The sequence below is a fragment of the Nyctereutes procyonoides genome, unplaced genomic scaffold (genome assembly GCF_905146905.1).
Source record: "Nyctereutes procyonoides isolate TBG_1078 unplaced genomic scaffold, NYPRO_anot_genome, whole genome shotgun sequence".
NCBI lineage: Eukaryota > Metazoa > Chordata > Mammalia > Carnivora > Canidae > Nyctereutes > Nyctereutes procyonoides.
The window spans coordinates 8,907,689-8,960,499 of NW_026575052.1; the positions used below are offsets into that span (position 1 = coordinate 8,907,689).

At 54.2% G+C, this 52,811-nt stretch overlaps 3 protein-coding genes across 3 annotated transcripts; all 3 read left to right on the forward strand.

The window, feature by feature from the left end:
* The first annotated feature begins 209 nt into the window (after positions 1–209).
* C1QA (complement C1q A chain) lies at positions 210–3,166 on the forward strand. Its single transcript, XM_055332081.1, has 3 exons — positions 210–320; positions 1,153–1,322; positions 2,376–3,166. The coding sequence occupies exons 2-3, from the start codon at positions 1,160–1,162 to the stop codon at positions 2,948–2,950; spliced, it is 738 nt and encodes a 245-aa protein (XP_055188056.1). The 5' UTR covers positions 210–320; positions 1,153–1,159; the 3' UTR covers positions 2,951–3,166.
* A 3,491-nt stretch (positions 3,167–6,657) lies between these two features.
* On the forward strand, positions 6,658–11,218 carry C1QC (complement C1q C chain). The gene is made up of 3 exons (XM_055332060.1): positions 6,658–6,781; positions 7,058–7,251; positions 10,371–11,218. Exons 2-3 carry the CDS (start codon positions 7,071–7,073, stop codon positions 10,925–10,927), a joined length of 738 nt encoding a protein of 245 aa, XP_055188035.1. The 5' UTR covers positions 6,658–6,781; positions 7,058–7,070; the 3' UTR covers positions 10,928–11,218.
* A 4,541-nt stretch (positions 11,219–15,759) lies between these two features.
* C1QB (complement C1q B chain) lies at positions 15,760–20,885 on the forward strand. The gene is made up of 3 exons (XM_055332177.1): positions 15,760–15,916; positions 18,796–18,996; positions 20,160–20,885. The coding sequence occupies exons 2-3, from the start codon at positions 18,819–18,821 to the stop codon at positions 20,732–20,734; spliced, it is 753 nt and encodes a 250-aa protein (XP_055188152.1). The 5' UTR covers positions 15,760–15,916; positions 18,796–18,818; the 3' UTR covers positions 20,735–20,885.
* Positions 20,886–52,811: the final 31,926 nt, after the last annotated feature.

The window sequence follows — 52,811 nt, forward strand, 5'->3', positions numbered from 1 at the left end:
CTGTCCCCGCAGCTCCTGCCTCGCTGTCCTTGCCCCCACACCAGCTGCATGCGAGCTGCGTGCTGCTGGCCTGGCCGGCTGACCGGTGACCGGTAGGACTCCGGTGTCCCAGTCTTGCTGATGTCTGCTCAAAATGTCCCCGGTTGCCTCTGGCCCCTGGGGCAATGCCGGGGGCAGGCCCAGGGAAGGAGAAGAGGAAGTAGGAAGGGATGTGAAACTTGGCCGTGGCCAGGCAGGCACCACCCCTGCTGGGGTGTCCCACAGGGGTCCCTGGGTGGAGGACAGAAGCGGTCCATTGAATTGACGGCCAGCTGAGGCAGGTGAGGCCCGCGCCTGACGGGGAGGGGGCCAGGGGAGCTGGCCTGGGGGGCTGGACAAGGAAGGTAGGGGAGAGAGACCACCACCAGCTGGTCCTGGGCCAAGGCGGGGGGGGGGGTCGCGGGGAGGTGGTGGGGGGCGCTGATCCAGGACTCCGGATAAGTGAATGGGGACACCTTCTTCACTCCTCGGGTTTGGGAGATGGTGGGAGGTGGTGACATAGAGCCATCAGCTCTAACCAGAGCTCCTGGGCTTCGTGCCCGCCCCCCAAACCGAGAAGCTGGGGAGAGGCTGGGAGTGTCAGAACCAGCAGAGGGGTCCCATAGCAGGTCCAGTGGGAGCTGAAAGGGGCCGTGTGTGTAGGGGAGTGAGCACGTGTGTTGTGTCAGGGGGCCGTGAATTCCTCCGTGTACGCACAGCTCTGCCATCTGGGCGAGGGAGTGTTAATTAAATAAGGAGTAGGCGCTCAATAAATATTTGTTCAATGGAATTGATCATCTGTAGGAGTCTATGAATGTGTGTCTGGGTGAGTGAGAGAGGGAGTCTATTTGGGTGTCAGTTTGTGCATCGGGGAGTGCCTAGTGGATTTTGAGTTTGCTCATTGTGTAGCGTAGGTGTGGGATCAGAGGCTAAGTTTGTGTGTGTCTAAGTGTGTAGCTACACGGGTGTGCTCAGTGGGGTGTGGGTATCTATGCGGGCAAATTCCCCGTTCTTCATCTATGTGTGGGGTCGCTGGAGCTGGGTCCGAGGCCCTCGAGGGTGTGTATGTGCATCGTCGTCCGAGATGGGCGTGTGTGCGTGTGTGAGGTCTGGCCCTGACCCGTGTCTCCGCAGTGGCATCATGGAGGCCCCCTGGGGCTGGCTGGCGCTCTGCGTGCTGGCCACCTCCCTCCAATCTGCTGTGACCCAGGACGTGTGCCGAGCCCCAGACGGGAGGGATGGGGCTGCAGGGACACCCGGCCGACCCGGACGGCCAGGCCTCAAGGGGGAGCAAGGGGAGCCAGGTAAGCACCTCCCTCCGGACCCCAGCCCCTCATCCCCTGGCAGGGCCTGGGCTCAGGGTGGAGGCTTGGGGCGGCTGGTGCCAAGGAGCAAGAATCCACCTGGGCCCCCGAGGGAAGCCCCTACGCTCCGCACTCCATCCCAGGGGCTGAGGGGAACCCAGGCTCCTGGCTGGGCACCTCCCTGGACTGCCAGGCCTCTCCGTCTCCTCCTTCCTGCCTGAGTCCTCTTTCTTTGGCCTCGCCTTCCTGCTCTGGAGCACCGGCCACTGAAAGCGACCAAGGTGAAAGGTCTTGGAGTAGCGCACAGTCCTGGGCTGTTGTTCAGTCACCAGAATGAATACGGGTCCTAGCCCCTAGACCCAGGCACCTTACCTTGCTGCGTGACCTCGAGCAAATTAGCGGCCCTCTCTGAGCCTCGGTTTCATCATCCGTAAAATAAAAAAAAATATCCCACCTGGCACATAGAAAGGATCAATTCATGGCAACCGTCCTCTTTGCTTCCCTCCAGCTCCCCCACCCGCCTCTGTCCCTGCTTCCCCATTCCCAACCCCTTCCAGCTTCAGAAAGTCACATTCTAGAAAAAAAAAAGTTGGGGGTGAAAGAAGAGGAAGGAGGACGTGCTCAGAGTGGAAAAGGAAAGTGTCAGTCCCCGTGGGCCCCCTAGCCCGTGGCAGACCAGAAAGATCCACATGGATGTTTGCCATAGTTGGCATCCAGACACCTGCCATGGAGTCCTGAGCCTGAGGAAGTCAAGGGCAGTGGCCTGGCGGGGCGTGGAGTGCACGGCTATGGGCAGGGACACAACGGAGGAGCCAGCGTCCTGCTTTTGCCAGAACCTGGCAGCTCCCCAAGTACCTCTTCCCACCTGGCTCCACTTTGGAGATAAGGAAGCTGAGGCTCAGAGGTTGAAGCACTTGCCCGAGGTCCCACCGTCAACCTCGAAGGGCCAGACACCCCCCCATCCCCTCGCCCACAGCAGCCGAGGGTCCCACCATCTCCCTGGGACTGGTGGACGCTGGACTCCCCCTCCAGATCTGACCTCTCTCCCCACAGGGGCTCCTGGCATGCGGACGGGCATCCGGGGCCTTAAAGGGGACCAGGGGGATCCTGGGCCCCCTGGAAACCCTGGCAACATGGGCTTCCCTGGGCCCAGCGGCCTCATGGGGCTCCCTGGCATGCCAGGACGGAGAGGCCCCAAGGGCAACCCCGGAAACATCAAGGACCAGCCGCGACCGGCCTTCTCAGCCATAAGGCGCAACCCACCCATGGGTGGCAACGTGGTCATCTTCGACACGGTCATCACCAACCAGGAGGGCCCGTACCAGAACCACTCGGGCCGGTTCATCTGCGCCGTGCCCGGCTACTACTACTTCACTTTCCAGGTGGTGTCCAAGTGGGACATCTGCCTGTCCATCGTGTCCTCCGGGAGGGGCCAGATCCGGCGCTCCCTGGGCTTCTGCGACACCAACAGCAAGGGGATCTTCCAGGTGGTGTCCGGGGGCGTGGCTCTCCAGCTACAGCAGGGAGACCAGGTCTGGATTGAGAAAGACCCCATCAAGGGCCGCATTTACCAGGGTCCTGAGGCCGATAGCATCTTCAGTGGCTTCCTCATCTTCCCATCCCTCTGAGCCAGCGACGGACCCCGCCCGGCCTGGCCTCTCGTGCTTCCTGCTGTGTGACTCTGGCCCACTCACTCCACCTCTCTGGTTTCTATGGTCCGCTCTGGGGGTGCTGTCGCTTTAGCTGCCTGAAGGGAGGGGGCTGGCTACCGGAGCCCTAGAGCCTGCTGCCCACCGCACATGTAAGAAGATGGATTTCTTAGAATAAATACCCGAATCCACGTCTGCCGAGCCTGAGGTTCTGTGGCTACGCTGGGCACTGGGAGGGAGCTTAAGAATGACAGTTACTGAGTGCTTACGGGGCAGGCCTGTATTTTGTGTTTTGCCACATGTACTTGGCAGGTCCTGGGAACCTCATCGGCCTGGGTTCAAGCCCTAGGACCAGCACTTACCAGTTGTCCAACCGTGTGTGTATCCTGTAACTTCAGTGAACTCAGTTTCCTCTTCTGTAAAGTGGGAATAACAACAGCACTTACTTCAGAGGGTTGTGGGGAGGATCGAGTGACTTAATACATGGAAACTCAGAGCAGTGCCTGATTCGTGGTAAGGGCTGTGTAAGTTTGAGCTATTATTGTATTTCGTGTAAGCAGCACAGCTGGGGGGTGAGGTGGGTAGCGTGACCCTGCTTTACGGACAACGAAGCAGGCTGGAGCATGGGGGTGGACATAAGGAGCCCAAGGTCAGCGTTTTAGAGGAGGAGCTGGGATTCGAATCCAGATCTTACTGGTACCCGAGCCTGTGTGTTTAACTGCGACCCTCGCCAGCCTCCGCAGCCACGTGCCTGACACCTGACACCTGCTTTCCCACCCTGAACCAGAAAGACATGGGCAAGACTCAGAGAGGGGGAGCAGTTGGCCCAAGGGCAGCCAGCAGACCTCCACAAAGCTAGGTTTCCCAAGTCCAGCCCTGCGCTTCCCCCCGGGCAGGCGTGGAGGCTGGGGCCGCATCCCTCCTGGGCTGGGCATCCCTCCCCAGCTGGGACTCAGGTCTGGGGTGCTCATGGTGCATCCCCGGGGTCCCACTGAGCCTGTGCAGAGCTGCTCAGAAGCAAGAAGCCCTGCCACGCCCTCCGAATATGATGACGATAAGGAGGCCGGGAGTTCAGTCCTGAGGACGTCTAACGCCCGTGCCTTTTCCCAAAGGAAGTCATATGTGCTCTGTGCCATGCACACCCACACCTGCACACCACACCGCACACCCGTCTCCCTCGAGATGCACGTGGACCCACAGTCCCAGACTCAGACCTGCCCGCTCCCCACTGAAACACGGGCACAGTGATGCCCTCCCTGAGCACACACCCAACCCACTCCCTTAGACACACTGTGCACACCCCCGGACACGCACACTGGTTACACCTCCAAACCCACAGACGTTCTTGGGTTATACATGCAGTCATACCCATGCACGCCCTGCCTCAGATACCCAAGTGCCCCTCATAAACAGGCAGAAGCACATTCACAGACACCCACCTTGAGACATGTGTCCCACCCCTGACACGCAGGTGTACGTCTTCCTCACCCTCCAACCTGCGTGTGCCTTAGATGTGCCCCGGTTCTCTCACATGAGGACGCTCCCACGCTCCTGCTCCCACTGGGCCATCCTCCGAGCCACAGGCACTGTCTCTCTCACCCACAAACTGACATGCGAGCAGCCTGGGAGTCCTCACAAGCCCATACCTCCCCACCCAGGCCTCGCACATACACCCAAGCCCCTCTCCTGGGGCTGCCCTGCCCTGCCCCACCAACAGCCTCTGGGGGTGGGAAGAAGAGAGTGACCTCTCCTCGGACCCCTCGGCCTCCTTTGGCCTCCCCTCTGCCCCAGCTCTCTGCCTCCCCACCCAGAACACACACTCCCGTGGACCAGGAAGAGAAACAGATCTTTGAGCACACACGACGTGCTGGACATTTCCTGGCCATTGATGCATGAATCGCAGCAATCCCTCGGAGCTGAGGCCCAGAGAAAGGAGCTCCCTACCCAAAGTCACATGGTCAGAAAGTGGCAGGACCTAGATTTGAACCAGCTCTGGCTGAACCCAAAGTGGAGAAGAGCTCCTTTCATTGCAATGGGACTCAGAGGTGTCAGGAGCGCAGGTCCCATAAGTGGTGGGAGAGACCAGGCTGGAGAAACGTGAGTGCAGGGCTGTTCCTTATCCTAAATTCCACCCATGGGCACCCACAGCACCCCCCTCCCTGTGGCAAGTCACTGGCCGGGCTCAGAGGAGAAGGGGACTGGGCAGGCCGGCCGCCTGGGCCTGGCTGCTGGGGCAGGGTGGGCTGAGCATGGGCCGAGGCTGCCACCTGCTGGACAAGACAGACCCAGGCGCAAAGAAGGGGAGAACGGAAGATGGGGACCCCAGGTGCCACCTCGCTGGGGCCCCCCACCGATGCTGTGCCTACTGGTTCTGCTTCTCCCAGCCCTCCACTTGTTGGGGACTCCCCTGGCCAAGTACATTCACGTCCTTGCTCTCATCCCACATTCTACAGCTCTGAGCTGTGGGGTGGAGGGACAGATGGGGAAATTGAGGTCCCAAGAGTCACTTCCTGGGGCAAGAACAGAGCTGTGAACTCCTGCTCGTGCCTGGCACCCAGCCAAGCACTGAGCCTGCACCACACACTGGGTCCTTGCCACTGCCCTGCATGGGAGCTCTTAGAATCCCACACTTACAGAGGAGGAACTGATGCTCAGAAAGGTCGGAGGCCTCTCCCTGAGTGACACAGGTGGCAGGTGTGGGGTCAGGGCTGGAACCCTCAATATCAGAGGAGAGGAAGAGAGGAGAGCTGTCTCTCTCAGCTCTGCCAGCCTGGTCCCAACCGGCAACCCGGCACCAGCCGCCACAGGCTCCAAGGCCAGATGCAGGGGCGCCGGAGATGGGGGCGAGGGAGGCAGTGCCGGCAGGGAGGCTGGGATCATCCAGCAAAGGAAGAGGCACCGGCATGCAACCCCTGGGCCTCCCTCACCGCCCAGTATGCAGATGGGAAGATTGAGGCCCAGAGGAGCCACGGGTTTGCTAAGGGCCTCTGAGCAAGCAAGAGCCAGGGCTGGAAGGAGATCCGAGACCACTGACTCCATGGCCAGAGTCTGTCCACCACAGCAGGCTGCCTGCCGTCCAGGCTTGCCCATCCTGGGTGTCCACCCCCAAGTGTAACAAATGGGAGACGCAAATGGAAGATTCTAGAATAAGGCCTGCCACTTGACATGTGCACGTGGGGCTTGTTTCTGGGGACTACTAAACAAGGGAGGTCAGATCTACATGTTGGCAAGTTGAACACCAATAAAAAATAAATAAATATAATAAAAAATAAACATCAGTTCTCTGAGGAAAAAAAAACAAAAACAAGGGAGGTCAGAGCAAGGCTTTGGACCCCAAGAAACCATTTTCTATGTGACTTTTGGTAAGGACTTTCCCTTCCTGAGCTTGTTTCCTCATCTGTAAAGGGGGGCTTGTAACTTCCTCCTGGGGACATTGTAAAACAGCTGAGTCTCAGGCATAGTAAAGGCCAGCGATGAGGACGGGCTGACCTGGACACACACGCTCCCTTCAGCGGATCCGGGGCAGTGGACATTTCCTCATTTCAGACACTCATGACGCCGGGCTGGGGAACACAGGGGCATCGCTGCGGTCAGCCTGGCTCAGTACCCAAAAAGAAAGTATTGAGTCAGGAAAAATTATGGGAAAGGGGATGTGGGATTGGGGGCAGGGGGAGCCGAGGGGAGGAGGCCGCCCAGCCTGCTCCGGGCCCTCCTTGCTGGGTCTACTCTGACACGGTGTCCTCCTGCCCGAGAGAGGGGAAGCAGATTCCAGGACACCTCTGTGACCAGACCAGAATCCTGCCACCCCAGGTGAGGCCAGCCCCCCCCCCCCGGTGAGGGCAAATGGCACTGCCCCCAAGTACGCCCATGGGGGTGAGTTGGTTTGCAAGAGGAAGCGGGGTCTGCATCGCTGCTGAGCTGAGGGAGGGCCTGGGCTCAAGAGGCCCCATCCTCCATCCGTCCTGCTAGCAGGCCCCAAGGGCCAAGGTGCCCAGGGAGGGGAGGTGGGCTCCTGAGGGCTGGGAGCAAGGATGGGGAGGGTGGGTGAGCGGCTGGGTGGGCCAAATCAGCTCTCTCCCTGCCCAGATCCTTCCCCAGGATGGACACGGGGCCCAGCTCCTGGCCCCACCTTGGCCTGAACCTGCTGCTGCTCCTGCTGGCGCTGCCACTGGGGGGCCAGGCCAGCACAGGCTGCTACGGGATCCCCGGGATGCCGGGCCTGCCAGGGGCCCCGGGGAAGGATGGGCACGATGGGCTGCCGGGGCCCAAGGGTGAGCCAGGTGAGTCTGCCGGCCTGCTGGGGGTGGGGGTCACCGAAGGCCTGCCTGGGGGCAGCGGGCAAAGGGTCTGTCTACCCGGGGCTAACCTGCGGGGAGGGGGACAGTTACTTGTGGCCAAGACACACTCCCTCATGTCGCACCTGCTCCCAGAGCAGAGTCCAGCTTTCCTGGCAGGTAGAGCCCATCTCTGCTCCGAGCCCAGGACTCGGTCCTCCCTGTTCCCCAATTTTGTGCCTCAGTTTCTCATCTGACCAAAGGGAGAAAACAAGAACGCCTGTCCCAGGAGGTGGCAGGGAGGATCGCAGGAGATGACCCTGCAGACCTTTGACAAACTCTAAAGCGCTGTGCTCTCCTGTTACAGCCCCTGCACCACTCGCTGTGCAACATGGACCCCTGGGGGGGGAGGGGCCCCCCGCAGTGAATGTCCACATTGCACAGATGGCCGGGGTTCGAATCCCAGCCCTACCACTTCCCTGTGTGGAGCGCCTCAGTCTCCTCATCTGTAGAATGGGAGATGGTACTCCCTGCCGCCCAGGGGTGCGGGGATGGCTAACCAAGCTGAAATGTAAGACAGCACCAGGCGCGTGGTAGGTCTCGGGTGGGTGGGGCTATGCGTATATTATAGTTGTTATCATCATTTTTTAAAAAATCCGATCTGTGCCCACCTCCCTCCCTAGGATCCTGGGTAGCTGGGGGCATGGGGCGTGAGGAGTCAGGATTGTAGATTGATAGGCAAGCCCTAGCATGAGCAAAGGGGGCCGAGGACATGAGGGGGCACGGGAGCTGGGCAAGCGCTGGAGTCTGGGGCGCCTTTTCCATCAGAAGGTGCATATCTGGGATGCAGGTGCATGTCTGGAGCCAGCGGGGGTGGGGGGGTGAGACGGGTGAGGCTGGGCAGAGGTGACGGGGGGGGGGGCGACAGGGGCGGGGGTGGGGTGCAGGGGGGGCAGGCCAGTGGCGAGGAATGTCCTTAGGAATTTCCCCACTGTCCTCTTCCCTCCTGGCAGTAAAATGGAATGTTGTCAACATTCCAGAAGGAATTCTCTAATTCAGAGCGAGCCAAATGAGGCCCCTTCAAGAATTCAGACTACAAAGCTGCCTCTGGCCATCTCCCGGCCCAGGGTGGCTGATGGCTCCTACTATATGCCAGGCATGGTTCCAAACGCTCAGCATGTGTTTACCTTATGGAGTAGATAAAATTGTTAACTCTGTTTTACAAGTGAGAAAACTGAGGCCAAAATCCTCTCAAAAAATGCTTTACTGCCATTTTATAAATGTCACGGCGGAGGTTAAGAGAGATTGAGCAACTTGCCCAAAGTCCAGTGGGCTCCTGTCCATCTCCAAAGGCCATGCCTTTGGCCACTACCTTCCAATGCCTCTGAGGCCCCTCCCCATGGCAGGTCCTCCCCGTCCCAGTAGTTGCTGGAAGATGACCCAAAGGATGAGACATGACCCTGCACCACTGACAGCATCACCAGGAGCTGACCGTACGGAGCACTTCCTGCGAGGTGCTCCGCACATGCACTCCCCACTCCAAGCTCCCAGGAACTCTCTGGGATCTGTTCTATTACATCCTTTCCTCAATCAGGCAAGCAGAGGTTCAGAGAGGGGAGGGGAGGTCACCTGCCCGGAGTCACAAAGCTCTGGCCTAGGTCTGTTGGATCCTGATCCTCTGTCCTAACTCCAGGACTTAAAAGGGCTCACAAAGCCAGAGAGGATCTGTCACAAAGAGGTCTGCACAGACACCCAGCCCTAAGGAAGTCAGAGGAGGAAGGGGCCCTGGGGGCTCGCAGAGTCACCCAGAGAGGACCTCCGGGAAGAGGAGACTAGAGCCAGGCCCTAAAAGATGAGTACAGTTTGGATGAGGGGAGGAAAACCTCACAGAGTCTCACATAATCGGGGCTGTCACAAGAATCCCACGCTCTGACTGGGACTCAGCCAGACTTGACTTTCAATCCTGACTCCATTTCCTACTGGCTGCTTGGCCTTGAGTGAGTCTCTGGCCTCAGTTTCCTCATCTGTACCATGAGAGAAGTTGAACCAGCCCAGATGTCATAAGGGGCTCCAGTGGGCTGAATGGGGCCAGGGGCGCTGGAGAGAGCAACCCCCTTACTGGGGCATTTCTGTTTGGCTCCATCCAGTGGCTCCCGTGGCTAAGCTGGTCTGGGCTGGTTCCATCTCAGGGACAGACACGAGTTTTGTGGGGCTCTGAAGCTCATGAAGTGTTGAGGGCCCTCTTTAAAAACATAATACAAAATTATAGGTACATATGTGATTGCAGGGAAGAGGGTAAGCGCTGGAGTCCAGGGCGCCTTTGTGGTTACACAAATCCACACGTGCTACGGAATTGTGTTTGAACGATACGCATCCACAAATGGGTGGCGCGTAAGAGAGGAGTTCTGTGGATTATCCAAAGGTCAATTTTCCAGTTTGGATATCGCACTGTAGTTATGTGAGATGCACCACCCGGGGAGACTAGGTAAAGGGTCCATGGGGTCTTCTTGTCCCCCCCCCTTTTTTTTTGCAACTTCCTGTGAATCTATAATTATTTCAGCATAAGAAGTTGAAAAAATTATAAGTATAAAATTAGGCAAAGGTTCTTGAAGGGGCCAATGCAAGTTAATGGGGCCTAAGGTAAAAGTTTCGGCAGCTCTCCTGGAAACGGGCCTCTGACAGTCTTCTGATTCTTGTCGACAAGCACTAAAGAAGCAGACCTTTCAGGTGAGGTTTGAATTGGTTAATGTTGGGCTCGACATAAAAGTTTGAAACCTGCTGTGCAGACCAAATGGAAGCTCTCTGAGGCCATGTGCTGTCCATGGGCTGATAGTCTTGGCCTCTGACAAGCCCTCTGAGACACCTCCTGATGCTGGCTAGGCCTCCCCTCTCCATCATAAATGTGAGACTGAGGCCAACAGACCTCAGTCACGGTCAGAGGGCAAGTCCACGGGGTTGGCAGGACTCCAACCCCTCTAACTCCCTGCACACTGCCCCTGGGGGTGTTGGTCCATCTGGGGAAGGAAGTTCCAGAGGCTAAACTCTGTTGTGATGTCCCCTGGAGGACACCCCCAGGGTCCCTGTCCCCTGCCCCATCATTTCCTTCCCACCTGCTCTCTCCCCAGGAATCCCAGCTATCCCTGGAACACGAGGACCCAAGGGTCAGAAGGGAGAACCCGGCACACCTGGCTATCCTGGGAAAAACGGCCCCATGGGAACCCCTGGGATCCCAGGGGTTCCCGGCCCTGTGGGACCCCCTGGGGAGCCGGGCGAGGAGGGCAGATACAAGCAGAAGCACCAGTCTGTGTTCACCGTCACACGGCAGACAGCCGAGTACCCCCTGGCCAACAACCTGGTCAAGTTCAACACAGTCATCACCAACCCGCAGGGGGATTATGACACCAGCACTGGCAAGTTCACCTGCAAAGTCCCGGGTCTCTACTACTTTGTGTACCACACGTCGCTGACATCCAACCTGTGCGTGCATCTGTACCGAAGTGGTACCAGGGTGACCACCTTCTGTGACCACCTGTCCAACAGCAAGCAGGTCAGCTCGGGCGGTGTGCTGCTGCGGCTGCAGATGGGTGAACAGGTGTGGCTGGCGGTCAATGACTACAACGGCATGGTGGGCACCGAAGGCTCCGACAGCGTCTTCTCTGGCTTCCTGCTCTTTCCTGACTAGGGCAGTCAGGCCCACTCTCCGGCCCCGGGGCCGCCCTGCCCCTCCTCAGCTTCCCTGCAAGACCCGCTGTGCTCAGGCCGTTCTCTCCACCTGATCCACTCTCCTCCAGGGAGCCCGCCCTGACACCCTGCACCAAGTTCTCTCCCTCCTCTGAGCTCCTTCAGGAGTCACTGCTTTGAGACCTTCACCAACACCAATACTGTCAATGGTTTGGTTTTTTTTTTCCCCCCAAGTCTTGGGAAAGGCAAGGAGATATAGAAATAAATAAATAAATAAATAAACTGATAAATATGCAAGGCTCAGGCTTCTCATTGCCAAGTTCTCAAAAAAACGGGCCCCTTCATCCTCAGTTGTGCACCTGCCACAGCCATCTGCAGGCTCTAGATTTAGACAGAGCATCTAGGTGGTGCTCAGTAAAGTCTGGTGCCAATGGTGAGATGCTCGGTGTCCTGTGGCCACTTGGGAGAGTATGATTAAAAGCTGCAACGGGTCCCCATTAGGCCACCCGCTGTCATTTGTTTGGGTGAGAGGTGCTGCCATCATTAAAGTCATCCAGGCTCACGGGTAAACGGGAGTGTTTGAATTCCCAGATCCATGTTGACCTATGTTGAATTTTGGAAGCACCTGTCACAGGAGGGGTTTGGGCTCAGGTAAGCACCATGAAGACCAAGAACAGACGTGCAATGAATTTGTGCCGAATATTAATGAGTTAGTTTAGGTGAACGAATGAATAAACGGGTAGTGGGTCAATGAGTGATGAAGAGCAGAGTAAGCCAATGAATGAGATGGGCATGAGCCAGTGAGAGAGTAAGAATCTGTCCCCCAGGTGCCTGATGCCCCCCAAATAACTGACAAACTCTGGGAGCCCCCAGGAGCTCAACGAAAACCACTGCTGCCCACAAACCATCAGGCTTCCACTGCCAGGTTCCTGACTCGTGGGCCCAGCTGCTACGATCCTTGTGGGAGCACCGGGAGGCCCGACACTGGCCACAGCACTTTCACGGGGGTGACCACGAGAAGGGTTGACAGTTCAAGTTCAAAAAGGATAAAAAAGTATAACTTCCCTGTGCAGACCACCAGCCTGGCCTCGGAGCCCACTGACACCCAAGGAGAACCTGCCCCGGCCTGGCTGGGATCTCAGGTTGCTTCCACAAGCCTCCCAGAGCTCACAGAGGCACCGACCCACTGAGGCGGGCTGCCAGAGCAGAGGCCGCAGCCCAATTCCACGACCACCTCCACCTTGGCTCCTTTGTTCGTGAAAGGGGCCATTCCACACCCTCCTGCCTTTGCCATGTGGTTTCTTCGTCCTGCAGAGCGCCCCCCCCTCCACACACACACACACACACACACACACACTAATCCTCCCTCCACCTGGATAGCACACACTCATCTATCAGGGTTCAACACAAAGATCACCTCCCCCATGAAGCCTTCCTCGATTTTCCCATTTGTGTTTCCATGTTTCCACAGCGCCCTCCAGAGCCTTGGATCACAAACCAGTGTCTCTTGAGAGCCTAGGTTGCCAAATCTGGCCGTAAAACAAAATCATCTGCAGATTTATGTACAAAGCAAGCAAACAAAAAACAGCTTTCTGGAACCAAAGTTGTTTTCACAGAAGTTTGGGGAGGACAGGGCTGTGGGTGGGCGGGCGGTTTGCCTGGTGAAGTCAAAGTACGTGGTCCTCCAGTTGTCCTGCCCTAACTGGCTGACACGTCTGCCCCACTGGGTGAGCATCCCTGAGGCCGGGGCCACTTTGATACATACCTGGCACATAGTAGGGATGTGGGAGGTGGGCCGGGGAGGGAGGAAGGAGGGCTAGACACACACACACACACACACACACACACACACACACACAGTGGGAGCAGAGGCAAGGGCCTGGGAACCCAGCCTGGTGCCCGGGGCGCCTCTGGCAGGGCCAGGGCCAGGTCACGGGGCCACTCCCTTCACGGCTGTCCCCCACCAGCCACTTAGCAGTCCGCCCAGCAGTGCCTCAAGTGATACATCTTTCTTCTCATTTCTCTTTTGTTTAAAAAATCAATACACCGTTTATGTAGGCCACAGTGTCAGATCAGAAACCTATACTTTGGAAACGACAATTTTTGTGCCATTTTTATTTTCCATAATTGTTTCCTTGTTGTCCTCTCTTTGTCGGGAGAGACGGGCCTTTGAAAATGCCAGCTTGTCTGCTGGGCTGAGGGGATCCCGGTGAGGGCTTCTAAGGGGGGGGCGGACAGGTGAGGAGGAGTGGGGGTGGGACAGGAACAAGAATAAGACACCTCAAGGGGTGGTTTGAGTCTGCCTGAGATTCTCCCTCCCTCTGCCACTCCCCACCTCGAATAAAATAAGTGAATAAAATCTTAAAAAAAAAAAAAAAAGAAGAAGAAGAATAAGGCATCCCAAGCCTCAAGGAGCCCCTTTTGGACCACAAAATCTTTGTGTTCTTTCTCCTTCTCTTGGTAGGGATCATCCCCTCTGTATCAGGGAGGCAAGGCATGGAGACCAGCTGGCTCCTATTCAGGGGCCAAGGCCCAGAGACTCCCTCTGCTCCTGGTCCCTGATCCAGGCATGGCTCCCGTGCATCCGGGCTCCAAGAACTCAGTCTTCACCTCGTTTATGTAACACTGTCCCCAGGTTTGCATGGGAGTCTGCAGAGTCTGGGCCCTGGACGTACCAGGTTACCACCTCGCTGGCTCCCCTCCCAACCCATGACCTCCATTCATATATGGGGAAACAGGCCAGTAAATGTGCCCAAGGCCACATAGCCAGACAAAGGCAAGGCTGGGGTTCAAACTTGGGAGAGGCTGATTCCCAAGCCCATGTCCATCCTCCCCTCCCGGCTGCTTCCTGCTCTTGGTCTCAAGCTGTCTCCTTGAACCTCAAATTCAAGCTCACCTTTTCTCATTGCCATCAGCCACCAAAGAATTAGACGGCCAGGCCCAGGTGGCCTCTGGGAACCCTCAGAAGAACACTGGACCTGCAACATATGAATTTACAATTTTTAAAAACATTTTATTTATGTATTTATTTATGTATTTATTTATTCATGTATTTATGAGAGACACAGGGAGAAAGTCAGAGATGTAGGCAGAGGGAGAAGCAGGCTCCATGTAGGGAGCCCGATGCAGGACTCGATCCCTGGACCCCGGGATCACGACCTGAGCCGAAGGCAGACGCTCAACCACTGAGCCACCGAGGTGCTCCCAAATTTACAATTTTATAGGTACAGAGACTAAGTGGCACAGAGCTCCATCCTTCTCCTGGCTCAGAATCCATTGCCTTCCCCTCTACATCCAGGCTGAGGGACTGTAAAATTGACAGAGCCCAGAGACCCTTGGGTTTTACCAAACTGGTCTCTTCTTTCCCTAATACCTGCTGCAGGTAACCCTTTTTTCCATCAATCAGCATCCACAAGCCCAAAGATTTTCTATCTCCAAGCACAGATGTCAAGCAGGGCCCTCCTGGCAGCTCCTGGCACTGGCTGGGCCGGCATCCCTGCGAGGGCCATCACATCACCTTGGATGCAGCCTCAGCAGGTAGCCTGATAGCCTGGTGCCAGGGACGCCTGGCCCTCAGTCCCGCAGTGCCACTTGTATGAGGTGTGGGCTCCCGCAGTCCCCTCTTTTTTCTTCTTTTTTAAGATTTATTTATTCATTTTAGAGAGAGAGAACATGGAGGGGCAGAGGGAGAGAGAGGAGGGGAGAAGCAGACTCCCCGCTGAGCACGGAGCCCGAGGTGGGGCTCGACTCCACTCTCTGTGAGATCACAACCTGAGCCGAAACCAAGAGTCTGATGCTCAACTGACTGAGCCACCCGGGGGTCCCTAATCCCCTCTCTTTTCTGACATTTATCATAGAAGCCATGAAACCAGTATATCATTCAGTGTTTAACACCAGTCTCCCCCAGTAGAAGGAGCTCTCCATGGGGACAGGAGCCGTGATTTGCTTGTGGCTCTGTCTCCAGCACCTAGCATAGCGAGGAGCATGATAAATATTTGCTCAGTGATGACTTTCTCCCTCTGTGCCTCAGTTTCCCATATGTAAGGTGAGGGGAATAAGCAGGGTGACCTCCAAGGCCCTCTCCAGCCCTGACTTGGTGTGATTCCAGGATCAACAAGCAATAAGCCCCTGCCTATGCCCATTATTGTCATCGGCTTTGAGCCCTGCTGCAAGCAGAGGAAGGGCTATAAATAAATAATGACCACATTTAAAATTCATTATTAGATAATTTTTTGAGAACAAGGCCAGAGCAGAAGTATAGAATGGGAAGAAGGCAGAAAAGATGAGCCCAGAAAAGGGAAGCCTTGGACATGGCGTGATAGTAACGAGTAACGTGTGCAGTATACTTTATGGTTTACCTTCCACTTTCTCCTCCACGATCCCAAATGAGCCCCCCAGTGCTCTGTGCCATCTATAGAGCAAGGGTGATTACAGTCCCATCATCTAGCAGAGGAAATTGGGGCTCCCTTGGGCCCTCTTGGCTGAGAAAATTTAGATCCCCCTTCGAGACCTCAGGAATCAACCTCTGACGAGCGGCAGGGCCAGAACATGAATCACAATTTCTGACTCCAAATCCAGTGCTCAGGCAACAGGCCAGCCATGTTCTCATCTCAGTGAGGAACACCCATGTCTGCTGTAAGGGGGTCACAGGGCCAGGGGCCTTGGCATGCAAGCCACCAGCTGTGGGCAGGCTCCCAGGACAGCCTGTTCCCCCAGCGGCTGCTGAGCTGGCGAAACCAAACTGGCCACCTACCCTCCTCACTTACAGTAAACCCCTCCAGATTGCAAAAATGGGACCTGAAACTGCCTGGATGGGCTAAGAGCGGAGGGGGTGGCCATCCCGCTGGGCCCAGGGGAGGGGGCCGTCAGAGGAAGGCCCTTCCTGTCTCTGGGGAATGGAACTTCCGCTTTGAGCTGAGAGCAGCAGGCTCCTGGCTCCTGGTCCCACTGCTGCCCAGCCCAGCGGCATCACCGGACGCCAGGTTCCCAGGTGAGGATGGGGCTCGGCCCCCGGGGGGACGGGCCTGCAGGACCAATATGGCCAAGGGTGATGATTTCCGAAGGGTAGCCCTTGTGTCCCCTGCCTCAGAGCCAGCTGGGGCAATTCACAGTGCGGATCCCCAGGGCCCACTCCTAGACCTGGGGAACCAAACCCCCTGGGGGTATGCTTGGGGAGTCCACTGCTCTCCAGGACCCCAGGTGATGGGAGGCAGCCTAAGATGGGAGCCACCAACATAAGGGCTTTGGAGTCACCAAGACTCAAGCTGAGTGCTGCCTGAGTCTCTTAGATGCTGGTGACCTGGGGCAAGTCACATAACCTCTCTCCACCTACACCCTCTCTGGAGATAACAGAAGCTCTTAGGGTCACTAGGGAGCCCTGAAGGGGATCAGGCTCTCCGGGTGCCTAGCAAACCACCTAGTTCAAGATTTGGCAGAGGCAGAGGTGAAACTAGAACCCAGGTCCCCCTCCACCCAGCCCAGCATTTCTCCAACACCTGCCTTCTCTCATTTCCTCTCGGGCTGCTGAGAAAGCCCAGCCTGGCTCTTTCAAGCAACGAATTTGACTTGTAGGTGGAGTTGTGATCGGTCATGAGTTAGCCCTGAGTGAACCCGATCATGTTCGTACCGGAGGGGGTGAGATCAGAGACACCACACGAGAAACCTCATTCCTCTGAGACTCCGTCTCCTCTAATTCTCTGGCAGCCCCGACAGGTGGAAGTGACTTTTTGCTGAAGAGGCTCAGAGAGGTTAAGGCACTTGCCTGAGGTCATGCAGCGAGGTGGTGGCCGAGGGGATGTTGGAAGTCCGGTTGGCCTGACTCCAAGTTGGGGGGTGGGGGTGGGAAGGGACTGTCAGGGCTGGAAGGAGATGGGACGGCTGGTCACCCGGGAGAGATGTGAGGAGCGAGGCCAGCAGTGGTGGCGGGTGGTGAGGGCAGGGGTCAGACCAGATGAGTCCTAGGTCCTTGCCCAAATCTGAGACTCAGTGACCCCTGAGATGGGCCAGAACCTGGACCTTCCCACTCCCCCCACCCCACTTCCTGCTTCCCTAGGAAGCCCGAATCTCGTTGTGGGTCTGGACCCTCTGCTCCCACCCACCCCCACCCCCTGGTTACAGCTCTCCCACCGCCCGGCTGCACCCGCCTGAGACCTCTCTCTTGAGCCCCGTCTCCCAAAGAGGTTCGATCCTGCTCTACTTTTCCGACCATCCTCTGTCATATCCCAAAGCTTGGGGATTCTTGGATGATGGGGACAATACAAAAATAGCTAATATTCATTTAGCACTTCCAACACTCCAGGCCCTCACTCCTCTGTCCTCCCACTGAGCCTACGTGGCAGAGATGAGTATGATCCCCATTTCCTGGAAGGGGAAACGCGCCAGACAGGAGTGACTTGCCTGAGGCCCTCACCGGGAAGGGGCAGAGGCCTGATCTGGGCCTTGGCTGTGTTGCCATCCTTCTGACACCGGGGCAGGGGAGGGGGTCCTCTCACCACTGCCTCTGACACACCGTCTGCTAGGCAGCGACAGCAGCAGGAGCAGTTCAGATGGCAGCCCCCTCGCCTGAGCACTGGCCCGCACCAGCGCTACCTTAGCCCCTGTCAGGCTGTCTGGCCCCAAAGCCCACGTTTGAACCATCAGGCTCAGCAGCCTCTTAACAGAAATCCTGAGAGTTACAAGATCCAGTGGATGTGGGTTGGCATCCCAGCCACAAGGCAGCCATGTGACCTTGATGGGAGCCCCGCCCTCTCGAATACCCCGCTTCCCCACCTGTAGAAGGAGAGAGCAGGGTGCTTGACTGGGGGGCTATGGTAAGGACCACATTAAATGAGATAGTGGCACATGTATGTGTGTCCCAGAGCCGGGCTGAGTGCCCAACGCATATGGATTATTGAAGTTGTCCAATCCACCAACCTGTAAAACCTCCAGGAAGAGGGGAAACTGAGACTCATGCAAAGATAAATGCTTTAGGTTAAATTTATATTATGTGAATGTCACCTCAATTTTTTAAAAAGATTTATTTATTTTATTTTAGAAAGACAGAGAGAGGGTGAGCACGAGTGGGAGAGACAGAGGGAGAAGGAGAGAGGATCCCAAGCAGACTCTACGTGCTGGGCGTAGAGCCTGACACCAGGCTCGATCTCACGACCCCGAGATCATGACCTGAGCTGAAACCAAGAGTCAGGCACCTCACAGACTGCGCCACCAGGCACTCCTGTAGCCTCAATTTTTTACAACAGTGGAGCAGGGCTTCTGTGAGGATGTAAAGTGGCCGGCTGTGGGAAGAGCACAAGCACCCCGAATTCAGACACTCTCAGGAATGAGAACATATGCAAGAAAACCCAAAGCCCGAGAACCACAGCTTTGACCTCCCATTCCTCTGGCCTCTCACTCCCCTCTGGCTACACTGGCCCCGCACCGGGTCCTCGACACTCCAGGCAGTCCTGCCTCTGGGCCTTTGCCCCCATTTCCTTTCCTCTCCAAATATTCTTGCTCCAGGTCTGAACCTCCAAGTCTCAGCCTTAACAGCACTTCTCAGAGATGCTGTCCGCCCCACCCCACCCCAGAAAAACCATCCACCACCCCCTGAACCCCCGTTACTCTCCCTCTCGCTCCAGGCACCCCTGCGTTTCCTACACAGCACCCTGCATAATCTCTAAGTACCTCCACTTACTTGTAGGTTGACCTGTTTATGACTTGTATGTCCCCCTGCCCCTGGACCGCCAGCTCCGCGGACGCAGGACCCAGCGCAGGGCCTGGTCTGGTGGCTAGGACACGCTCAGTGAACATATGAATGGGAGAATGAATGACTGAACAAATGCTAGGAGTCTCCATGGTAGTAACCTGTTCCGTCTTCTTGTCCTCCCGCAGGAGGTGGCTGAGACAGGGCGGTGATGAAGACCCCGAGGGGCGGCATTCTAGCACTGCTGCTGCCGCTGCTCCTGGGTCTGCTCGAGGTCTCCTGGGCCCAGAGCTGTACCGGACACCCCGCTATCCCTGGCATCCCGGGCATCCCCGGGGCACCAGGCACTGATGGCACACCTGGGACCCCGGGGACAAAGGGAGAGAAAGGTACTGCAGGCTTTGGGGATACGCTCATGCCTTTGAGCGAGGCGCCGCCTCCTGCCTCCCTGTCACCGCTGCCTACCCGAGAGATGGAGAGATGGCAAGAGCACTAGCAAATCCTTCCTCCTGCCAAGCCCCCTCCACCCCACGATGGCTTTACACAGAGAGAATTCTGATTCCCATTTTACAGCCAGGAACACTGATGTCCAGAGAAGCCACTGGCTAGCCCAAGGAAGCCCAGTAAATGTTGAGGCCGAGACCAGACCATGGCTCTCTCACCCCCAACTCCAGGTAGAGAGAGAGCACAACTGCAGGCATGCAGCCCCAGACTGCATCCCCCGGCTGGCGGTGGCTTCCCCTCTCTGAAATGGGGTCTCCTCACCTATAAAATGCAGGCAGATACTTTGTGGGGTTGTCACAGGGTTCAAATGAGACTTTCCACAGAGACACCTCCCTGTAAAATGTCCATTTAACCCAAACCAGGCCCTGTCCTCACTTAAATCACATGTAATCATCACGATCCTGCAAAATAGCCTCATCCCCATTTTCCAGAGGAGGAAGCTGAGCCCCGGAGAATGTGACTCCATCGAGGTAGGCAGGACTAACCATGGCAGGTGCGGCAGGAGAAGTACATCTCTGTCCCCTGGGCCCACGCTCCCAGCCCCATACTCCGCTACTCACTGGAGAAGACGTCTGTTCCCACACTGTGCCGAACAGAGGGGGAGGCCGCTGGGAGTGGCCGTGAGAAGGTTCCAGGGCCCACCTGCAGGCTCCGCAGGAAAGGATGCTGGGATTGATTAGAGCTGTCTGCTCTGGGCCCGGGAGGGAGGGATGGCACGAGTGCCAAGGATTCAGTATCGAGCTCCAGGCCGGAACCAGGGAGCCTCTGTGAGCTGGTGAGGAGGACAGGCCCAGCACCTTTCCTAGGGAGACGCCACTGTCCACGCCCGGGCGTCAGTCCGTGCACATCCCATTGCAGCCAGGCACATCACAGACTCAGAAAGTGGGGCTGGAAGGAGACCCCCCACCTCCTTTTCCCTGAGGCCCAGACAGGAACAGGGATGTGTCAGAGGTCACACAGCCAGGCTCCCGGCCTCCCAGCCCAGGGCTCTTTCCTTTGGCTTTCAGGAATCTCTGACCCGTCATTTCTCTTGTCTCCCCTTATCCAGGGATGCCAGGGCTGGCTGGAGACCATGGCGAGTTTGGGGAGAAGGGAGACCCAGGGATTCCTGGGAAACCAGGCAAAGTAGGCCCCAAGGGCCCCGTGGGCCCTAAAGGTTCCCCAGGCCCCCCCGGAGCCCGCGGCGCCAAGGGTGAATCGGGAGACTATAAGGCCACCCAGAAGATCGCCTTCTCCGCCATGAGGACCATCAACATCCCCCTGCGGCGGGACCAGACCATCCGCTTCGACCACATGGTCACCAACGAGAACCGCAACTACGAACCCCGCAGCGGCAAGTTCACCTGCAACGTGCCCGGCATTTACTACTTCGCCTACCACGCCAGCTCCAGAGGGAACCTGTGCGTGAACGTCATGCGGGGCCGGGAGCGCATGCAGAAGGTGGTCACCTTCTGCGACTACGTCCAGAACACCTTCCAGGTCACCACGGGCAGTGTGGTCCTCAAGCTGAGCCAGGGGGAGAACGTCTACCTGCAGGCCACAGACAAGAACTCCCTGCTGGGCATGGAAGGTGCCAATAGCATCTTCTCCGGCTTCCTGCTCTTCCCGGACGCAGAGGCCTGAGCTGTGGGGCTGAATCCCTTCCTTCCCCCCCCCCCACCCCCAGCAATGCTCACTTTACCCCCCACACCACCCGCACCCGGCCAAAGCACACAGTAGGGCTCCACGGATGTTGCTGAGTGAATGAGTAAATAAACTCTTCAAGGCCCAAGGACAGCGGTCTAATCCAACTCTGTGTCCCAACAGCCGGCACACGGTAGGTGCTCAGAAACGCTGCTTGAATGCTGGTTGGATGAATGAATGAATGAATGAATGACCTCTGAAAACAGAAAGTCTATCTGATTGGAGGTGACTGGAGAGCCAGGCTCTGTGCCCAGCTCTGTGCCAGCCACACAGTAGGAGATGGGAAGGGAGCACCATCTATCGAGCACCTCCTATGCCCGGAGCACTGGACTAGACCCTACCATTCTCTGATTAAGCCTCACAGTCATCCTGGGAGATAGGTTGCCCTGTGCCCAGTTTACAGAGGAGAAAACTGAGGATCAGAGGGAGGGAGGAAGGGATCATCCTCCACCCCACAAGCAGAACTGGGTCTACCCACTGATGACCCAAGATCTCTTTCAAGACAGCACTTTGAGGCCAGCCACTACAGAGGTTTTCTCATCTTCTTTTTTTATTTTATTTTATTTTATTTTATTTTATTTTATTTTATTTTATTTTATTTTATTTATTTATTTATTTATTTATTTATTTATTTATTTTTCGTCTTTTTTTAAAGATTCATTTATTTATTTGAGAGAGAGAGGGAAAGAAAAGAAAGAGTGAGAGCAAGCATGCAAGCAGGGAGGGGCAGAGGCAGAGTGAGAGAGAGAGAGAGAGAGAGAGAGAGACAGAATCTCCTGCAGACTCCACGCTGAGCGCAGAGCCTGACGCAGGGCTCAATCCCACAACCCTGAGATCATGACCTGAACCGAAATCAAGAGTCGGACACTTCACTGCTGAGTCACCCAGGCACCCCACTTACAGAGATTTTCTGCTTATAACGTCACATACCCCCACCCAAGGGATCAAGGGGTCCTCCTGCAATGACCTAACTGACCCTGAAGCAAAGACCCTACCCCTCCTGATTCTCCTCCCACTCCCCCCACCCCAAAACCTTCCTGGCCTGGCACATGCTCCGCCATCCAGTTAGAACAAAAATGTCACTCCCCTGCTCAATAACCTTCCGTGGTTCCCCTAACAACTGGGTAGAGTCCCAGCCCATGAGTCTGGCCGTCCAGTCCCACCCCTGCCCCTCCTGGACAAAGACTATCTCCACTGGGGACCTCCAGACCCTCTACCTGTCAGGCCAACCCCGTGCTGCCCCAACTTGGTGCCCCCTCCCCCTTTTTCTAAGATTTTATTTATTTATTCATGAGAGACACACAGAGAGCAGAGACACAAGCAGAGGGAGAAGCAGGCCCCCCGCAGGGAGCCCGATGTGGGATTCACTCCCGGGTCTCCAGGATCACACCCTGAGCTGAAGGCAGATGCCCAACCGTTGAAGTCCCCGGGGGGTCCCAGCTCCATGCCCTTATGCTCACAGTTCCCTTCTGCTCCACCTCCCTTACCGTCCTACACAGCCCCACTCAGGCCACATCACCTCCCTGTGGCGGAGCCCTCCCTGCCCTCACTCTTCTCGCTCCTCTGACCTCCCCACCCCATTCCTCACCTGTGTGGGGCTGAGCACACACAACCTGCATCTGCTTCTCACTCGTGCCCAGTCCATCTGCCCAGCTAGGCGGCGAGCTCCTTACCCTGCCCACCCCCACACCCCACAGCGCCCGATATGCACAGCAGCCGCTCCGTAAGGACACGGCACCTAACTGGCCAAGGACACAGGACAGGAAGGAGCAAGCCTGTGGCAATGACAGCAGCTCATAAGGCCTGAGCTCAACTTCTGCAAGCATTTCTCCTGTACTAGTCACAACGGGCCTAGGGAGCGGCTCTCAAGCTGCAGGAGCATCAGAGTCCCCCAGGAGTGCTTCCCAGAATTCGTATTTCTTCCCAGCTGCCCTGTCATGTTGCCGCTCAGGACCACACTTCACAAACCACTGCTTTAATCCTCTTGCTCCCATTCCCTAGATAAGAACACTGAGGCTCAGGGAGGGGATGTTACCTGCCCGTGTCACACGGAAGGTCTAGGATTTAGATCCAGGCCTATGTAACCCAGCGGTCTCCGTGTTCAGCTCTGTCCCCTGTTGGCCAGACCCGACACCTGGGCCTGCAGGTGGAGGCAGATCTCAGAGCAGCATGGGCAGGCTCTGCTGAATGTCTGCCTCCTCCTGGCTCCGGTGCCACCTCTGCCCCAGTTGATCCTGACCAGCGTGCCCCTCCTGATGGCCCATGATGCTTTGAGCCAGGTAAGAAGAGGAAAGGAGGGGCAGCCCCAGTGGCTCAGCAGTTTAGCACCGCCTTCGGACCGGGGTGTGATCCTGGAGACCTGGGATCAAGTCCCATGTCAGGCTCCCTGCATGGAGCCTGCTTCTCCCTCTGTCTGTGTCTCTGCCTCTCTCTCTGTGTGTCTCTCATAAAAAAATAAATAAAATCTTTAAAGAAAAAAAAAAGAAGAGGAAAGGAGGGTAAAGGGCAAAGAAAACGGCAGGTGGGGGCTGAATGACAATAATAATAGCTCACACCGTGCACAGCTCCGAGCACTCGTGTTAACTTTTGTAACCTTTACAGTTATGTTCCCCTTTGACAGATGGGAACACCGAGGCGCAGAGCAGTTAAGTGACTTGCCCAACATCGCACAGTTAGTAATAGAACCAGGATTCAACGTGAGACAACTGAGCTCCAGAGGTCATGCTCCTGGTCACTGCTCTGCCACAGCAGGTGGGAAGCATCCCGAGGGGCTGTGCAGGGTAGCAGTTAAGAGCACGAGCTCTTGAATCAGACAGACCCAAGTTCAAGTTCTGCCTGGGCTTCTTACCAGATGTGTGACCATGTCAAGGGACTGCCCCCGTTTCCCGTTTTACCCTCTTACAAACAAGATAGCCATGAGCATCCTGACATGCATCCTTGATTTTCTCTCAGATTAAATTCCTCGAAGTGGACTCCCAAGGGCAAGGATGTTGCAAACGTTGAAAGCTTTGAAGTGTGTTTCCAAACGCAGGGGTGGGCGCTTAGGCCAGCTCCAGGCTCGCTGCCGCCAGGGGGGAGCAGACACCACAAGAAGGACAGCCTGAAAGAGGGGCCGCTGGATGGGTGGGTGAAGTGGGACCTGGATGGTGGGAGCTCCACCTTCCTTTCTCTCTCTACCCCGCAAGCCCACCCCACTCCCAGCCTGGGCTATGAGCTTCCGAGGTGGGTCTGAGGGTCAGCTTTGAAGACCTGGTGACCTCAAAGCGTGGTTCCAGCCTCGGTATCAGTGGGGAACAACGTATCAGAAATGCAGATTCTCGAGCCCCGGGCTGGGCGACTCAGACTCCAGGGATGAGGCCCTGCAGTCTGTGTTTCTCCAGCCCTGCAGGTGATTTTGAGAGAGCGAAAGTGTGAGAATTACTGCTATAGATCAGGGGCTGCCAAACTTTTTCTGTAAAGAGGCACACAGGAACAGTTTCAGGCTTTGTGGGGCCATCCGGTCTGTGCTGCAGCTACTCAGGCCTGCTCGATGCCTGGAAATAACCAGAGACAATATATAAATAAACGAGAATGGCTATGTTCCAATCAATCTTTATGGACATTGGCATGAGAGTCTTACACTCCTTTCATGTGTCACAAACATTTTTTCTTTTGATTTCTCTTCATCCATTTGGAGTTGTAAAAGCCATTCTTAGGTAGCAAGCTGCACACAATCTGTGGACTAGATTTGCCAACCTGCTGCAGACCTGGGTATGGTTCTTGATGCAGAAGAAGAAGAGGGGAAACTTGAACCCACAAGCACCTTCCATTAGGCTGGTCTGCAGAGCTCCAACCTTGGGGCATGGACAGAAAGACTCTCGTTGCTCTCGACTATAAAATGGGCATTGCCATCCCTGCCCTGAGTGGTCTGAGACCCTGGATCTCCAATTGCAGGAAAATGAAATCCCCTGGAGGCTTGCTGGTGTCTAGGCCCCATCACAGAGGTTCTGATTCTGTAGAATCTGGAGGAACCTGGGAATCTGCACTTCGTGTTTGAGACTCCAACGCAGGGGGCTCTCTCCACACCCCCCGCCCCCGGCATGTGAAGGTTGAGCTAACGATTCCGAAAGTGTGACCACGAATAACTTCATGTCTGTCCACAGAAGCCCGTGGGCTATATGGGGCTGAGGGAGGAAGGGGGGACAGACTTCTTATCCATTGGAACACATACAAGATGAGGAATGCAGCAAAGAAGGAAAGCCTGGGGGCTCGGGAATTGAAAGGACAGAGAAGCTGTATTTTTTTTTCATTTTTTAAAGCTTTATTTTATTTTATTTTATTTAAAGATTTTATTTATTCATGAGAGACACAGAGAGCGAGAGACACAGGTAGAGGGAGAAGCAGGCTCCACGCAGGGAGCCCGACGTGGGACTCGATCCAGGGACTCCAGGATCACACCCTGGACTGAAGGCGGCGCTAAACCGCTGAGACGCCCGGGCTGCCCCGAGAAGCTGTATTTAAATCCCACCTCTGCACTTATAGGCTGTGTGTTCTCCAGCTAATCACTTAACCTCTCTGGGTTATAGTTTCCTCATCTGTAACATGAGGGTGATAATCATATCCACCCCAAAAAGCTGAAGAGAGTTAAGTGAGTTTCTATGTGCAAAGCCCATGGCACACGGGAAGTCCTCCACAAGAATCCACCACAGCCACTGGTGGGTTGTAATTAGAATTGAGGTGCTGGAGGGGCAGGGCTCCTCACACTTCAATATGCACCTGGAGTCTTGGTAAAATGCGTATTCTGATTCAGGAGGCCTAGGGTGGGGCCTGAGAGTTCGCTTTTCTAACAAGCTGGGAGAGGGGACGTGTCCATACCACTGAGCCAGGGAGCACTATGGAGGTGACCCAGGGCTGGCCCAGGGAGCCCCCTGGAGGTAGCTGGGGCTGGGCCAGGGAGCAGACAAAGGAAAGGAAGAAGTATGGGCAGTTTCCTGCCCCTGAGCACCCCTTGCTCTGGGCATTGCGGCCTCACCCCATTTCTCCTCCACATCCACGCCTCTCCAGTCTCCTGCTGACGACAGGACACCAGGTGCCCTGCCTTCAACTGCCCCCACCCAACACACACACAAACCCATGCCCTCCTCGTAGAGCAAGCTGCAAGCTGCGTTTATTTTTGCACGTAGCCAGGAGGCATTCTCATAGACAACCCTGTTGGCCAGATGCAGGAGAAAAGCGGGTGTTTGTTCAAGAAATCCAGCAGGGCCCACCCAGGGAGGGACACCCACAGCGAGGGGACCTGGCAGATGCAATCCCCTGGATGGCAAGTCAAGAGCTCCCAGTTCTAGGCTGGCTAAGAACCTGACTTGCTATGTGGCCTGAGATGAGTCGCTACCCTTCTCTGAGGCTCAGAGTTCCCCCTAGAAAGAGGGGGGTGAACTAGATCAGCAGCATCGGACTTGCTTGGGACAGACACAGATTCTCAGGCCCACCCCACGCCTACTGACCAGAAACCTAGGGGACACCTAAGGATGTCACAAGGGAGAAGAGCTCTGACAGGGTCAGGATGGGGGAGGAAGCTGTGGCCAAGTGCCCCATCATACCTCACCTATACCCAGCAGCCCCACCTACACAGAACACAGCGAGGACCCAGGTGGAAACAAAGGAGGCCAGACAGGTACATGCCACAGTCCAGGGAGCCCAGAAGATTCATGTTTATCAGATGAATGAAGGAAAGCATGGGTGTACGGATTCATTTTTTTTTTAAGATTTTATTTATTTATTCATGAGAGACACAGAGAGAAAGGCAGAGACACAGGCAGAGGGAGAAGCAGGGTCCCCATGGGAAGCCCGATGCTGGACTCAAGGACTCAATCCAACATCCTGGGATCACGCCCTGGGCCAAAGGCAGACACCCAACCACTGAGCCACCCAGGCATCCCGTGGATTTGTTTATTGATTGGATCTTTCTTACTCCAGAGGGTGCAGGGCCTACAGACAGATATGCATAATGTGTGCTAAGGAAATAGTTCAATGGAAGGAAGAAAGGCAAAATGGAAGGAATGCCAAAATCACGTCCCTCCTGGGGCACCTGGGTGGCTCAGTTGGATAAGCATCTGACTCTTGGTCTCAGCTCAAGTCATGATCTCGGGGTCGTGAGATGGATCCCTGCATCAGGCTCTGCACTGAGCGTGGTACCTGCTTAAGATTCTCTCTCCCTCTGCCCCTACCCCTGTCTCTCCCAATAAATAATAAATAAATAAATAAACAAACAAACAAACATGATGTCCTGCCTAGAAGGAGAGGCCGTGTAATAATATTTCCTAGGCCCTTGGGGCAATTTCGATGGAAAGGTTTGGCATTTGCACGGTAAACAAAGGCAGGCAGGGAGAAACATAACTGAGGTCATGAAGGGGCCCATTTAATTCTCGCAACAACCCACCACCCGACATGGGTGCTGTCGCCCCCACTCAGGTGCACAGAGACTACGGCTTACGCCCTGATGACGCAGCAAAGAATTGAGGCTCATTGGCTCTCCAGAGAGACGCGCCAGCCACGAGCGTGCAGGTCCACGTGGAACAGAGTTTCTTGAGAGCCTCCTTCCTCCCTTCCGTTCTAGATCTTCCAGCCTCCCCCACCTTGGCTTCCTGCAGCCTGTCACAGCATCTTCTCACCTGGCCCTCTGGTCATGTGTTGTCCCCATGAGCTCTTACAGCATCTGGGGAGCGGGGACGACATAAACGAGGCCACAGCAGAATGAGGGGAAGAGAAGCAGATTGTGGCGCACGAGCACCTGCTGTGTGTCACAGATCCCTGTGTGGCCCGGATCCGCTGCACGTTCCCTCCTGGCTTCTCACAAGGGCCCCCCCCGGCCTCAAATCCGACTTTTCTGGGCAAGGAAGACACCCCTGCTCCGTCAAAGGGAGCTGCGTTGGCTCGTAGTGCTGTGAGCACTACGTGTGTGTGAAGGGCCTGCCTGACACCCAGTAGGCACACAGCCACGCGTGCCTGTCAGAAAGAACCATGCGCCACACTCAGCACATAGTAGGTCCTCAACTAATACTAGCCTTGTCATCTATAAAGTGAGACCACTGGTTGTTGTGACGTTCCTTTGGATGGGCTACCGGGAGTAAAGGCTTTGCAAATGCAAAGGTCCTGTGCTCACCATGGGACAAATGTCCCCTTGTCCTCCAGCGTGGGCTGGTGGCTGGGGAGGACAGTGCGGGCCTGTCTGCAGGCTCCATTCCTGATGCAGCCCCTCTGGGGCAGCTCTGCCTACCGGCCCAGGAAGCCATGAGAGAGACAGCTGGGCCCTCGTTAAAAAGGCGTCTGCACACCTTGTTCGGAACACGTCGGCTAATGGGATTAACGACAGTTACATAAATGTCAGCTTTGCCGGGACCCACCCCAGCTGGTTTCTGGGGGGGAAGAAGACCTGAGAGATCTGTCTTCATGCCTTCTGTGCCACGGCCCAGGCCATCGACGGCCTGTACAGAGCGGTTCACAGGGCTGGACTTCTGGGCAGAGCCTGCGAGGAGCGGCGAGGACAGTCTGCTTTCAACCAGGAGGATAATAGGGTGACCCGGAGTCACCTGTCCCCTTAGAGCCTGCTTCCTCACCTATAAAATGAGGACAATTAAAATCAAATAAAATAGGGACAATAATCGATGTGCCGTGGGCTTTTGCAAAGATAAAAATAACATTTGTAAGGTACCCGGGGCAGTGCCTGGCACAGAGGAAGCGCTCACCGCAATCAGGAAAACGAAACAGACTCTGGGAAATCAAGCTGCACGCTTGTATACAAAGGTGCTCAATGAATATCCCTTTAACTGGATCCAGGCTGGTAGGGACTTTGAGATTCTCATGAAATGATACCGAAAATAGGTAATAGGGACAGAGTAAGGTTCGAGAGCACTGGTCCCAGAGTCACCAACCCACTGTGTGACCTCTGTTAAGTGATTCTACCCTCTGGGACTCAGTTGCTTCATCTGTAAAATGGGGGGCTGATCCCTGGCCTGCCCAGGCCCTTCCTTCTGGACAATGTGATTAAGCCGAAGACTGGCCTGCCAGGTCCTTGCCGGCCCTGATGCGCAGGGCAGAGAACATGCTCAGGTTTCGGTGTCCGGCAAGTCTGGGTTTGACTCCCGCCCCCACTCCTCCACCCCTGTCCCACCATGGGCTGTGGGACTATGAGCCCGTCCCCTCACAGCTTGGGCCTCCATATGCTCAGTAGGATTGGGCATCAGTTATGGCCAAGCCCCCAGGGGCAGCCTGAGGGAGAGAAACAACACCAGACTGGCAGCCAGAGATCTGGGTTCAAGTTCTGGCCTGAGCATCTCCTTTTTTTTTTTTAATTTTTTTTTTGAGCATCTCCTTGCCATGTGGCTTTGTGAACCACCTTTCCCTTCACGGGCCTCAGTTTCCCCATCTGTAACACAAAGAAGCGAGACCGCATGATCTCTGGGTCACTTCAATTCGGGCACGTCAGGACACTGGAGTGGCTCAGCAATTGAGCATCTGCCTTCAGCCCAGGGCGCGATCCTGGGGTTCCAGGATCGAGTCCCACATCGGGCTCCCTGCATGGAGCCTGCTTCTCCCTCTGCCTGTGTCTCTGCCTCTCTCTCTCTCTCTCTGTCTCTCATGAATAAATAAATAAAAATCTTAAAAAAAAAATTTAGGCACGTCGAATTTCTTCCAGGAAGTGACATCACGGTTGGGACTGGGCTACAGGAAAAGGCAGAGTAATGATGAACCGAAGGGCAGAGTCATATGGTGGAAGAAGCCCCTGGATGCTGGTGGAGTCCCCGAGTTCCCCGGCAGAGTGACACATAAGCCCAGAGCTGGGGTGAGCTCACCGAGCTACAATCCCAAGGCCCAGACAGGTGACATGAGGAAGCCGGCATCCCCGGACTCAAGAATGGTGGGATGGGGTGGGGGGAGACCCCTTTCCTAACTGCTTCTTAACCTCAGAAGCAGAGAATAGGAGCAGCTAGCATTGACTAGGCTCCTCCTTTGTTCCAGGCTCTGTTTTCAACACTTTCTGTATCTCAGCTTGTTTAATTCCCATGAGGCAATCACTGATGTTATCATACCCATTTCACAGAGATGGAAACTGAGGTCCAGGGAGGCCATGTAACTTGGCCAAGACCTCACAGCTCGTACACGGCAGAGCTTGGACGCGAACTAAAACAGTGTGGTCCCTAAGCTGCTCTCTTCGAGTATTGATGATGAAACATTTAATGAGCACCTACTGTTTAACAGGTTCTAAGTATTCATCTTTATAGAGTGATCTCTATTTTTTTAAAAGATTTTATTTATGTATTTAAGAGAGAAAGAGAGAGCATGAGCAGGGGGAGTGGGAGGGGCAGAGGGAGAGGGAGAAGCAGGCTCCCCACTGAGCAGGGAGCCCAAGGGAAGGGTCAGTCCTGCGGGGCTCAATCCCAGGTCCCCAGGACCATGACCCAGGCTGAAGGCAGATGCTTAACTGACTGAGCCACCCAGGCACCCCGAGGGTGATCGCTGTTAGCTGTAATTGTACCAGCATCGTACAACATGTTAATCGTATTTTGCAGAGAAGGAAATGAAGGCCCAGAGAGGTGCAGAGCCTGCCCCTAGTCACACAGCCAGAATGTGGCTAACCTGGGATTCTGAGTCAGACCTGCCTGTGCCCGGGGCCTGTGCTCCTTCGACGCCACCAGGCTGGACAGGACCCCTCCCCAGAAACTCTGAAGGGGTGCTAACACTGGCATCAAGAGTGATACAACCACGGCTGTGTAAAACCATGAAAGCCCTTTAGGCCCTACCCCAGAGCCAGAGAGGAGGTTGCCCAGGACATAGCAAGGTGGTGGAGAGAGCCCCACCAAGGAAGTCTGGGAACTCTGAAGAGCTGCCGTGAGGGTCACGTAGCATCAGAGTCCTGAGCGCAGGTGTCTTTATTGAGTGCCTGCTGTGTCCAAGGCAGCAGACTAAATTCTTTGTCTTTAGGTAAGCGAGTTCTTACCTGTGATGTAGGTGCCATTATTGTCACCCTCGTTTTCTGGATAAGGAAGCTGAGGCTCAGGCAGGTGGAGCCATCAGTCCAGGGTCACACACGTAGCAGGAGACAAGCTCAGGTCCATGCGTCTCAAAGGCCGTGCCTTTCAACAGGGCAAATCTTCCCTCCTGAGTTCAAGGGTTCAACCCATCAAAAGTGCATGGTGTCTGGTGCCAGGCGGGTACGTCGTACATGGAGGGCCACCCTGCCCCCTCCCGGCTCCCTCCCAGGGCCCTCAGAGGGTTAACCAGCCTGTCAGACCCATCCTCTCCCCCCGCATTATGAGGACCAGACCGGCTCCTTGCTCCCGGCAGCTGATGGGTTCTCTGCTCAGTGGTTCGCGCTCCAGATATTAAATTACTCATAAAATATTTGGCCTGTCCCCAAAGTGGCTGCTGCCTCCTGCCTGCGCCTGCCGCTCACCCCCCACTACCAGGTCAAGTTCTTCAGTGTTGCGGGGAGGCTCGGAATATGAACCTAACTTCATCCGGCATTAGCCTATGTGAGTTCATCTGGGAGCCCTCGAGGGAAGAGACTCTGGTAGGGTTGGAATTTTTCAGGGGCAGGGATCCTGCCTGTGACCCTCACTCTGGGTTCGCCAGGCCTGGCCCGAGCTGAGGCTGCTCCCCCAAATCCTGATAACCGCAGGGTATGAAGCACCCAGAACCCCTGACCACCCCATGTCCCTTAAGACAAGGCCAAGGGTGATCTGGACTAGGTTCCCATTGTCTGAGGGGCCAGTGGTCTCGCCTCTCCTCCTCCCTCCCCCACTCGGTTGTCATGGTAACCACAGTGGGGGGTGGGAGGCTGGACCACTCAGCTCCTGGCCAGGCTACCCAGCATGCTCTGCTTTCACCCAGTTTTCTCCCTCGCTGCCCTTGGGCAGGCAGGGGGGTGGGGTCGATCCTGCCCTGTCACCAGCCTACGGATGGATGGACGGTTCACATCCAAGGGTCACCACCTCCAGCCCCTGCCTTCAGGCAGGAGGTTTTCCTGCACCACCCTCAGGAACGGGACTTTTATGAATGTGGTTTGACAGAGAATGATTTGGGGGGTCTCTTTTGAGCCCCCTGGAGTTAATGAAGTCAGTTAAGCCCTGGGATTAGAAGGTCGGGGTCACGGGTACAGCCCATGTTTGCAGAGCAACACCCCACCCCACCCCTACCTCCCACCAGCTGTTTCAGAAATGCCTGGTGCCGGTTGTCTAGGGAACTGATGAAGGGGTGTGGATCGGGGCCTGGCAACCCCAATCCCAAGTACCACAATCGTAGTCCCTTAGAACCCACACCCTGCAGTCTGGGCATCGAGAACCTCACCCCTTTTTTCTGTCCACGAGAAGACACATTTTTACAATAGCAGTACCTGTATTAGCAAGTTCTCATCACCCTGGCTTGGGGGTTCATAAATTCAGCACCCAAAGAAACTGGGTCTTGGCCTTTATCGTGGCTCCTCTATTGGGGGTACACTGCCACCAGGTGGCAGTAGCCACCGCGAAGGTGTAGGGTTTCCCTGAGATTCCAGAAGGTGGTTCTCCAGTTTATATTTCTCCACCGCAACCTATAAAATATAACGCCATTGCTTTTTTTACTTTTATATTAAGGTTATAGGATTATAAATAGCTGAAGTTAAGCAGACTTTAAACAAACTGCATTTTGGCAGTACAACAGCAGATAGCACAGACTCAGGGACCAGACTGCCTGACTTCACATCCTGGCGCAGCCACTTGCTAACTGTGTACTCGGGCGAGTTAATTTGCTCGCTCTGTGCCTCAATGTCCTTCTCCGCAAAATGGAGAGGATAGAAGGTACCTCCCGCATAGGGTTGTTGTGAGGACTTACCGAGTTCATGCACATGCGGTGCTTAGCACAGTGTCTGGAACAGCATTAAGCTCTCAAAAGATGTTGCTTACTAATATTTAAAGATGATGCATGAGAGCAAAGTTTCAAAAACAATTTGTAATGTTCTCTATTTGGTCTTTAATCTGGTGTTTCTAATCCGGTGATTCGTTTCAGGGCTGCACTGCCAGGCACCCACAATCTGCCCAGATGCTGCCTCCAGCTTGCTGAGCCCCACATTCAAGCCCATATCCAAATGCTTACACCTCCTAAGTGTCTGTGGGATCTGCTCGCTCCACTCCAGACTCAACTGACAGCCTAATCTCACTCCTGAACCTCTGCCATTGTCTCCTGTCTCTTGACCTGCTCCCCGCAGACCCCATCTCTTCAGGGTAGCCCCAGTGATTTTTCCCCTGCTCAAATATCCTGCATGGCTCCCCAGCACCTCCAGGACAAAAGTCCAGGCTCTGTAGCTGAGTCCCACTCCACCCCACTTCCCTCTGCAGCTTCATCTGCCTCCCTTTGCTGTGAGAACGCCGTGCTCCTGCCCCAGAAGACTCCTTGCAGGTCCCCCAAAGCCTCAGGCTCTCTTAGGCTCTAGGCCTATGCAGGGGGGCTGTTCCCTCTTCCCCCATCTCCTCTTCTCTCCCCTGTCTGCTCAGCTTCAAGATTTGGCTCCTGTATCCTTTCACTGGAAAGTCTTTTCTGATCCCTCTGCAGCTTCCAGATAGGATAAAGACCCTTCTTTGCGTGCCCTGACCTGTCTGCGTGCCAGAAAGGGCCTGCCCTCATCCATCCGTACCCAAGGAGATGCCCCGCACACAGCAGGTCCTCCGTGAACCTCTGGGGAGCAGATCCAGGCTGGCCATTCCATCCCGTTCAGCCTAAAATGCCCTCTTTCCCATCTTCTGTGTCCCCAGCACGTTCTAGTCAACCTTCCAGACCTGGCTAAATGTCACTTTATCAGAGCCTTTTGGTCACCCTGGCCCCCAATTTTATCCCTGCATGACATAGTTCACTCCCTCCCCCAGCAGACAAATGCAACAGGCACAAAATCAATACCTGGACCCTCCCCCCCCCCGTCCCCAGCTGAAGTCACAGGCCCTAGAAGAGGGCTCGGCACACACTCGGAGTTCGAGAAACACGCCGAGTGCATGAACAGACCAAGGACAGAATTATAGTCCAGACCAATGGGATTTTTTATTTTAAAGATTGTATGTATGTATGTATGTATGTATGTATGTATTTATTTATTTATTTATTTATTTATTTATTTATTTGAGAGAGAGAGAGAGAGCACACAAGCAGGAGGAGGGGCAAGAGAGGGGGAAGCAGGCTCCCTGCTCAGCAGGGAGCCTGATGTGGGGCTCGATCCCAGGACCCTGGGACCACGTCCTGAGCTGAAGGCAGACCCCTAATGACTGAGCCACCTAGGAGCCCCTAGACCAATGGTTTTTCAACCAAAGTGATTTTGCTCCCCAGGGGACATTTGGCAATGTCTGGAGACATTGTCACACGGTTGGGAGGGGGGGCAGATTTGCTACTGAGAGCTAGTCTGACAGAACTAGCGCCCGCGACCAAGAATTACCTGTCCCAAAGTGTCAGTAGTGCCAAGCTGGAGGACCCCTGGTCTAGAGCTGGTTACATTCCAATCTGTCTCCCTTGCACACAGTGGGCCCTCAAGGGGGGGATCTGATCTTAGTTCTCTGTTTCCTCTGCACCCACCGGCAAACAGGCACTCAATCTTCTTTTTTAAGATTTTATTTATTTATTAGAGAGAGAGCGAGAGAGCACAAGCAGGGGGAGGAGCAGAGGGAGAGGGAGAAGCAGGCTCCCCACTGAGCAGGGAGCCCGACATGGGACTCCATCCCAGGAACCCGGGATCACGACCTGAGCTGAAGGCAGGTGCCTAACCGACTGGGCCACCCAGGCGCCCCTCAACCGTTTTTTAAAATCAAAATCTTAAAGAAATTCTCTCACTGGTGAGATAATTCCTGTCCTTTTCCTCTCCCCAGCTGCCACCACCTCTCACCTAGAGCCTGGTCTCAAACGCTGCTGTCGGATGCCCCTTCTGGGGTGATTCCCTGGTCTCAAGGCTCCAGCTTGCCACATCCCACCAGTCCTGCTGGCCCCCGCCTTCTTTTTCTCAGGTGTTCCTGATCCCCGGGCTCCTGATGAATGAGCCCACAGAGGAGGGAGAGCTCATGTCCACGATAGAAGGGAAATGCTGGGTGTCGGGGCCCCTGGGAGCAAGAACGGGGAGGGCACCAACTTGCTGTGTGACCCCACCAAGTCCTCACCCCTCTGGGTCTCAGGCTTTCAGTGAGGCGATGGGAGGAGACACAGACCCTCTCTGAACCTGTCCTAGGCATCTCCCCGACTCGCTGCGTGCTCACCCCGGGGTGCAGCCCGGGACTCCTGGTCCTTCCCAGAGCCTGGGCGCGCCAGCGCACACGGGGTGCCGCTGTCTCCAAGGGCGCCGCTGTCAGCTGTGACCCCTGCGCCCCCGGAGGCAGTCAAACAAGCGGCCTTTGTGGTCGGGGCTCAGGCGGCCTCAGGGAGCGGCACAAAGGGTGGGAAGAAAGACGCCAATCCTCTTAGGGCCAACGCGCTTTCCCACTGCGGCCCATCTGCTCCCGGGGAGCCGGGCACAGTGGCCGGCCCCACGGCTGAAAGCAAGCAAAAGCTGCCCGGGAATGAAAGACGGGTCTGGCCGGCCCAGATCCCAGATCCCCACGGCAAACACAGGCCTGGCCCGGGGCCTGGGAGGGGGCAGGGCTGAGCCGGGAGGAGAACATGGTTAAAAGCACCGCCCCAGGAGGGGGACCCCGGGCTAATCCCTGCCTGCCCTGTGCCTTCCCTTCCCACACCCGAGAGCCAGGCTGGGGCAAGGGACAGGGGAGCAGCAAAGGGGCCGGGATCCAAGGTCCTCCCTCAAGGGCCAGGCCCCCAGTGGGGTCCTTATAGGCACTTCGCAGCACCCAGTTTTACAAATGAGCTCAGCAAGGCTGCGCTTGCCCAAAGTCACCCAGCTGCTCCATGGCAGAGCTGGGATCTCAGCTCGGGGCTGAATCTGCATTTGCTCACCCGTGTAACTGCAGCTCATGCAGCCAGGCCCCCTCCCTTTCTTATGGTAACCTTTGGACAGATGGGGAAACTGAGGCCCAGGGGCAGAAGGTGAATTGTCCAAGGTCACTGACCGATAAAGTCCCGGCTCCAGGGGGCACCTGGGTGGCTCAGTGGTTGAGCATCAGCCTTTGGCTCAGGTCATGATCCTAGAGTCCTGGAATCGAGTCCCACATCAGGCTCCCTGCGTGGAGCCTGCTTCTCCCTCTGCCCATGTCTCTGCCTTTCTCTGTGCCTCTCCTGAATCAATACATTTTTAAAAAGTCCCATCTCTATCTTGTCCCTGGGTCCCAGCCCCCGTTACTCCATGTGCAACCTTGAGCAAGTTAGCATCTGCAGGCCTCAAGACCTGCAGCTGTAAAATGAGGATAGGACTAACCACCTCATTGGGGTGCTTTGAGCACTAAATTAATTAAATCATTAATTATAGTCACTCAGAATGGTGCCTCGTTCACGTGTAAGTGTCCCACAGTGTTAGCTGTTATTGGCTGTAGAACTGTTCACGACAGTTTTGAGGAGTGGACAGACGACTTCCTTGGTACCGTCTTGTTGCTGAAGACACGGGGGATCAGAGCAGGAGGGTGATGGTCCTGAGGGCAGGAGCAGAACGGGGACCTGAAGTCACCTCTCTGGCTGCTCCTCCAGCACCCTTGTAGTCCTGGGGTTGGGGTGGTGGATAGGGGTGGGGAGCCCCGGCTTCAGCCTCTGCCTGATGCGGGCCCCAGGCCCAGCTCAGCCGTCTCTGGCTCACATTCTCAGGCTGGTCACTGTGCTCCCCCAGCCTCCCTCTCCTCACTGTGAAGTGGGCACCTGCAGAGAGGGTCATTCTGAGGGTTTGACGAGATGATGCATTCGAGACTTTAGTTCCAGGCCTGGTAAACAGTAGGTGCTCAATAATAGCCCAGAGTGGGATGGATCCCAGAACCCAAAGAAAAGGAATCACTGAGTTTCTGCCCGTCGATGGCTGGCCCCAACATTCATTTCTCCCCCTCTGTGGTTGGGGTTTGCCCACTGGAGTGAGGAAGGAGCCAGGCGAGGGGGACGAGGCACTGGGACAAGGAAGGGGAGGTAGCAGCTGAGGCCCAAGCTGAATCCCTTCTAGGGAGGGGGCTGTGGACCAGCTGCTTCCACCCCCACCTCCCCACCCTGTGAGGCCCTGAGCCCGGGTGTGCCGGAATCCAGGATATCAGAGGCCAGACTCTGTCCTCTACACAAACACACACCGCAGGCCCCACTCCGACCATTTCACAGATGCTGAAACCGAGGCTCAGGAAAGAGGCCATGCCTCTCAGAAGATCACCCAGCTCCTGAGCACAGCCCAGGCCTCCACCGGCCTCTCCCCTCCCAGGGCAGGTCTGGCCCTGGTTCCCACAGGCCTCCCTCCCTGCCATGCCCACTGAGGAGCCGCCCAGGGACAAGGTGGCCAGAGTCTTCATGCTCCGGTTGAAACTGGCTGAGTAAGCTGTCCCAGCCCCTCCCTTCCCCGGCTCTGGAAGTGGGCTCTGCCCAGAGAGTGGGCTCTGAGTCCCTCTCTCTGAACCAGCAGCTCTCCTGGGAGCTTCCCAGACTGGTCGTGTCCCTCTGGGTCATGGTGTAGGGCCCTGTCAGCAGTTCCAGGCAACTCTTGGCTCCTCTCATAGGGCCTCTTCCTCTGCACACCCAGCTTGGGGTACATGGCCTCACAGACATTCCGGCCCCAAGATCCAGGGGGTTGAGATTTGAGAAGGGATTGAGAAGTTACATAAGAACTTTATTCACCTTTGGGAAAGGTTCTTCCTCCGAATCCTGGTGTCTCTTCCAGCCTCCCTGGACAAGCCTCCCTGCCCTGTGCCCCCCAGGGACCCCCATCTCAATCACCCAACCTGACCTCCTGCCCACATCTCTCGGACTTCCCCTTCGCTGAGCACAGTGAGCCTGTGGGCCCTGATCCCAATTCGCCCCAAGCTGACCGTGGCATTCCCCGGTAAACTGGGCCTCAGCCGGGGGCAGTCACAGGAATAAGTGAGACCGGGAATTATCAGACAACCAAAGGAGGGATCCTACCTCTATCCCATACCTGGCTGAGGTGATCGGACAAGTTACTTTACGTCTCTTGGCCTCACTGTTCCTCATCAGTAAGCTGGGGATAATTTCTGATTTGTAGTTGAAATTTTAAGAAGCGGATCTTACAAAAGAAATGAAGGCTAAGGTGACGTTTCGCCGAATTCATGAATCAGCTAATTTACCTACAACAGAATGTCTGCTCAGCACAAGCCCTTTATCCTCAAGGAGAAACTGAGGCTGGGAGCAGGGAGGCCATCCGCCAAGGGTCCAACAGTGAGCAGCAGCAGAGCCCAGACCTGAATTCTGGCCCGGCTCTCAGCAGTTACTCAGTGCCGACTATCAAAGACAGCCCATTCCAGAAGGGGGATCAAAGGCCTACTTCTTTATTCACAAAGAGAAATCCTCATTAAAACATGGCCAACGGCTGAGGCAACCAGGGAGACGAGCCACGTATGCACAAAAGGAGAATTAATGATCCCAGGCAGACCGTGCTGAGCGGCAAGGGAGCCATTCAGAGGGTCAGCTGTGCCCAGCTGGGGTCAGGGCGGGAGTGGTCTGGGAGGACTTCCTGCAGGAGGAAAAGACTCAGGCCAGCCTCGTGGGGAAGAGAGGATGTCCAAGGAGAGTTGACGTTAGCTACCACTTATTGAGCACCTGCTGTGTTCCAGGCCCTGAAAGGGTGGGGATCGTATCTCCATTTCCAGAGGAAAAATCTGAGAGCTAAGAGACCAACCTGAGTGGTGTCATTGGGCAAGCCAGGGCCAGAATTTAAGCCGGGTCCGGGGTTCCCACACCTCTGAGCTTGTCACCACTAGACTGCACTGCCCTTGTAAGAATAGTGGGTGTGTCGGGGGGGGGGGTGCGAAGGGGATGGGAACATGGCCTATCGCCACTGTAATTTGTCAAAGCAAAACGCCTGGAAAGCGGGGGCCAGGGGGCCAGGGAGGGCCTCAGTGAAATGGCAGGTTGATGCCAGACTGAGGAAATGTCCTTCGAGAGTGCCAGGTGGGGGGGTTCATGCAGTCACCCACTCTTTGATTTGGCCACCTGCTTTGTGAGCATCTACCCTGCACCAGGTACTGTTCCAGACACTAGGGACACAGCAGTGACAAAAACAGATGGCCCCTGGCCTTATGGAGCTGATCCCGTGGGGAGAAGCATGGGGAATGAACACATAAATAAATAAAATCATTTCAGTATTTTGGTGTCCTAGGGCTGCTGGAACAAACTGCCACAGACCGGGTGACTTGAAACGACCGAAGCATGGCATCTCACAGTTCCCGAGGCCCGGGGTCTGGAACCGAAGTGTGACGGGGCCCCGCTCCCTCTGAAGATGAAGGGAGAGGCTCTCCTTGCCTCTTCTGGCTTGTGGCGGCTCCTGGCATTTCTTGGCTTATGACAGCGTCTCTCCAGTCTCGCCTGTCTTCACACGGCCTCTTCTCTGTATCCGCTCCTCTTCTTACAAAGACTCACTCCCTTTCACAGAGGAGGAAACTGAGACTCAGACAGAAATGACTCACCCCAGGTCACACAGCCAGGGGTTGGGCAGCCAAGATGGAAGCCACGTCTGACCAGTCTTCAAGAGCTATGTGGGGACCCCAGGTCTACGCTACAGGTAAGGGGGTGCTGGAGGCTTGTCTACTCTTGGGCAAGGCATGGCCCTCAGGTCTGGGGGCTTCAGCCTCAGGGAATGGCTTGCCCCTCCTCCTGGCAGCAGCCTCCTGGATTTCCTCTGGGGAACTCCTGTCCTTACTGGCAGCCTATGTCATTTTGGAGGGGCTGACACTGCTGCCCTCACCCATCCCACCTCCCAGGCCAGGAGTGGGCACACGTCCCAGGCCTGGCCAGTCAATAGAGTCCATTATTCTCAGAAGGTAGTAACCTGTTCACAAATGGGCACGTGACTCACATCAAGGCAACGACAATCAGTCCAGGAACATTGTGGACAAACATTGAGAAAAGGGAGTCCTCTTTTTACTTGGCTTACGATGGAGGAAGCCATCTTGCTGACACATGGGGAGAGAACGCTTGAGGACAAAGCCCTTGAGGAGGAAAATTAGGGCAAGGTGACTGCTGACATCATGCGAGGGCCTGGAGCCAGCTGTGCCAGCGTGGGGCTAGCGCATGCGCAGAGCTCACCCAGCTGCCTGAGGAAGGACCAGGGCAGCCTGGGGTTGGCATTCCTACAACCCAACTCAACCATAAGAGACCCCATAGACCAGGGGCAGGCCAGAGAGCTGAGGTCAGGCCCACGGCTGAAGGCTGGAAGGGCCCACACTGGGGACCTCTGTCTCCACCTGGCAAGGTGTCCAAATTCTTAAAATGCAGCAAAGATTCAAAGATGAGGAGAACCCCCTCTGGCCTCTTATCTCTCCTGAGTTTCTTCTACCCCTGGACACATCGTGCACTGCCTCCCCAGAACCACTACCCAGCTTCTGGGCCCCCAGCTCATCCCTCACTGTGTCCCCACTTCTCCCCGGGGTGGGGGGGGAGCCCTCACTAAGCCTCTCCTTGGCTACCCCTCCCTGGAGCTGGCTTGGATCATGCAGTGTTTGCTCAGCACGGCTTGGCTGAGGGGACACAGAACCCCTGCAGCCACCCCGCCATGGCCCCTGCTGTCTGGTGAGCAGGATCCAGGCCACACACCCCTTGCCACCCTCTCTCCTTAGTCCCACAACAGCAGATTGGGGGCCGCTCCTCTTGTCCTCAGTGGCACTTTCTCTCCCACACAAACCCATCCCTGCCAAGGCCCAGGCGTCAGTCCTTGGGGAACCACGGATGCTTTGATCCTCAAAAGTTCCACGATTTATCATCTCCTCCCCAAGCATGCTCCTCCGCCAGAGCCCCAGCACCCCAGCACCTAAGCCAGGCGCCCAGGCTCTGCATCCTACCCCCATGAACACCCATCAGCCCTGCCTCCTCCTCCCCTGGCCCTCAGTCATCGCCCTGCCCTCAGCTCCCAGGAAGGGATGAGATACAAAAGCCGCCTCTTCACTGGCCCCTCTGTCTCCAGGATCCCCTCACCCATTCATCCGCCTCAGAGCGTGGATCCCCAAGGCCCCTTCGGGGAATCTGTGAGATCAAAAGTTTTTCATGATAATAAGCCAGACATAAAAGAGATCCGCAAGCATGTAAATCAATGCCACCCTGCCCACTAAACACTTTTATATTAGAAAGTACAGTTATCTTTAATAAAAATCTATTATTTATTTTAATGTATAATGGGTTTATTATTGCTACTTTGAAATGAATTAATAAATAAATATTTCTAAGTTTGCTCGGTCACTGGATGGAATCCAATCCCCTTGACCGTTTTAGAATTCTCCGAAGGTGCTGTTCCCTTTTTTACCTCTAGATCTCTGCCCACATTATTCTCTCTGCCCCCGATGCCTTCTTTGTCCTCCATCTTTCTATCACTACTCCCTCTTTAAGAGTCAGACATCACTTCCTCCAGGAAGCCCGCCAGACATCTCACCTCCCCTGGTGGGCTTCCACCTCGCACTGCCCTCTTTCAAAGTACTTATCACCCTCTATTGAAAGGGTCTATTTTGGTGTGTCTCCCTCCCCAGAATCCAAGTTCCTTGCTCATCTCTGTACCCACTCCACTGACACTGAGCCTGGCACTCAGTGGGTGCTCAGTGAATTTTGTAGCCTAATAAAGAGGTGCTGTAACTCACGGCACTGCACCTCCTTCTGTCAGCTCAAGGGACCCCAGGATCATGGGAAAACCTCCTCTCTCAAGCATTGGGAAACTCGATTTCCACTTTGGGCTGTCCCTAACTTGCTTGGGGAAGAAGTGCCTCACCTCTGTGCCTGCTTTCATAGCTGTCAAAATAAAGGGCTGGATAGATAAGCTCCAAGATATTTTTCAGTATAACTGACCAACAACCATAATAACACATACAACTCCCTACAAAGAAATACAAATTAAAACAAGAGTGAAACAAAAAGCGATAATACCCAATGCTGGCAGGCAAGAGCTGAAATTGGCACACTTTTGAAGGCAATATTCATCAATACTGTCAAATCCTATAGCCAAAATCTTTTAAGATTTATTTATTTTATTTTAGAGAGAGAAGGGAGTGCTGCAGATAGGGGTGTGGGTAGAGGAGAGGGAAACTCAAGCAGACTCTGCACTTAGCACAGAGCCCAATGCTTGGCTCGATCTCACAACCCTGAGATCATGACCTAAGCCGAAACCAAGAGTCAGGCAAGAAACCGACTGCACCACCCAGGCGCCTCCCCAGAGTGTTTCAAATACAGAATGCATATCCTTTGGCCTAGAGACTCCACTTCTAGAATTTCATTCTAAGGAAATAATGAAAAAAATTGTCTTCGGGAATGTTGCTTATTGTTTAACACGGTGAGAAAGCAAATGAGAGAGAGAGTAGGTGTCCAACCAAAGGACATTGGTCCTTGGGGCACCTGGGTGGTGCCTCAGTGGTTGAGCATCTGCCTTTGGCTCAGGTTGTGATCCCAGGATCTTAGGATCGAGCCCCACATCAGACTCCCCACAGGGAGCCTGCTTCTCCCTCTGCCTGTGTCTCTGCCTCTCTCTCTCTCTCTCTGTGTGTCTCTCATGAATAAATAAATAAAATCTTAAAAAAAAAGAAGGACATTGGTCCTGTCAATTACTGAACGTATACATAATGGAATACTCTGCAGCGACTCACACTGATGATGTAGCAGTACATGTATAGATGTAGAAAAAATGTTGAATGAAAAAAGCAGATTATAAACAACATGGGTAACACATTCCTGTTAATGTTGTTGTTTTAAAATGTATGTTTCAAAAAACAGGCAAAACATTCACTAAAAATGTTAAAGGTAATTATCATTGGATTCTGGGAGTCTGGGTGGCCTTTAAAAATGTATGTATACAAGGGGTCCTGGGTGGCTCAGTTGGTTAAGTGTCTGCCGTTGGCTGAGGTCATGATCTCAGGTCCTGGGATCGAGCCCCACATCAGGCTCTCTGCTCAGCGGGGAGTCTGAATCTCCCTCTCTCTCTGTTGCTCCCCTTGCTTGTGCTCTCTCGCTCTTCTCTCTCTTTCAAATAAATAAATAAAATCTTAAAGAAAAATACACATATATCGTCTTTTGGCTTTGTTTTGTAGCGATTGTGTATTACTTGTGAAATAAGAAAAAAAAATAGAATCAAGCCCCTTTCAGCTCTGCAATCCCAGCATGGGAGGCCCCCTCCTTGGCTGCACCCTCATTAACTTTGGTTCGTTCCTTCCAACCCTCGGGTGAATCATGGCGAACAGATACTCAACCGAAGAGGAATGTGCATTTGGAGGGGGGAGTGCTGTGAACCTTTGGCCAGGACATGAGCAGTGGAAGTTGCCCGTGTGTGTCATCCATGGGAAGGCCCTCCTGTGACTGCAGAGGCAGGAAACCAGGTGTCGGTGGAGACAAAAGAGTCCTCAGCGCGTGAAATGGGACTTGGAGCAGGGCCCACCGGGAGGGGACGGAGGGTGGCTGCCCAGCCCATCAGCCGGTCCTGACTGGGGAATTTCCAATGACCAGAGCATCCTGGGATGACTTGGCTTCAGAGCACTGCTGCTCTATCACCCCATTTTACACCGGGGAAACTGAGATCCAGCAAAGTAACTCTGAAATGCCTTCAGACCCATCCGGGCCAGAGGGACCCTGTTCTGGGCCTTCTCTTTGGAGCGGTGCTTCTCAAACTTCTATGGCAAAGGACCATTTTGCTTTTTAAATTTGCAATCTGTCATAGGCTGATACTTTTATAAAAGACAATAAAAGTGAACTACTAGAAAGATACCTAAAGTGGCCAAATCCATAGAAACAGAGAGCAGAGAGCAGTGGTTACCAGAGGCAGGGGGCAGGGGGAGGGGGAGTCGTTGGTAGGGTATAGACTTTCCATTTGGAAAGATGAAACCAATCTCGGGACCTGTTTCACAAGCCCATAAACATCCTGAACTACTAAACTTAAAAATGGATAAGATGGTCAATTGTATGTTATGCATTTTCTACCACAATAAAAAAATTAAGTTTTGGGGCACCTGGGTGGTTCAGTGGTTGAGCGTCTGTCTTTTGGCTCAGGGTATGATCCCAGGGTCCTGGGATCGAGTCCCGCATCGGGCTCCCTGCGTGGAGCCTGCTTCTCCCTCTGCCTGTGTCTCTGTCTCTCTCTCCGTGTCTCTCATAAATAACTAAATAAAATCTCTTTTAAAAATTTAAGTTTTTATAACTTGCAATGATATAGATGCCAATATATAAAATGCTCTTTGGAGCATTATGAAGTCAGTACTTCATAAAGCAATGGCCCTGAAATTAGGCAGGATGTGAGAGAAACACACGGGTCTTAGAACATTGTATAAAATAATTATAAAGGGACACCTGGGTGGCTCAGCAGCTGAGTGTCTGCCTTTTGGCTCCGGTCGTGATCCCGGGGTCCTGGGATCGAGTCCCACATCGGGCTCCCCGCAGAGAGCCTGCTTTTCTCCCTCTGCCTGTGTCTCTGCCTCTCGCTCTCTCTCTCTGTGTGTCGCTCATGAATAAATAAATAAAATCTTTTTTAAAAATCAAATAATTATGAAAAGAAGAGTTACTAGAACTCTGACCGTGAGCTACCTTGTTGCTATGACAGTTCTGAAGTCCTCTGGGTTTTGGCCAGCTCCTGCCTACCAGGCCACACAGGAGTAGCGCGGAGACCCCCAGGTCACAAATGCAAGCAATTGCTTAAGGAACATGTGGGGCCTGGGCCCCTCAGCCCACAGCACAGCCCCTCACTGTCAACATCCGCTCTCGTGACTGACTGACGCTGCTCAGGCCCCTGGGAGGCGAGGGAAACGCTTTCTGCTCATCCCTTGCTCTGCATCCTCGACACAAAGGATGGCTGCGTGCAGATGCCACCGACGCTTGTGGGTTGTGGGTGGCTGACACTGCAGGGGGACGCTGCCTTGGAGCGCAGGGAGGCTTTCAGCCGGGTGCGGAAAGCCCTTGCTCTGAGGTCAGAGAAAAGAGAAAATAATTCACTCGTGAAGTCCTTTCTCTGGGCCCAAACACAGTCAGTTCTCAGTAGGACCAAGCATGCATTTCCCTGCTTCTCCCCATGTTCCAGGCTGTGGTTTTGTAGGTACTCAAATGAGGCCCTATGTCTGCCAGAGGTGCGCAGCGCAGCCAAAGACCATCTCACAATATCACAATATTAAATAATCCATAGTACCCTTTATTGTGCATATATGTAGGTCCAGATGTAACATGCTTAAAGCATGAAGCCAGTGGCTTCTCTGACAGTTGGGTCTAGAGATTGCTTCGACAGACGGCCAAAATCAAGATACACAAGATAGGACTGACACGAAGAACTGCAACTGTTTGTGATATTTTCCACGATAATCATAACGTATGCAACCCCATTTCAACATTTAAGCTTGTCATGTGAAAAGTCATGGCTCATTTCCTAATCTAAATATTGCTTTAAGAATATTATTGACAATTTGTTGCCACCTTCTCAACAGAGCAAGTGTTTTTTGACTGAAATTAAAACCCATCTTAGGAATACAATGACTTGAGAAAGGTTGTCTAATTTCATCTATCAGCAGAACAGAAATTATGTGAAAATCTTGATTATAACAACACAATTATTGATTTTGCTGAAATAAAGGCAAGAAAAACCAAAATCGATAGAGTAAATATACAATTTATGAATCACGTTTTTTTTTTAATTTTATCACTCATGCAAACATCATCAGCCCCTCAAGAGACAACCCAGACATGCGGTAATAATTCAATCCAGTAATCTTTGATGTTTTGCTGACTTTCAGTTACATAGAAACCATAGCTTTACGCATATTTTGTATTTTGTTAAATGTATTTGTCATAACTCATTTACTGTTGACTGGTTTAATTTCTAAATTTTAAATGTTCAGATATATGGTATGAGGAACTCTATCTGTATCTTGCCCCCGGGGCCCCACAAACATCTGGGTGAGTTTAGCCAAGGGAACTGCCCAGGGCCACACACGATCCAAATGCCTTGTATCGCATTCAAACACGCGTTTAATGAGCACCTACTGGTTGCTAGGTATGGGGATGGGGCCAAGGTGTAGTTTACAGCCGCTGTTCTTGGGAGGACACTGGCCTATAGTGGAACCCAGCCTAGGAAGACCTGTAGTCCATCATCGGAGCGTCTCTAGGAGGTGTATGGCACATGCTTCCAGTCGCAGCAGCTCTTAATTCAAATGGGCCAGGGCTGAGGTCTTGAGTCCACATCCTTACTGAGTGGCCATGGCAAGTGTCTCCTCCTCTATGAGCTTCAGTGTTCTCATCTGTAAAATGGGAATAATAACACCTACGTCATAATGTTACAAAAGTTAAATAAGATTCTATGTGTGGGGGGTGCCTGGGTGGCTCAGCGGTTGAGCACCTGCCTTTGGCTCAGGTCATGATCCCAGGGTCCTGGGATCGAGTCCCACATTGGGTTCCCCACAGGGAGCCTGCTTCTCCCTCTGCCTGTGTCTCTGCCTCTCTGTGTGTGTCTCTCATGAATAAATAGATAAAACCTTAAAAAAAAAAAGATTCTATGTGTGTTTTCATTATTACTGTGTAACAAATTTCCTCCCAAACTTCTTGGCCTAAAATAACAAACAGTTATTGTATGGCTCTGGTGGTTTCTGTGGGTCAGGAATTCAGGACTGGCTTCACTGGGTGTTCTGGCTCAGGGCCTCACCAGGTCATGGTCAGAACGTCGGTGGGGATTTCAGTCACGTGAGGATCTGGCCTCGGGTGGAGGGTTCACTTGCCAGGTGCCTTCCTAATGCGGCCAATGGCGGGACCCCCAGCTCCTCTCAACTTGGGCCCGGGGCTATGGGCCTGAGTGTCCTCAGACATGGCAGCTAACTTCCCCCAGAATGAGAGATCCAAGCAAGAGGAGAAAGTCAAATGCCTTCTAATGACCTAGTCTCTAGGGTCACACAGCAACACTACTGCTTTGTTCTATTAGTTAGAAGCACATCATTAAGTCCAGACCATCCTCCAGGGAGGGAATTAGCCTCTACCTCCTAAAGGGAGGAGGACCTAAAATGTGGGGACATATTTCAAACCACAGCAGCATGAAAAGCTCAGTGGAGGATCTGTGAGTGTCACAATCCTTTGCCATGTTTGTGTTTCATTTTACAATCAACAGGATTCTTTGCACCCCTTCCTACATCCCATGTTCAAAGAACCCTTTAGTGTCACTATTTCCATTTTACAGATGAGGCCACTGAGGCTCAGAGTGACGTGATTTGCCTAGAGTCACCCAGACTTTGGTGGCTCGAGCTGGGGTTGGAACCCAGCCCAGGGTCAGCCTGGTAGGACGGCAGCAGCTGCTTCTGTTACCGCTTCCCCACGAGATGGGAGCTCAGGGTCTGCATTCTAAAGTACATGCAGATGCGTGAGAAGTCATGGAAATCCAGCAGGTGATGAGCAAGGCAATGACTCCTCCGGGAGAAGAGGATGGCACAGGGTGGAAAGGGCCTGGCGAGCCTGGGGAGGAATGGGACCAGACAGGGCATGGCTGGTGCAGAGAAGCTGCCGTTGGAGCTTGAAGTGCTGAGGGATGAGGGCGAGGAGGTGATGGCAGGTGTCAGCAGTACCTGAGAGCAAGCGGATGCAGGTGATCACATCTGAGGGTTCCCAGCAAGGTCACTGGAGGTTGGGTGGGCTCTGGGATGGGGTGGTCCAGGCCAATGTCCTTGGACATAATCCCCCCACCCCTAGCGAAGAAGGGAACAAGCCTGGAGCTTGGAGGGAGGTTCTCTTGACTCTATCACCCCTGAGCTGTGTGTCCCGGGGCAACCTCTACACCTCCCTGAGCCTCCGTTTCCACAACTACGTGGAGACAGTGACATCCACTGAGTCCCCAGCCCCAGCATAAACACATCCATCAGGGATCCTCTAACACGCTGGCGCTCATTCGTCTTCACGAGGCAGAAAAGCGTAACGGTCTGGAGCTGTGCTGTCTGTAGGTAGCGACTAGCCACTTGCAGCTACTTACATTCAAATATAAATTAATTAAATGAAATAAAATTAAAAATTCACTTTCTCAGTCACAGTCGTCCTCTTTCAAGCTCTCAGTGGCCATATGTGACTTAGTAATGCCATAGTGGACGGTGCAGAATGGCACATTTTACCGTCGCAGCAAGTCCCATCAGCATAGGTTCAGAGCAGCACGGTCCGGAAGGATAAAGCGCACGCCACGTGTGTAATTTTACATTTTCTGGTAGCCACATTAAAAAAAGAAGATATTGGGATGTCTGGGTGGCTCAGCAGTTGAGCATCTGCCTTTGGCTCAGGGCGTGAGCCTGGAGTCCCGGGATCAAGTCCCCCTTAAAATCTAAATCTTTTTAAGAAAATGTCAAACAGGTAAAGCTAACTCTAATCTTACATTTTATTTAATCCAGTATATCTTGAATACTATTTCAACATGTCACCAATATTTTTTTTAATATTTTATTTATTTATCCATGAGAGGCACACGCAGAGAGAGGCAGAGATACAGGCAGAGGGAGAAGCGGGCTCCATGCAGGGAACCCGACATGGGACTTGATCCCGGGTCTCCAGGATCATGCCCTGGGCTGAAGGTGGTGCTAAACCGCTGAGCCACCCAGGCTGCCCAACATGTCACCAATATAAAAAAATAAAAATAAATAAATAAAAAACTATTAATGAGATATCTTTCTTTTTTTTTTCCTTACTAAGCCTTTGAGATTCAGTGTATGTTTACATTTATGGCATATCTCAATTTGTACTAGCCCCAGTTCAGTTGCTCCATAGCACATCAGACAGAGTAGTAGGACACAGGCCCTGGGGACCCGCAGAGAGTGGGAGTATCACCTCCACGGGCTGCAGTGCCGTGTGGCGTGGGGCGAGTAACTCTGTCTCTCTGAGCCTCAAAGCCTTTATCTGTAAAATGTCTATGATATTCTGTATGCAATATGATGATAAAGGTGGTACCATTATATCCTAGATGTGATATTATTATTATTATTATTATTATTATTATTATGCCATTATCTGGTATATTATGATTATGCCAGCAATGGTTGTGGTAAGGACTAATGAAGGGGATGAGCGTAACGCCTGGAGCGCAGAGTACACCACAGGGTAAGCTCTCAGCAGATGCCACTTGCGGTGGTGGCGGGGGTTACTGTCACGGGTCTGACACTCCCACCAGGCCGAGCAGTCCTGGAGGACAGGTCCCCGGGTCTGTTCACCTCTGCCCCCACCCCACCACACACAGCCTACCCCCTGGCCTGGCACCTGACCCAGAGCTCCGCTCTTTGTCTGGGCCTCTCTCTGTGGTCAGACAAGTGTGAAGGCTGCTCAGCTTTCGTGCCTGTCCCCACCCCAGGGTCTCGCTTGTGGCTCATGACTCAAGCTCAGCAAACATTCTCAGCTTGTGAGGCAGTTGTGGCTCAGAAATCTGTCCCCCTGTGTGAATGGGGGCAGGGAGGGAAGAAAACCCTGGGCTGGCAGACGGGAGACCTGCTGGTAACTCCAGCGACTACCTTGGTTGGATTATTCTCTCCCCAGGCCTCAGTTTCCCCATTATAAAAATGGGCAGGTCAAACCCAAAGACTGTTAGGGCCTATCTGTGGCATCTAAACAGCTAGTAATGAGGGTCCCCAACCAGCCAGGCTCTGCTCAGAGGTGACAGCACAACAGATGTGTCCCTCCTTAGTACACACTCCCAGGGATGATGGATGAGGACACCCAGGCCCCACACTCTGAGGGAGGAGACCCTAGGCCTCCTGACCTCAAGGTATCTGTCACCCCCTCCCTTGGCTGAGGAGGGTGAGAGAAACGTGATTGCACTGCTCATACTCAGGAATCAACTAGCCATCCCAGCTCGGCAACCCCCCAGCTGTGTGACTTTCAGCAAGCTTCTTAACTTGCCTCAGTTTCCTCATCCATAAAATGGGTGCATTAGTACTTGCCTCGTAGGGCTGCTACAACCTTACGTGAGCTGGCATATGTCAGGAGCTCAGAACCGTCTCCAGCTCCTGCAGGTACTCTTCCAGTGTTCACTGCTATATTATACGTGTGTACGTCTATACGTACAGTTTGATGTGTTATTATATTATTTACAGTCCTGCTATTATTATATTATGTGAATCACGGTTGTATTCACTCCACATGAAGCAGGTGGAAGAGGAGGCATAACTGAGTCTATTTAATGGACTTTATCTCATTTGGTGCTCACATCAACCCCATGAGGGCACGCTCCCTGCCCCCATGGCATAGATGACACGAGGCTCCGGGAGTGAGGTGGCTCGGCCAGGGCCGCACAGCCAGCAAGTAGCAGAGCAGGGATTCTTGGCCCCAATTGTGGCTCCAAGGACTTCACCCTTTCTCCCCTGCCTCCGACTGCTTGGAGAAGAAGCAAGCTCTGGGTTGCCTGGCTGGCTCCTGCAAGGATGATCTGCCCAAGCTCCTCTCTGCCAGGAAAACCTGCCTCTAGAATTTCTGGCCCTTGGCTGGATCCCGGTTAGGTCAGGGTCCTTCCAACTGCCTCCCCATGGCCCCAGTCCTGGCGGTGGCCGCGTTGGTTGCTTTCTGGACAGGCCTTTACTGCAACCAGAATAACCATGAGCTCAGAAATCTCCCTTTCTGTGGCCTCATTTGCATAATCCCCACAATCCAATGCAGACTCAGCTTCTCTTTGTGATATTAATTATGTGGAGGAAAATGTCCTGAGCAGGGAAGACTGGCTCCTGATTTCCAACCATTGTCCCCTCGCACTATCCCTACTGCTCGCCCCTCCCAAATATGTCATGGGTATGATGCAGAGTCGGAATTCAGGAACCAGAGGCTTGAACCTGCAGCCGTGTGTCCCTTCGTTCCCGGATTCCCTTGGGGCTGCTCAGGCCCCTGGGAACCACTGGAGGAAGGAAGGCCTGGCCCCCGCTCAAAGATCAGCAATCGGTGGATATTAAGTGTTCAAATGTGTGATAAAACACACCGTTTGCATTTAAAAATTAATCCCAGAGGAAAATAATAGACTATTAGTTAATAGGTAGAATTGACAAGCTGGCTGCTTTCCAATGCCATCTCAGGCGGTTACGGCACTGAACCTTACTCAGCCTTTGCGATGGTCCTAGAAAGATGAGAGCCACCTGCCTGGTCTCCTTGGACTCCCCTCGAGCTCCTTGTCCCAGCCCCATAGTCTGAAGCCAATTGCTAATTCCACCCCATAACCTGGGGGAACATCCTACCACTAACTTGCTGTGTGACCTTGAGCTAATCACCTTCCTTCTCTGAGATTCAGGTCCTTCATTTATAGAATGAGAGGGGTGGAGAAGCTGATGCCAGGCTCTTCCAAATTTAGAAATTCTCTGGTTCTATACTCCCCATCGCTTGTGTTGAGGCACATCTTGGGGCGCACTTTTCAGAAGGAGTCTATCCAAGGCAAGTCGGGGAAGGCTGGGAAGTTTGGGCTCACAGCCTCAAAGCCCCCTTTCTTTTTCCTCTTCTCAGAACCTGTCCTAGACCCCAGATGCCTGCTCCCAGGAGATCTGAGTTCTAGTCTTGACACTGCTCCGACCCGCCTGAGACCCTGGACAGCACGACATCCAAGGACAGCCAGACTCTGGACTGGGCAGGGGCCCGTGACACTCTGTCCATGCCACACGGATGTGCTGGCGAGGCCAACCCCAGACTCTCCCAAGAAGCAAAGCCAGGCAGTCAGGGACAGCACAGGGGAGAGCAATCTGCAGAGAGAAGGAAGGGCCCAGAAGCCTCAGGCAGGCACCCTGGGAGAATTTTCTGGGCGGTAAATGGGATAACATTTGTGAAATGCTCAGCACAGGCCTTGGCAACTCTTGTGATTACTCTCATGATCTCAGTGGTTAGAGATGCCTTCGATTCTGAATTATCCCAAGTCATATTCAGGCCTCCCTTTGCTGGATTCTATTAAGTCCTGATCACAGAGTAGAGCTTCCTGGGTTTCGATTGCCAGATATGTCCTGAGTTCATTTCTTATGATCAAGAGAATTGTCACAACTCCTATGTCATCACCTCCTGGAAACATACCTGCTTGTCATCATCTTCCCTCCTCTCCATCCATCCATCCATCCATCCATCCATCCATCCATCCACTCTCCTAGTTGGTAAATACTTCTAGAACACCTCCTTGTGCTTGGTCTTGTTTCAGTGTGAACCAGCCATAATCTTTGCCCTGCTGCAGGTCTACTCTTACTCCGAAATCTTTCCAGACAGTTGAGCTACACCTGGTTCTATGACTTTTTCTGGTCGTGTGCAATAGTCCTTAAAGACTGCCTGACCCTTCCCTGTGCTCCTGTCACCCCAGTGCCCAGCCCAGTCTGGGTCTTTTTTGAGTGTGCCTGGAGGAGTGCAACTCTCCCGGTCTTCAATGCCTCCACACCCAGCGCCCAGCTCACCGGGCCAGCAACCCCTCCCTGCTGCACCTCTATTGCCAGGCACCCACCCAAACAGCTCTTTCAAAACCCAAGAGATAGGTAAACCGGGAAACGGCTGGCCTGGTGAGCAGCCATAAAAACCCTGTGTACTCCTGGGTGGCGCAAAGATCAAAGCATCCTATATCAGGCTAGATGGGTAACCCTAACCACCTTTTACCTGGATACAGCATCCCACGGTTTACAGAGGCGGTTCCCATCTCCTGGCGCCTTTCATCTCCCAGAAGGGGCCCCGCCGCAAGGACACTGAGACGCAGGATATGACACAACCACCCAAAGCCACGCAGAAAGTAAACGGCAGCACCAGGATTTGAACTCAGGTCTCCTCACATTTAATCTGATGCCTTTTCTAAAGGGCCTTTGTCTGGGGGTGGGGGGGTACGGTCAAGACACCTGGCTCCCGGCCCAGCATTCACGAGTCTCTTGAGTGACCTTAGCTAGGTCACTTCCTCTCCCGGCTGCTGTTTCCTTCACCGTAAAGTGGGGAAGGCCGTCATGCTCATAAGATTGTTGGGAGGATCAAAGCAGATGATGGGTGGAAACAGGCTATGGAGCCGGGC

Coding starts and splice junctions, on each gene's coding strand:
- C1QC (XM_055332060.1), top strand. CDS start 7,071: ATGGACACGGGGCCCAGCTCCTGGCCCCACCTTGGCCTGAACCTGCTG. Junction 7,252..10,370: donor GGGGCCCAAGGGTGAGCCAG/GTGAGTCTGCCG, acceptor CTCTCTCCCCAG/GAATCCCAGCTATCCCTGGA.
- C1QA (XM_055332081.1), top strand. CDS start 1,160: ATGGAGGCCCCCTGGGGCTGGCTGGCGCTCTGCGTGCTGGCCACCTCC. Junction 1,323..2,375: donor GGGGGAGCAAGGGGAGCCAG/GTAAGCACCTCC, acceptor CTCTCCCCACAG/GGGCTCCTGGCATGCGGACG.
- C1QB (XM_055332177.1), top strand. CDS start 18,819: ATGAAGACCCCGAGGGGCGGCATTCTAGCACTGCTGCTGCCGCTGCTC. Junction 18,997..20,159: donor GGGGACAAAGGGAGAGAAAG/GTACTGCAGGCT, acceptor CCCCTTATCCAG/GGATGCCAGGGCTGGCTGGA.